Here is a 63,138-nt window from a genome sequence, read left to right as displayed (position 1 = left end):
CTGACGCACTACATTTACAGGTCTGTTTTAACGCGTTTGTCTCTGCGCATGGTTTGCATGTGGAGTTTAACTTGTTGCTACAGTACACGTTTAAATTTGTTGTTCTTTTAACATTTGGTGCCGCTCTTTTTATTTTGTTCGTGTCCTATACTTCATGGGCAGTGTACACAATAGCATAGGTGAATCCAGAATTCTGCAGTTCCATTAGTTCACTGGGGAAATAAACCTCAATATGTTCTTTCCTTGGGCAAAATGTTGGTTTCATTGCAAGCAAGAGGCATTTATTAGGGAAAAAGATACGTCACACTCACTTTTTATTTAACAATGACTATTAGTAACGTATATTACATTCTTTAATACCACATGATCGGGATTACTACGGCCTTTTTGTAAAAGGACTGGGAATCAAAACTAGCCCGAACGCATTTACAAAATATATAGGTATTTAAGACAACGTGGGAAAAATTGGATTTTATTTAATAAGTAACGCATTAATGCTTAATTAATATGAAGACATTAAAATGTTATAAATTCGTACCAGATGTGCAACTTAGATAAAATATTTCAAGATAAAAAAGTATGCCTTTCATTATGCCACCCAGATAACTTGCATATTTATTTAAAATCTAGAAAATATGCAGGATGGTATCTGAACAAAACGCGATGTATTACCATGTTAGTTTCCCAGACCACTATTAAACAATGCACCTTTCCTATTAACGTATATCCCATTGTTATTTGCTGCAATGTTGGCTTTGGTGCTTGTATTCTTCCTGAATTTCAATGCATCGAGCTCTAAAATAAAATATTTAGAAGTGTCCTACCCGGCTCGGCCACTAGGTGTGGCACTTAATCTTTAAGTGCTACTAAGTATTTATTAGCCCAAGGACTGCACGGGCACAGGTTATTTGTGCGTTATGAAATTGCCTAGGCGCGGTTATTGCAAGCAGTTACTCATTTGTCAAGTTTCTCCACTTGAATGTAGCGGTAGAAACTTGAAAAGAAACCAGTTGCCACTTAGAGACGACAGAAAACAAATGCGAAAGATAAAGGGTTTAATTTCTTCACCACTAAAGGCACACTGGAAACCGCAAGCTGCGCAAAACTACACCTTCGTGGTCGCTAAGGCAGAAGCGCAGTTTCTGGACGCTGCGGCTGATTGGTTTCTCTAATTCTCTATACATCTCTGAATAGCCGGATCGCTAAATCTTTTTACTTAAAAAAAAACAAAATGAGCACACTACAGTTGAAAAGGTCATATAAATGTGGATTCCGTTTTGTCCGAGCTTCATTTGGACAGGACCCAAGTAACCTATACGAACAACTGCCAATTTTAAGAAAGAAAAACTTTTTTTTAATTACACTTTCCGAGATGGGCTATAGAAACCCACAGAATTGGGGAAGGGATTCAACATTCTGGTTTGCCAGAGGCGCTCGAAGGTTCTAAACCACGATGTATGCGATTAAAATGTGTTCTAAACCCTTACTCTGATTTTAACTCTGCTCTAATTCTTAACCCACTAACAATACACTGACAGACGGACGAATTTCCAGAGACACATAGTTAAGGTTCTCAAAAGCTCAAAGTAATCAGTTTGTGAGAGATGGAACTCAAAACACAGAACTCAACAAATTGAAGGACTCTTACCCTACTTAAAAACTGCTTTTTAATAAAATGAGAGGCAAAGGGAAAAAAAGCAAACAAGCCTTTCATCAGTGCATGGCAGTTTTTAAACTCTAGGCAGAGTAAGAAACTTTTTAATACACTGTGATTGTCTAAAAACAGTATTAAACACAATAACTACATACCCTCTCCCAAAGAGCACATTAACATCTCATCTTGCAGATTAACTGCAATTTTAGAATCCTTTTAGGAACATTGCGGCCAATTTAAATTAAGTCCTATATATCAAATAGCAGGACACGCTATGCTCAAGGACTGAGCTGTGTATCTGTGATAAAGATTACCAATTTGAAGCATAAGATGGATAGAAACGTTGCATAACAAAGACAGCCAATCCACAAAATATTGACCAGTAATTTAGATTCTCTGGACCCAAAGCTGATAGGCAATTATACGAAAGCAGCTCCATTACTCATTTCACAACACCCAAGAACTGAGGATATATATTGAGTATTTCCATACAGCGAGATTTGGCTTAACAGTTGACTGAGACCCAGCCCCTGGCCATAGGACAACCTGGCTATGACTCCCATGCAAAGTGAAGAGTTAACCAAGGTTAAAAGGGTTAGGAACAAAAGTGGAGAAGGAATGGAGGGAGGATGCATGAGACAAAATGCAAAATAGAGGCATTTGGATATAATATATATAGCTTTTGAGAAAAGTCAGGAATAATGGTGACTTAGAATATCAATTGATTGACATCATCTCTCACAAACGTTCCCCGATTATGAGCTTTCGTGGTAACTCAGAATATCGTGTACAAAAGGCTCTTCTCCTCTAGTGGGTTGTTCGAAATAAAATTCTGTCAAGGGATAAAAAGACAAGTTTTCACTACAGCAAAGAAATTCATGGTTTTTAAGTACAGCAGCAGACATTGCGATGAAAAGCTGTTTAGCCACAGGTCGGTGGCTGGTTTGGATGTTTTCTTACAGCTTGGAAGCATTGTTAAGTAGATGTGATGAAGGATTGGTCTAAGCTTGGAGTCCAAAAAGGGATACAAAGGCATTTTTAATCACTAAGAAGCAGCAAAACAATTAGCTGACTTTATTTTGCCACGTAGACTAATATGAGATCAGCTTTTAGCTGTCTGATTTAGTCTAAGTGCAATAGAAACTGGATAGAGCACTCCTCAGAGTGTAATAAAGACTAACATGTGACAAAGCTGAATGTATCTAGTCTGTTTCATCTCCCACAAAACAAAATCGAAATTGTTTTCTCTGCTGTGTATTTGCAGAGAAGATAGTGCAGGAGCGAGACCTGAGAGGTGTTCCCTCAGTTTCATAATCAACAAGCGACTAACCTTAAGTGGAGATGGTCTAAAGTAAGTGTTAAACCGGTTAAGGAAACGAGTGTCCAGGCTTTTATTGTGCAAGTAGTCCTCTATAGAGCTTGAAACAGGACAAGATTCAAACTTGAGTTGGAACATGTATTTTGTACAGTCAACTTTGTTCTCAAAAAGTGCAACTGCAAATATAACCAGTGAACCGAAATGTGTTAACTGAAACAAGTGAAAAAGATAGAAGCTTTAATAATTGTACTGGTATTTACGAATTGACTGAGGTGAGTCTAAGAAGGACAAATGGATAGTATATGTTCAGCCCATTTTATATTGCCATTACTAAAGACATTGGACTGAGGACAAGCATCTTACAAAATAAAATATACACAGTGCTTAGTCAAAAAAGTTCCATATATAAATCAGTATTATAATTGAGCACAAAGAAAGAAGGGAATAGCATTAATACTACACATGTAGTCTATTAAGGAAAAAGCTATTGTGTGACTCAGTCAATGAAAATGAAGAGGTTTATACAAGATATTATGGTAATGTTAGCAATAGGTTATATTTCCCTACACTACAGGAATCTCAGTGCTACCAACAGGACCTTTAGTAGAGAAAGGAAATCGTCTGGGATAGTTTACAATATCTCAGCTCTCCTTTCTAACTAAACCAACATGTAATGGACGTGAAAAATTAAATGCTATCATACTTGAAAGATACATCACTCTGGATAAATCAAAGGACAATGGTATGTTACTTTTTTCAGAACAGTGTGCAGATTTAACTGCTATGAATAAACTTAAAATGTTATGATGCAAAATGTTTTCATATTTTTGAATGATCAAACGTTTAAAGCAAGGGTTTATTTTAAAATCTTATTTCTACGGCTGTCAGTTCAAGCAAAATTTTGTACATGGTTGCAAAGGTGAAAATCTGTAGACTAAACAATACTGTGTAAACTACCACAGAGTAATCTGCTTTGTCACAAAAACAAGACATCCTAAAAATAGTTTTTCATTGTCATATTTCATGACTCACTGCAGGCTTAACAGTAAAAAACTCTACCTTAAAAAAGTAAAGAGGGAAGGAATTGCTGAAGTCATGGCAGCTGATTCCCAAAAACAATTAAACAAAGAATCAATACAGAATGAGAATAAAGTTCCGTACTTGTTTTATTGAATCACTTAAGATTCCTACTCAATGCAAAGCTCTTTTAGAAAACAGTTTAAAGATGCAACAGGATAGGAATGCTGTACGTGATAGAATACGAAACTGCTCTTCTGGCTTTGTCTTGAATTTTTTGTTTAATAAAATCCCGAATCCTGAGTAGCCCAGTTTGGAGCCTATAAGACAAAAATGAAACAAAAGGTGTTCTCAGTTAATCACATATTAAACAAGAGCTCCGCAAGATAATTCTGAATAACTGGAAAACAGAGGAAGATCCATCCAGCAAATCCAGACTACGGAATAAAAGCATCATGTATAATTGATTTGTAGCCTAAGGACCAAAGATCTAATACTGCTCTGTAATTTGTTTGCAACCTCTTTTGTCTAATTACAAAATTCCTTGATGGGAGCTATGCTTTTATTAGGATGAATTATGGGAGTTTCTTTTACAACAAAAATTCAAAGAACAATTGAGAGGTAATTGAACACATCAAAAGATACCTACTAGAAATTACACAGTAAAAAGGGAACATTTAATGCACATCATAATTACTGGCTGTTGCACTAGTTCTAAAGAACAGTAAATGGCAGTGCCACATTTTATGTTGAGGGTCTGTGTGCATCACTTTTTTTTAAAGTGCCATTCCACTTGCCCACATCAACTCATTTAAACCAGGGGGAGGTTCAGGGAATCTGACCATTTTGAGGTTATAATAGCCAGAGTGATCCTGCATCGTTCTCAAGTGCCCGTGCAAATGAAAAATGCCACAATACAACACTAAGTACAGAAGACATATAAAGCCTTAATGATATGGGGAAAGTCTCAGATTACTCCAAAATGCATCAAAACAGAAGCAGGTTTAACTGTGCTTTTTTTAGGACCTTAAAAGTATGTTGGCCTTTATACTGCTGACTCACAGTCGTGTAAAAGTGACTCACACTTTTACAGCTTAATTGACATCAGTCTTGCCAGTAGTCCTCTAAAAAAAAATCAGAGCCCTCAAGGTATCTTTAGAAGCCCAAGCCTTGCAAGTCCCTCTAAGCCCACATTAAGTAATTGTACTGTTCTTAAGCAGAAATGAAGAATATTCTACAATCTTCACTGAATAAATCACAGGGCAATGGTTTTAAAATGGAATGCATTAAACAAATAAAACTAATAAAAGGTACAATAAAATAAGTTCTTTCTTGAAGACATCTGAATCCTTTTTTTTCTTTTTCAAGTGCTACACTTGCATGATATTATTTTTTTTTTCTTATTTCATCATCAGACAGCTTGTTTTCCCTCTCAGTTTTGTCCTGTTGTGATTTCTTCTTTAGCATTAGGTACCTTCAGACAAACGAGTCAAAATAAAAAATGCTACTACAACAGAAACATCAATTTGTCTACAGTTCTCCCACGCTTCTGGTACTAATATAAACTTTCTAAATGAGCATCCATGTCTAGCAAATGTTCATCTACAAGGAAGAGCTACCACATACAGCTGTAATCATGTTTGTTGTGTTTGCTAGCTAGTCTTAAATTGCACATCACAAACACCATTAAATTAACAAATGAATTTAGGGACTTATCAGTCCATCAAACTATTTTGGTTCTCTGAAGTGCCATAAGCAATTCTGGTTGTAATGGGGAATAAACCCCCCATTATGGTTGTCAAATATGCAGTTACCGAGCCCATATATCTGTCCTGTGTGGGAGCTGCAGCCCAGATATCAGCAAGGATTCAATCTGCATCTTATCTAGGCCTGCATAGCCAACACCAGAAACAAGTGCTCTTCTGCAATATCGTCACAGATTTAGTTTGATATCACATGGGGGTGGGGGGTGGGAATGACATTGCCATATCTGTACACACACTTCCGCCAAACTCCTCTCGCAGATATCAACCTCATTCACTTAACCTTCGTTTGGCTGAAACTCTGCCTCAGGTTTTTTTTAAAAAAAAAGGATTTGGGGAAAAGGGCCTTGTAACTATGTCTTCAAAGAAAAGAAATAAGGTTGTGTGGTTGAAGGTAAGAGGAGAAAGTTTGTATAATTTTATATCGAATGGAAAGCCAACACACTTGATTTGTACTATAGCTAGCTGTTGCCAAAGAGCCCCAGCAATAATTGTAGAAGTCATTTTTTGCTGTTTTTATATCTAGCAAATGAAGTGCTCCACATTTGTTTTTATAATGCAGCGTCCCTTTAAAAATTCAGCTTCTAAAGCTGAAAAAGTCCACAAAAACACATGGAGCTCGAGTTATACACAGACGGGGATCCCAAGCTGGAATCAAGCACAGGGCCCTGAAGGTGTGAGAGACAGCGGTGCTGAACCCCCCTCACCTCATTCCTGTTGTTATGGTTAAGCTTCTTCTCAATGTTCATAGCCAGCATCTGACTGCGAAACGAAAGGCTCTTCGTCTTCTCAATCACTTGCTGGTAGGGTGATACGGCATTGTTGCCCATTACAACATGGCCCTAGAACAAATGAAATGGATACCAGTTACAGTCCACCAAGAAGATACACTTTATATACAAGTGGAACACAATACTATGTTGTTCTTCAATCTACCACATAATCAATATTTAAAATGCATGTATTGATTAAAATATACAAAACTGACATAGTGATTGTGGTTGATGCTCATCATCTATACGGAGTCTGTTCCAAAACATATCCACTATTTAAGAAGCAGATCAGTATTTTGCGTATATTCATTAAATGTATGTGTAATGGTCTATGCTACAGGAATGAAGCAGACCTATAATTCCACTGAGTAATGTAAAACTGTCTAGCTTTTGAAAAGTCTGTAACGCTCTGGTTGCTGGCTTTTTACCAAACTCTCTGGTGAATTTTAAATTCCTTCATCCAGGTACATTGTGCATATTCCCTTTTTATATATAAAAGATTACTACATATCATGCTTATTTGACAATAAATGAAAGCAAAAAGAAATGAAACTTTACCAGTTTGGAATCTATTTTTGCATCCAGCCTTGCATTGCGAATTAAGTTGACTATCCATCTCTCTGCTTCTTCAGGTGTCATATTCAGTTTATCTGCCAGCATGCTAAAAGAGAAAAAAAATGTTAAGGTGCAGAACTTGTCAGGCAGGGAGAAAACCAGAAAGTGTATAGCATTAGCACTGCACTTCTTCCACTTCGGGAGAACCAAAGTGAACACTGGGACCCTGCTCCCAGTTCAGTCCAGCTAAAAACCAGCACTAAACCAAAGTAAGGGTGCAAAAGCAATTACCTTTTACCAGGACAAAGCCAAGCCCAGCATTCACGGCTTGAATGGTACACTATTCAATACTCAGAAAGCTGGTATTTTATATGTGATGTGATTAGATGGGAAGATCAACAGAACACGTGTTTAAAACCTGCAACATGCTAGTACTTACCAGATAGTATGGGTGCATATAAGCAATATGGCAATAAAGGCAGCATGGAGAATACCTCTCCTTTGCAGGCATGGCTCAGAATTAAATGAACTGGGCCAAGAGCTCAATTAATTCAGCTTATGCAGGATTCACTTAAAATCACTTGAACATACATGTATAATATTGTGCAGTTAAAAAATATGATTTTACAGCATAGTATTGTTAGTGTAACATGACAACTAGCTAGAAATGCCATACCCCCCTTCTCAAGTCTGAATCTATTTCCATATCAACTTATTATATCCAAGCTGGGTCCCCAGTGTAGTATATATGATCAAATCCCAGGGTTTGCCCATTGCCAAAGGCATACATTTAAGCTTCTGATCTACACAGTTCAGGATCTGGCAAGGAGGGCTTGAAGTCACACAAAAAATCCAGGTAGTTACATCACTATAACAGGTTCATTTCACTGTAAGACACACAACTAGAGTAATAACAATGCTCAGTATAAAACTGCAACTTGATACAAAATCCAAAGCACAGATAATCAAGCGGTGATAATGACAGCTTGATTTTGTCACATAGAACCCCAAGGTCCAACACACACATAAAATCAAGTTTGTAAAAAATTCTCCGATGTTTTTAAGCACCGCACATGCACAAAACCCTGCCATGTATGAAGAATTTGTGCTGATCCTCAATCGTTTCTCTCAATAACTAAAAAGAAAGCAGATTAAAAATACCACAAACAAAAAAGAACACTTTGTCATGGATATTAATTATAAAACAATGAGGACTGCCTTAGAAACAGGCAAGCTTAAGTAGGTGTGTTCAATTAGCACAGCAGTCAAGTCTCCTTAGCTGGAAAACAGTGGCAGAGCTGAGTGTTTTAGACTAACCCAATTAGCAGTGAATCACTTCTCAGCAGGTCCTTTTCCTTTGATGTCCTCTGTCAGACTACTTATTGCCCTCAATTCTCTCATTCTCTGAATGTCGTGACAACGAAAGCCGACACACCAGTCAGGTCCTGCTACTGTCCAGAAATTGAAGCCAGCTTTTCTCCTCTTTGAACGTACAGATAGAGATGTGTCATTTTAGTTAAAAAAACACAGGCATTCTTTGATCCAAGCATCACCACTGCAGCTGGGCTTCCTGTGGATTTCCAATAAACCCTCCACATTTCCTGCTGGACTTCAGTTCATTTCAGAGACCTATAAATCTAAGTCTATTATCAGTTCACAGACTGACACTTTACTATAAGAGCAAATGATTACTTACCAGTAAACAGCTTTGCCTTTTTCTTACAAAAAAGCACCTCACAAGACATTTTTGAATACTGGTGTATGAAACAGTTCAGGCTCATTACTGAAGCAGGTCCTACTCAAATAATCGCTCCTTTCTTTTCAAAACACAGTCCTATGAGTAACTTTGTAAAAAAAAAACACAAGGTCGCTTTCCTCTCACGCTACATGGAATCACAAACAGACGAAGTAATTAACCTAATTTGATGATTTTACTTCAATTTGAAACTTTCTGGAACTGGAACAGAAAGACAACAATACAAAAGGCTATTAAAACCAAAGTCATTTTCATTACCATTATTGTGAGGCAACACATCCCATTTCTCTCTCTCAAAGATCCCGTTTTCATCAAGAACAAGAAATCCACACAAAAGATTTGAGATAAAAGCAAAAACTTCTATTAAGAGACCATGGCTCACTACCATAACCACATGGCACAAACAGGTACAAGACAAAAAAAAAACACTCTCAGGCAAGGAGACTATTCAGTTTCCTCCTAAGAATCCAGATTTTAAGAAGAGTTTTATATTCTAACATTCAACATATCTACTGTTTAAACTGAAGACAATTATGCGATGCAAGTATATTTAAATAAAATCATTGCACTGTAATGACATTTCATTCCTGCATTCAAAAAAGTGTTATGACTATAAAGGCTTATATTATGCTACGAATAAGACTGCCAGGTGAGAAAAATAAGCAAAATGACCTTGATAATATGAGAAGGGACTATGTATGCATAGATTGTTGATACCTGGCTAAAACAGAGAAGCACCATGAGAGGGACAAGCAATAAGTCATTGCGGAATTCCACGGATTCATTTTTATTTCTTAGTGAGCTCAAACTCGGATCCACCTGAAATCACTTCAGTCCCTTTCCAGGAGCTCCAGAGCCATAAGTTTCACACTTTGGTAAATTCAGAAAGACAATTTGGGCCATTATGTAAGAGAAATCCAGATCCTGTTTTCAATTTCAGGCAAAACAAATACATCGTTAAACATTACCATATGAATACTTTAAACAGTCCCAACAAAACTGGAACAACCCTGTCTTGGCTTGGGGAAGGACTTTTTTTTAAATACCAGATGAATTTGCGTGGTGGTCTTCTGAAGACTTTTGTCATGCAGAAAGGTCCTTTTGACACTAAAGCAGGTCACACTAGGCCACCAAACAGAAAAGATGGAACACTCTAAAAGTGTGACAAATTAATAAACACATTGTTTAATATTAGTTTCCTGTGGTGCAAAATTATGTAATATTGTCAGTTGTTTCAGATAGCCATCAATTAAACTGCAAATTAGAAATGTCATTACCTATTAAAAACAAATCTCCTGAAATCAGCAACAGGTAAAGAGAGCTGAAATCTGAACGTTTCTTATTTTAAGGCAGACCACGCAGACAGGTAGCTGAGAGATGACTGGTTATCTCATTGGATGTTAAAACACGCTTAATCTAACAGGGTCATTCTGTATAAGAGCCTGTAACAGTTACTGAAATCCTCTGGGGCCTGAGAGGCATTCCATTCTCATTGAGTAACCTGCCTGTTCTTTTGGCTGCTCAGGGTTCAGAGGAGAGCGGAGGACGAAGATCAAATCCCTGCTCCAACCAGCACCCGCCACAACGCCACTGCCATATGGGTTTTCACAGTGATAAAAGACAAGACAAGACAAATAATGAACTCCAAAAGTATGTAACTTAATGTATAACTTATGTAACTTAAACCTATACATACTTACCTATTTCATGACTAAATCCAAATTTACATCTATGTAATATAAATTCAGATTAAATAGCATACATTTTGGGGTGTGTATTTTACATTTTCACTTAAACATTTTTTTTTTGTTTATACAATAGGCCAAAAAGTTCTAAAAACTAATAAATGTTCATAACTAAGTGCTAAAGCCTATTAAATAATCATCTCTTTGTGGTGCCTTAATTGTCACAATAAGTCATTTAATTACATAGGTAATAGATCAACAACAATGTATTGCATATAGCCACTAACAATCATGTCAGTTTTACTCTATAGTCTCACACACTATGAAACAATACATTGATAAGAAACAAATATAAAGAAAATACTGTGTCAGTGTCAATGCAATAGCTTTGCTTAGAAAAGATGAAAAATACTGAAATCAGAAGTGAAAAAATAAGAAAAAAGGCATTTGGCAAAGAGTATGTAAATGTCATATACAATTCATTGAAAAACTCCAGTGTCTTGTTATCTATATTTTTTTACTTTTAAATATATTGTCAGCTGATTCAATGATTGGTCTTTCACGGAATAATGCATTTTTGTTGCTATGTAAAAACCTGCCCATACAAAGAAACATTTCTTTCTGCATTCATGGAATTGCTAAACCAATAGCATTTATCCTTTCGTGTTAAGCTAGGGTGATAATTTTCCAGTTTCCAGAATTCATGCAAAAGCATTTCTTGGCTCTTCTTTTTGCGTAGTGTTAGTAGTTGTGCAGTTCAGGTTTACTCTCATCACCATATCTTGGAAAACAAATCTAATGGGAAGGTGTTCACATCCAAACTGAACATTTGTTTTTGGGATGAATATCCTGATAGCCATAAGAATCCGGTGAGCAGATCAAATGGCATTTACCGTTTTAGTTCCAGGTTCAAGTATGCGGCCAAAAGTTCAGCATCTTCACTAAAGGTTTTAACACAAAGTGATATTATGGTGCCAATGCTTGGTATGCATTTATTAATTCATCAAATTTGTTTTTGTTATGGTTTTTAGCTTTACGCCACTCATGCCTTTGTATTAGATCAACCAGACTTTTGCCTTGTATAGCACTCAGAGATGAGTTTACAAACCTGGTATATCCACCAGCAACGCTTTGAGTTCTTAACATCACTATTACATGAAGCGTCCATTTTCACAAACCTTGGGTGTAAGCTAATGTGTTTTTCGAATGGTATTTTACAAAGTAATACCAATTGTCCCACTGTTATACATGGCTAAGGAGTAAGCTGTATGGACAGAGTAGAGCCCGTTTGATTGCGTCTCTCAGATGCTCCTTAAGCAGCTATTCCTGCTTGTACAAGATTAAGACTTTTTTCCACAGTTGCAATGAGCCTGTCTACTTTCAGGAAAATGTTTACCTATTATCCATATGCATGACTTTGTGTGCAGGACATGACCAATGTACAGAATTTGGCGACAAGAGTCTAAGAGTGCCACTGTATTCCTTGATCGGGTAACTGGCATTATCTCAAACAAATACAGTGACATTTTTAAACTCCATGTCAAATGTATTTAAACATTTCAAGATGCCTGACCTACCAACGAGTGATTTGCAGAATGCAGTTAACTATCTGCAAGAATACCAATCGGTTCACCGGCTCTTGATTGCCCATGTAAAATGTGAAAAACAGTGACCTTTTCCATCTGTATATTTGTCAGTAACTATATATACACTGTCTCACATTCTAAACAATAAGGCAGGGGTGTCAAACTAGTGCTATGGCCAAATATGATCTAAATGTACTTCAACAGAGCCACACATACCGTAAATTATAACAATACTAAGCACAATCACTACACAGCATTGTTGTGTATCACTGTAGCGTTTTGTGGTTTTAGTGTTTATTTTATAATGATATACACCCCTTTCTCCTCATCTGTGGTTTTGCTTGCTGTGTGAGAAGCCTTCTCGAAGCTTCTGAAAACATTCACAGAGGCCTAAAGCTTCGTGGTCTGTCTCCGGGACTCGCTTAATTATTGGCGGGCACACGTTTTCCACTGCGTTGCATAACCAATTGCATCTCTACCACTTCATTACGTCTTCCTAAGGACAACAGCAGGCAGTAAATGTAAAAGTACACACTTTTATAATATTCCTTTATGCAATCATAACCTATGTATTACTGGATGTTCTGTCATGTTCTTATTTAACATATCTGGATTGGTTTGCTATGTGCATTAAGTATGCTCATGGCATGTACATAGCACAGGAGGTTTTTTCCCCAGTATACATGTTTTTCATTATCCACAGACAATTCCCTTTGAATTGCAATCAGCAATGTGTCTTCACTCTACACATTCAATACCCTACGAGAATGCTAGCATTACCACACTATTTAAAATCTCCATTACAATTATTGTACACTTCATAAATCTCTTTTCTATTGATACTGCCAGGATATTTGGTTCTCCTGGCGAAAATAAACAAGCAACCATATACACCCAAACCTCAGTGCATGGACGCTAAATTCAATTTTTTTTGCCACGAACTAGGTATTTTAATGCCATTTTCACTACCTTGAAGGTGCTTCTCTTTGATCTCGCTTATTAATTTTTATCGCTGAACATCCATATTTTTAATTTAATGTCAGTAAAACGTGTGATTCGGGTGTTACAAAGGAAAAAAAATAAGGAAAAGCGTTTTTTATGGTCTGTAAAACTTGAAGTGATAGAATGGAATTAATCTGGAAAGCAGTCAGAAGACGTGCATGGCTATGAACTTAGTACAGTAGTTAAAATATGTAAAAATTCTAAACCAAGTTGAATGGGATAATTATCTGAAACACCTGATATGTTTTCTTATTTTTAAAGGTCAGTACTCTGTTCATGGGGTCATGAGTAATAAGTGAATTTCTAGACCTTGGGAAGAACTCATAGGCTTGTACATGTAAAGTAATGGCAAATTAATTTTCTGTATACTAACTTTCACATAGCAGTTTGCAAACAATTACTTTTGTTAACTCAGATTAGTGCAAATATGAACTAGTAAACTGTAGCAGTGAACTGTGAGTTAAGAGCATTCTGGGAATGGTGAGGAGGCATCATGTGTAAACTTGGCTTCAGGAATTGGTAAACCTAACACTCAGTGCCTGCGATGGCAACTGTAAGCTACAAAATCTGGCGAGCTGCTTTCTAGAGCTGGGGAACAAAATGAGCAAAGCGCGAGGTTAAAAGGAACCCGTATGATGACAAACACTGAAAACGTGGACCACCAATTCCTTGAGATCAAGAACCTTAAAAATACGGATCCATTTATAGGAAGTGGGTACAGAAGTCTCACAGGGTCAGGTTTTCCACCATCTTTGTGCTAAGGCACACCCCGTGAAAGCAGATCTGCGTCAACTTCAGAAAGAGGCGCTGCAGCTGGATATAGGTAGAGAAGCACAGGGGGCACCGTGTTACTGTAACAGTTCGGCGAACATCACCACCACGTGCGCCTGCTTCCTGTGTGGGCTATACAAACTCAGACAAGACACTGAAGCCCGGTTGAGGCTCTGACCGCATCTGCCACATTGGCCAAACAAAAGGAGCTTGGCGGCCCAGAGCCGGCCCGTGGACCCAGAGCCGGGCCCTAAGATCACATGGTCAACAAAAGCTCCAGGCCCTAGAAATAACTATAGAACTGCCCTCATTAAAACAAACTTCATATTCATCCTGATCGCTGCCTGGATGCCAAGAGTTCTGAAGCGTAAGGCCAATGACACAAAAACTTAAACATCTGTCAGGAATAGAAAAATAACCACCAGAGATTTTTTTTTTCTACATGCACTATATGAAAATCCCTACATTAGTTTATTGCATTTTCTTCCTTTTTTGAAGTTTGGGCCGAGAAGAGCATAAAAAAATTAAAATCACAATTCAGCTTCCTCGTTCTGTGTTACCACTAACCTTTGTGGTCTTTAACGAGTAAATGGATCCAATTGCAGGGAGACTGCCAAAAAGCTAGGACTCCTAATCAATTCCAGACTATCTGCAATTTGAGATTTATACACAACCCTCTCATATTCCAGGCTTCAACCTTGAATACAGACATTCTACAGCTTTGCAAATTTTCCTGATAGAAATTTGATAATCATATTCTCAGGCTATACATTATCTTCAGCACAAAGGTACATTTTATAAGTCTTTGGAAAATAAATGTATGGTATATGTGTTGCACATCACACATCTGTTGCTCTTAAATGTAGGACTTGGGGGAGAACATTAAAGGGCTTAAATGTAATGAGCACTTTTTTCATTTTACGGAAACAAGTGCAAAGAGTTTGTAAATTGCACACATTTATTTTAAAGTCGATGGGTTGTTCAGAAACTGCTATGACATTTTAGATTAAAACCTAAGCAAACTTTCTGTTCTATGCATAATTAACATTATAAACTACACTGCAACTTTAAACATGGATTTAATCTCTGGAGGTCTAAATCACCTGTGATTGGACTTTAAAAGTGTTGCAGTTTTCTGCTATTTACAGGATGTAATAAATCTTTGAGGTGAAGCAACCTGTTAGCAGCTGCAGCTGTCAAGTGCTTGTGCTTTAGGCTAAAGGTTTAAAGAATTGCTGCAGATGCTTGACTACTAGTTATGAAACCTCATTAAAAGCAGAAGTGCATCACTGTTACTCTGCTATTTATTCTGCCATGCCACGATAATGGGAACCAGGAGGAAACTGCCTCCCATCAACTACTGGAAAATCTCATATGGCGCTTGCTGAATCTGGAGGGTAATGGCTCTATTAGGAGCAGAGGACAATAATTTATTTTCTAAACTTAAGACACACATTTAAAGTAAATTACAAACAAAAAAAAAAGGATTGCGGATTTAAATGAATACAAGGTGGTTTCATCTACTGCAAAGTTGTATTTAGCATTGAGCAGAGTTCGCTGTACTGAAATTAGGACCAATCAAAGAAAAGAAGGATCCGCTAGGAAACAGGACACTTCTTGAAATTACCTGGGCCCAGTATCTAATATAGGGTCAGTAAAGCATTGGGACACTTTTGGATGCAGCACGAGCCAGCTACCATTCAGGTCCTAATGGTACCACTACACTACATACACATATCGCGGAAAGAAAACTAGCATTCCTCCATTGGAGCAAGTTCAGGAAGGGAAGTTGGTGTGATGGCCCTGGCCCTTTCAAAACCCCGCAGAATGGTTCAATAGAGATTAAGTCAAGTCTCTAGGCTGGCCACAAGAAATTTTCAAAATTATGGTCCATGGAACCACTGCCTATTAGCCATTACCCACTGAAGGCCACCCAGCCCTTAACCTAGCAGCATCCTGATTACAACTGACTGTCCCACAGAGCTTTATGAAACCTAGGCTGAATTGTGCTTTGGAATACAAGCAAGCCCCCCAAAAATGTATGTACTCTACTATTATTGAGAATTACATATGTCTGTTGCTTTACAAGTAAATAACAAGACTTTTTGGAGCCGCATCATGCGTGTGTAAGTGTATTTAACTTTGCTTGTAAAAGTTGCTTTGCTGAAAAATATATTCATAACAGTAATATTTCACCAACTAACCTTCCTGTTGTTTTCTTTAAATTCAATGCCATGGAGCAAGTGTTCTTTTGAATTTTTCAAAAGCAGTTCTAATCTGGACAAAGCCACAGCCAATTCCTATATTTTTTAAATTATAGACAATTGCTATAATTTTTTAATTACAGACAATTGCTCAACTTTTTTTTTTCTTTTTTATGCTCATACGCTCAGCACAATCAGCTTCAGCTCTTCGGGTTTGGTGACTATCCAAGTTTAAATTTGTGCAGCCTGGTTTCAAACAAAACAAACCATTAACAAACAAATAAACAAACTAGTCATCATTGTAGAGAAACAAACGAGCTAAGCCTCAAATAAAATAAAGTCAATCCGACTGCCATACCTCTATTCCCGGTTTGGCTTAGAAGACAATTGGAAGACACATGCCAATATGCACTGGTTTGCAAAATTTCCTAATATACTACCACTTTAATAAGTCAAACTAGACAGTAAGCAAAAGACACTAACGGAATGCAAGAGACTCTGGACTGCTCCGCAAGAGAAAAATCGCAGTGGAATTAACGAGAAACTGGCCAGAGGCTTTTCAGAGACTAAACAGGACTGAAGGCTTCATTCAGTTACATTTTAACTGAATGCATTTGTGCAAAATAATGTAATATTATTATTAACTAATTATTAAAATTATTAACAAGAAAGCCACAGAAATCTCACTAAGTGAACTAATTCAGTCATTTTATGAATACTTTGAAATAAGAGATTTTAACAGAGTTTTGCCATTTTCACAGCATCTATTTTCGTTATATTTATTGTGTATATGAAGGGAATTAAAATGACAAATTTCAACAGTGGAGCAGTAGTGAATATTATGCCAATGAGTAAAAATCAGAGGACAAACATCACCAAACCTCCTATGACAAAACAGTATCTGGGTAGGATGTTTCTGAAGTGCTCACTGCTAGGTAATACTTGCTTTACATTAAGCTATAAATGCTTGTTTGCGAGGCCATTACTTAACCAGAGTTTAAGCTTAATTATAACTGTGCTATAACCTTAAAAAAACCTTTTACATGGGCTAGGCTGTGTAATCTACATAAAAGCAGATTTCCAAGATGAAAATACCACTTCAGCCCCCCAGTTACTGCTGCATTTTTTGCTATTCATTTAACAGTCTTCATCTTACAGAATACAGAACGTAACTTTTTTTGTGAATCTGCAAAGACATTCTGTTCCCCAAAAATATTCTATAAAACAATGAGGCTCACCAATTCTTGTGCTCTCCCTTTGATGCCCTTGTAATGGAGAGGTGTAATCCTCATGAGATTCCTTTTCCAGGTTACATATTTAATTATACAGATCAAGAAAGCAAATACCATAACTTTGGATAATATTTCTTTGGATACTTTGCGTATGCAGAATTCCGGCATTCCTGTCTGTTCTGAGAACGTGTCCCATAGACAGATGATCTCTATATAAACTGCACATAAGCATGTACACTATAGGTCACAACAGTGCAAGCAATGATGTATTTACTGAGAGACTGGGGGTGAGAGCAATAGCATCTATTCTTACTCCCGCTCATCACTGCAGTAAGAACATTTTGCCACCCTTCAACACAGATTGTATACAAGATTGCAGGGGAAGTGCAAAAGCTCCTTGGCCAAGCTTTGACGGGGGTCTTGTGGTGAAGCACAGGGGGCCAATCCTAAGACCTGCCTCCCCCAGAAAGTGAAAAATATGACAGGCAGACCTCAGTACCCCACCCCACCCCCAAGAAAGCACAAAATCGATAAGAGGGACTCCCGTCGCTGAGCAGGAACAGAGCAACTTGCACCATGGCCCATGTTAATGTAACATCGGCTGCATTTTACGAGGTTAGATGTTTACACTTCACAAAGAACACTTGATCTTACAGTATATTCAGTGAAAAATTATCTGCAATTGCTTAAGGTTCATAAATCATCTAATGCCAACACACAGGAGGATCATCTTTTCCCTGCTGAAAAAAAAAACTACGTAAAGAAAAAATTCATAAATACCTTTTGTTTGTATATGACAGGTATATTCCCACAGAGAAATAATGATATTTGACAACTGCTGCACATCTTGCTTATCAGATGTAATGAACTTCACTTTAAAAGCTGGCTCCATCCAGGAGCTATACAGACAGGTTGTTGCTATCCTCCTCTAATCTTATAATATCTGAATATCAATGAGAATGTGTGTATGCTTTGTGAATATGTGCTTATGGCATGTAGTCAGACACGGGAATACACAAAGTAAAAAAACAACTTAATGGTAATTATGTTAGAGACTACGTGACATCTCGGAAAATTGCAATCACGCAAAATGTTACTATCACTGTAATCTGACACAACGTTAATGCTGTTAAACCTTAAAAAGTGTTATAAAAACATGCATCTGCATCTAGTGCAAAATAAAGCATTTTCCAAGCATGTTTCTGACAATAATAAAGAAGGGGTTATAGTTCTGTACATGTTGCACAATTTTGGATTTCAATATATTAAAAGGGCATGTTGTATGCCAAATCTTTACATTTGCCTACCGTATGACCTGAAAAAAAGACAACATTCTTTGTACCCACCTGATGCTAATACACTGATGAATACGACAGAAAGTCTCAAAAATAAACAGACGAGCATTTTCAATGAAGTCTTCCAAACAAGCCACTAAGAAGAAGTCATTCACCAGAACCTGCAACACAAACAAGCCAGCAGTGCGTTAAAGGATATTCTATAAACCCATTTGAACTAGAAAAAATGTAGCAAAAGTAATCTTTGTTTTGGCTGAAATGAAAAATGAACAGGTGAAAATGCTGATATCCAGATTTAAATACAGGTGACTAATAGCTGTACAAACCATCCATTGTCAATAAAAAAGCTGAAGAACAGAAACATGCTGGAGCGGAACAGCCCTGAATCATGTTATTTTTAGCAAGATAAAACAGAATAAAAAACTAATGAATGTCAGGAAACCATATATTTCAAAGACTCGATATATATGCAGTACTATAAAGCAACAAGTGCTAATTTTTATATTGATTACGCAAGATGTAAATTAAGCCTAATAACTATGGTTCCATATCCATTCAGCTTCATATTTGATTGTTTTTGTCAGATAAAGTAAAAAATATTTTACTAAACTATGGGGAAAACAACTGAAAAAGCGGTCCATTTTCTTCCTAAGATGTGATTAATATTGTACACCACAATGCTGGAATTCATTTAAAAAGAGTAATCCCAGCAAGACATTTCGGACTCATTAAGCTACAAAGCAGTTTATTTTGGCAAAAACCTGAAAGTCCTTTGAATATAAAAAGTTATCTGTAAATCCTGAGCTGCTCAATCCATATGAATTCAACCACAATCTGTGAATTCCAGAGTCTCCACATCAAACAAGTATGGGAATGAACTACACTACTAGATTCACCACAGTTTCTTATCAACATTAATCTTTTCACAGATTTCAACTGAACTGACTAATTGACAATAGCTGATCCAAATGTCTCATTTGACCGTTTTCACAGGGCAAGTACTAAACATGAAAAAATGTACATCTCCTCACTTATTCAATCATGCACCCCCATAACACAAATTTACAAACTTCTAGATAACCTAGACAAAGTTTAATTGTCTTTAACACAAATTCTTTACTCTACAAACACAAGTACAAAAACAAACATACGTATCATTTTAATGACTTCTGTCTATTTTCATCACAGGTCTACAATTTCAGTGCTTTCGCTCATTTGCTTCAGTTTTCTCTACAGTTATCTCTACCATTACAGTTGAAAGAATCCAAATTGCATGTCGCTATCCAGCATTTTGTCTTTCAAGTTTGACCATGTTTATCTTAAGCTGATAAAATGCGAAGAGTTAAGCATGGTAATTACTGTCATCTGGGATTTTTAAAGCCATACATGAACTAGTTTTGAAAAGGCACAAAGTGGCCTTTTATACTATCTAAGGCAATGAGCCCCATTTACTGCTGAAATGCTAGCCCAACATCTGACAGCTATTCTGCTTGAAAAAACACATGCAAGAACTGCAGTCCAGTCAAATTAGATCAGGCACAGAACCAGACAGCAATATTCCGAAAAGTGCTGCCTCCTCATTTCACATATCAAATAAATTACATGGCACTCTTTTGACGAGAGAAAAAGAACTAGGAACAATGCGTCATCCTCCATGTTAAATATGTTAAACATACAAATAGGTCACGTTAGTATGATAAAATCATCTCCTCTTCTGCAGCCTGAGATAAACTGAGGCAGGCAACAGACAATTCATTTGAAATATAGCTAGGATCTCTCATTTCTATGCTTTTTAAATAAAAAGAATCTCAATAGTGAATTTTTACCTAGCAAATGCTGAATTTTTCTTTGCCCTAATTTCCAAAACTGTACTGATGGCATTCCCGGCGTTTTGTTTATGGGAAATCATTGTGAAAGCACAGCGGGATACCAGTTCATACAAGAGAAGCCAAAATATTTGTTGACAAGAAACTACATTTGAATGGTCATTTAAATAGTTTAAAACAAGTGAAACCCATATTGTAGTTATTAAAACTGTTCCTTATGACCACTTTAATGCAGTTGTGGGTGTTTTAAAAAAAACTGATGGACAGACTCCCTGAACGAATACGAAATTATCAAGGTTAACTATGTGAAGCCCTGGCCAACTACTGCAGTTCGGATTGTCGTTGAACACCTGTTGAACAGCAATGGTGACACCAATCTGTGTACATAGCCTCTCCCTGTGGTGGAAAGGTAAGCCTTGGAGAGGTTACACCTAATTAACCACTAGCAAAAACAATAGACATGAAAGTTTACTAGAGCTAAAGATGTCATTTTATTACTAGTGTTCAGTAAAGCCTGGTGCTTTGCATCACAATTTCTGTTTAGGTTCCGCAAACACCCACATTACGAAACTAATTTGAAGTATAAACAGCACTGATAAGAATTCTTCAATGTGAATATCTGGTATGGGTCACGTTTTTGCGCAAAAAACATCAATCAAATAATTTCAACACTTCGTCTGGCCTATTTCCTTCAGTTTAATTTCATTTTAAAAGTTCATTAGGTACTGCAGAAAAAGCTCAATGTATATTGTAGCAATGGATTAGACTGGATTTCTTATTTATTTAATGCATTCCATGTGCCATATTAAAGCCATCAATAAAATTATATATAATATATATATATAATTTGTATTTGAATATTTTCCAAGACTTTCCCCTACAGTGGTTGGACTTCATATGCACATATGACATACATACAAGTCAAACAGAAAAGCAGTGCTCCAACAGAAACCCTGTGCAAGTCAATATCAGTTACGGGGGGATTTTAACTTATCACTACTGGTAGCTTTCTGATGATAAACGAGAAGACAATGTCCCAACAAGCTAATACTAAGGCAAGGGTGCACTAAGTTCTGAGTAACTGCACTTATCCATAGCAACTACTGAGTAAATCAGTCATAAGCAATCTAGAAATTAGTTAAGGTTATTTCTATGTTCACTACTGACAGACATGAAAAATGAAAGAAATGTGAAGTTCATTATAAGCCAATGCCTTTGAAAACCTATACTTTGAAAGAACATTTTAATCATGTCAACTTTTCCTCACTTCTAATGGGTACTGTTAAGAAATGGAGATAAGAAGGCTGCAAGTAGTCTAAAGTTAGAATTTCAAGTCTGCACTTAATGGAGGTCAAAATCGTTAAAACATTCAGAAAAACTACTTCCTGGTTTACCCGTGAGTAATGATAAAAATCAGGGCGCAGAAAATGTAAAACAGTTATTGTTGGATATAAATTACATGTCAACCAGTAATACACCTGTTCTAACTCTAGAGTGAGCTCTATAGTGCAGTTCAAGCACCCTTAGTATAGAAAGCGGATATGCTGCCATATCATTAAGTGTATCATATCAACTTATCTTTTTCCTTTACTGCAGTTAAAAGGGTGTGAAATGTGGGATGATACAGATAAAGATTTCTATTCAAAATTTTGGCAGGAAAATTTTATTTGGATGAAATTATCAAGCCATATTTATTGAATAACAAAACCTTAAGGAGCTTGCATTTGTTAAAAAACATCTTCTAAACCCAAGAGGGGAAAAAAAAAGACCATTCACAAAGCATGTATGATATAATAATGCATGCACAACTCATATCTATCAGAAGACAAAACAACCAATTCATTTCTCTCCAGTTTACAAGACTATGGGAAAGTAAAGAGTGTGTGTTTATAGACAAACTTCTGTTTCAGATCTTTACTTGGAGTATTAGTGGCAAGAAGGTATTACTCAGTACCTATTTAAAGGAAGATAGTTCTTCTTTCAATGAGCTTCTGAAAGCGTTAGCATTTTCTACGTCTTTGCTAATGAAGCATTTATTCTTAAGTGCTTACCAGATGGGACAATCAGAGCCCAGCAGAGCCAGTAACCATGACTCAGGAACCAAGAGGACACTTAGGAACAGTTATGAATCATAACTGACATGGCGCTACAAACAGTTTGTAACACCAGATAAGCACAAGCAAAACATGGAGAGTGCAAAAGGGCAGCATGACCAATAATTGAGAAGATGAGTAATGATGTTTACTACAACTATAAAAAGTCTGATGTATTATTTAGTCAATGGCTGGTCAAAGCGGCACATTTTGATGTAGACCTTCAGTACAGAAGATGAAGGAGTTCCAGAAAGGGAGACAGAAATCTGTGTTTGGTGCAAAAACAAGCAAGTCTCTGTTTTCAACCTCCAGTATGATTGTGGGCAGAAAAATGCTTAAATTCTTAAACACCATGACCAGTACTTCTGTTTTATTATGGCATAGTGAATGCTGAATAAGTGATTAATAATCCGGAAAGTCTGTCATAAGATATAATCACATTTCCCATCAGCATCACAAATATGGTACATATAAATCAGTACTGGTTGAAATAAGAAGGTGGAGCAACCTATTCCATTACACAAATTAAGAAGTCAGTCAAAATGTAAAGTGTAACTATGTAACTGAAGTCGAGCTAAACTTCAACTGAATCAGCTCCAGAGTATAAATTGCACTGTTATACCTGATCACAGACAGGAGCCGTTGTGCAAAATAAAACAACAAAATGAAGCCTTGTATCGCATTATCATCAATAAATGTTTTTTTGTAAAGGGAGAATGAGTACTATCCCTCTTTTGAAGGTAGTCTCTTTACTACACTTCTGTTAAAAATTTTATTTTTGTACTCAATTGAGCACTACAAACCTTTCTACAAAAAAGTGAAGTTTACTATGTCATATTCCATATAAACAAAAAAGAAAACATTTCTCAGAAATGGATAACCGTCCCAAGCTTGCACTTACCGACTCGCACTCCCTCAGTTTCTTCTGGGCACTGTCGAAGTCAAAGTTCACATAGAGACACTCCACAAACTCCGTAATTGGGTCCTTGTAAGTGTAAGACTCCTTAACAACAAGAATAAAGACTGTTAATCCAAGACCACTGGAGCCCCCAAACTCTTGCAGAAACTAAATTCTCTTTTAAACATGTGTGACATGTTTAAAGATGGTGATAACCCCCTAAAAATAAAATTCTTTAACTTTTTAGACACCTATTTAAAAACAACAACAACAACCATAAAAAAGTCAGTTTTAAGATGAGAAAGGCGACATAGCACAGTAATGTTGCATAGTATTTAGGAGGTAGTCCTTAGTTTATAAAGTTAAAAACTGGTAACTGCTATTCAGAGATATAAAACATCTTAAGTTGTTTCAGGATGTGGAATGCTTTAGTTTGCAAAACAAAGAATTTCACTGCATTCAAAATAGAACACACTCAGATTCGTAGTGGAAAAAAAAACCTTCTTGACAATGTACCTCAAACTCCTGGGACATTGTTTACAGTTGCTATACTTGAATTAGATATTTTTTTATTAAAACAAAGACTCAAAGCTCAGATAAAAGTAAAATTCAAACTTGATGGGATCATACTTTGTAAAACCTAATTTCTCTTCCAAACACAGTATTTAAAACCTTTAAAATAATAACCTTTAATGACCTCAGAATTTTCTCACACTCATATGCACATACACTTACCCTGTTTGAAACATATACTGTGTAAAAGTAGTCTTTCAAAACATTCAAAGGTATCCTACTAAATCTGAATTTAGGAATGGAACATCAGTTTGACCACACATCAGCTGGATTTTCTATTTCAATTTAAAATAACGTGGTACAAGCTACTTCCTCTCACATTGTTGTAATGCAAATCCGAGGCATTATTAAGTTTGCACGTACGTACACTACGATCATTGACCCTAGGCCATTGAGTTAACAGCCCAGATGTGAATACGTTTCTAGTATCTCCAACTGAACTCCATTAATGACAGAAATAACATGTAGCCCCAGGCAAGAACACATTGTTAAAAAGTGCGGCCCAAATTTACATAATTTACATGCTTCGAAAACCATTCAAGACAGACGTCCCGAGAAGACCCCAAGTGGGGGATGAAGAATTCATGAAAACATATTTAAATCATTAAACGAATTGGCTACATAGACAATGCCTATTTACATTTCAAAGCAGTTGACCTTATCACAGTTAAGGAACTACTGTACTGTAGCATTTATTGGCCATCTAAATAAAAGGTTACAAGAGGTTTTCAGGCTGCTGTGGTTGGGCGCAATATCCTGGTAAGCATTTGGAATAATATACAGTGGTATAAAAATATACAACAAGGTACACAGAAGGGGAAAATATTATGATCTCCCTTGCACATTCACAACATGCCTCAAAAGAATACACACAGCGGCAAGTACAGTCCCTGACTTATGCAAATCAAATTTGCGTAAAACGTTTCCATAGAGTAATAACAAAAAGTCTCAAGTAGCACAAGAAATACTTGACATGCAGAGGAATGAGGCAGACAGCTTGTGCGTTGAGGTCAGCATCTTCAGGCTTGTTATGCACTGCCTCATATCTTCTCACCTGTTGTCTGGAATAGTTTCTACAGAGCGTTTGCAGTGTTCCCTTTGAATCATAGCTGATAAACATTCTAGCGCAATGTGTGAAAAAGTGAGGAGAGAGTAATTTGGTATTACAGTGCTGTAACATTTTTAAGAGCAAACTTACCATAGTGTTCTGACTTCATAAATTTCGACTTACATAAGGGTTTGTGGAACATGAACGTTAGGAAGCATCTGTATTTGGTTTGAGGAGTATTAGACTAACTTATTTTACATTCAATAGTCTGTACAATACCAAGACCTCAATCCTACCGTTAACTCATAAAGCCGGTGCAGTACGCACTCACTATCACACACCATTAACCCAAATAACACCTCAGCTAAAAGAAATGGGATTGGATTGCACTTATTTCCAACAAGTGTGGAAAGCATGCCACATCCTGTTCAAGCTGTTCTTACTGCTCACAGCTGAGTCCCAAAACATTTAGTGGAGTTCCAAATATTTCGGCCCATGAACCTAACCACCCGTCTACATACTACCTGCTAACATACTTATAATGAAACTTCCACATTTGTCTAAATAAATCATATGCCATATCAGAGTGCGAGAAGCACTAGATAGTTTTGTCTCTAAAATAATTCATCTAAGGTATTTGCCTTTATACTGTAGCCAGCAGAACTGCACATTTTGTACCAAAACAAATCCTCTCCCCACCCTCACAACCTGGATGATAAGTTATGTTAATGGTATTATTATAGGATACAATTTCAAAATAATATTTCCATCAAAGAAGAGCTCTAGGAATGTTACAGATGGAATGCATTGAGAGAAAAGCACCTGCAGAGCACATCAGCTGGCCGGAATGGACTGGGTTCACAAGAGCTCCCAAGGTAAAGAAATCCAGTACTACCTTACAAATTGTTACCATCTTTTTAAAAAAAACCCGCTAACCCACATTTTCTAAAAGAGGGCTGTTTGTCGGCTGACAGCAACCTAGGCTGTCTTTTTTGTCATTTCATGTTTCAGCCTTTGCCAAGTCTTTGGGTTAATTTCAGCAACACCTGGGCCGCTGCACATATGCAGATGAGTCAAGGGATTTTTCACTGAGCTGCTACCCAGAGGGTAACAAGGCAAGATTGAACAGTAACACTAAAATGACATTTCCATCACTAACTCTCAAACTTGAGTAAACATTTTAAATATGCTTCTAGTATTTTTGGGGGAGACTGAATTTTAATTCTAGGAATGATTAAGGATTATGCTGAAATATTACTGTGAACAAACATAAGAAGGATAACAATGATTACATTTGGCCCATCAAGCTAATTTGGTAGTAGCCAAATCTAACCAATGGTCTCATCCAGTCATTATGTGAAGGAAGCCAGGGAATGGTCTTTGAAAACAGAGCTGAATAGCTTGTCACATATTCCCAAAATCCCAGTTTTCAGCATCAAGTAGCGTGCCATGGTATTGATGTGTTTGATTGTTTGACAAAAGAATCAATCGAGCATAGAAAAGACGAGACTAACGGCTCACCACTGACGTTACGTTAAGCTAACATCCATATGCAAACAAAAATAAATGACATCTAATTTCAGTAAAAAAAAACGGCTCCAAGGTTACAAAACCTTAACTGCTTTTTTGATTTGTAGGTAAAAAAACAGCATGGTTTTCACTCACCTGCTGGATAACCTTAACCAGATCTTTGAGGACTTGCCTCCGTTTTCTTACGTCCTTGTTTGTGATCACAGCTGTTGTCAAGTAGCGGAGGATGTGTGGACACATGGTCTGAATGGCATTTAGATACCTGTGAAACAAAAACATGCTTTAGGCACAATCTGGAGTACTATTTTAACTCCAGCAGCACTGTAGCTGAAAAGTTTACATTTTTTTACATTCACAATTCTGCTTTAAGCAATTGTTAACCACATAAGCTAAAAAAAAATATTAAAATATCAAGGCTCTAAAGTAACCATAAGCCATTCCAAATGTGACAAGTACTATCACGATTTAAATTCACTCCTGATCATGACCACACAGATAATAGTGCACAAGAATAAACTGAGAAGCTGTCAGATGATACATGTGCACTTAATTTAGAGAATGCAAAACAATGGCTACTTTTACATTGATTAGAATAATAATTTAATCCCAGATCTACTCCATTACTCCTGCCAAAATAGAAAAGTGATATTGCCCAAGATCTACAAAAAGGTGTTCAGGTGTCAGCAGAAACTTTAAAAAATGAAATGGAGAAGGAGTTTAATAGTTGGGTCATGGTACAGAAACCCTTTGGAAAAACAATCAACAAGAAACAAAAAGCATCAGACACAAAGTGCTACCACGAGTCAGCTTTTTTCCCCCAAGCAAAGTCATTTGGTCTGACTCAAAGTCTGGTATGACACGAGTCAAACTATTTCTGTGTGGCTCAGATGGGATAATAATGGAGCTGAGGAAGCCATCAGAAGAATTTCAAGAGGAGTGTCCTCAGCCCACCATGAAACACAGAGGGAGTGAAAAACATGTTCGTGGATGAAGGGAGGTCTCAGATGTTGTATAACTTAGATGGACAGTGAAAAGCAAAAACAAAGGAAAGTTTGAAGATAAATATTTTACAAGCATTGTCAGTATTTTTCAGTTCTAAGATTGTCAATGTAAATGCAAAACTCAAATGTAAACTTGCAACATGCTAATTTGATATAAAAGTTCAAGAAATTGAGTTATGTCTCAATTAATACTATCCTATACAGAGGATGCCTGCACCCTGCCATTGCTATTGTATGGCCATAACTACTGTACATTCTTCTAAATAGAAAATCAGCAACTCAATTTGAGTTGATATGGTAAGTAAATGAACTTGGGATAACTTACTTGGCACAAACCTTTCAGCAATTTATGCCTTTTAATGTTTTAAAAGCAAGTCACCTTTTCACGGCCTCAACAGCCCAGGGAACTGGAACTGCTAACAGTTGATTTCCCCGAGATTTGGCCTGCTCAAGGTCCACCTGGACACTACACAGTTCACACCAACTTTCATTACATCCCAAAGGTACCCCATAAAAACACTGGTATTTGATATCAAGATTATAGGCCAGCAGCCATATCACCCTGCAACTCACAACTGGCAACCCACTGAAGCTCAGCAGGTGTGAGCCTGGTCTGTAGCAGGACGGGAGACCTCCTGGGAAAAACTAAGGTTGCTGCTGGTGTTAGTGGGGCCAGCAGGGGGCGCTCACCCTGTGGTCTGTGTGAGTCCTAATGCCCCAGCATAGTGACGGGGACACTATATTGTAAAAACGCGCCGTCCTTTAGATGAGACGTAAAACTGAGGACCTAACTCTCTGTGGTCATTAAAAATCCCAGAGCGTTTCTTGAAAAGACTAGGGGTGTTACCCCGGTGTCCCGGCCAAATTTCCCATTGGCCCTTACCAATCATGGCCTCCTAATAATCCCCATCTATAAACTGGCTTCATCACTCTGCTCTCCAACCCCACTGATAGCTGATGTGTGGTGAGCGTCATCCAGGTGGGGCTGCACGCTGGAGGTGGTGGAAGAGGGGATCCCCATTACCTGTAAAGTGCTTTGAGTGGAGTGTCCAGAAAAGGGCTTTAAAAGTGTAAGCAATTATTATTATTATTCCTGGCTCAGAAGGCCCACTACACTCAGTACAACACAAAAGAAATTGATATAAAAAAATAAGGGACAGAAAGACACCAAGAGAAAGCATTTATTTTAACATCTTAAAACAGGAACTTGTTTTAATATCCCATCCAAAGTGTTTAAAATTCCACTTATCCGTATATGTCTGAATATGATGCTTACTCCTCCAACACAGCTTTCTGCCCTCTTGAATAATATGCACCTTCATCTCAAAAGAGGGCTCTGACATTGTGTGATCTTGGATGAGTCACAGTAGTATACACATGATTCAGACAAATCAAAATGTCACAGGTATACAATTTATAGAAAAAAATGTAATAAAGCTGCTCTGGAGACTGCTACACTAAAATCTCAAGAATGCAGCTGTATAATGTGGAGCTGTATAATGTACAACAGTAGAGGATTTTTTTGCCCAAAACACTTATGTTAGCAAAGTGCACAGTTCCTATTTCATGACACATCTGAAAAAATGAGACGCAAAACAAGTAGAACTTGGCTTTCACTCTCCAAGAGTGTGTATAATATTACAGAAGTATTATCTTTCCTCTTTGCACCTACATCATAGGTCATCTAGTGACAATATTCTTTCTCTAATTGCCCTTGAACCTGGCTAGATCGGACTGCCCGATACCCAATCTTGGGTATTGCTTTTCTTTCAAACCATTTACTTTTTTATTTTGTTTTTCAGTGCACAAACAAAATCCCTGGCAGAGTGTAAAATTCAGGTGAAGCTGATGTCACAATACATGATGTAATCAATTTTTTTCATACCAGAGTATCATCTACAATATTTTTTCATAGTTAAGGACAATAATCTGATACATCGTGGAATTTACATAAAGGTTTTCCAATATTGTGTAACCATAATTCCTCAGTGTTTTCATGAGTCATACAATAAGTACACCCATGTTACCAAGGACTAAAGCTTGCTGCTGAAATGGAAGCATAAAGACCAACTACATGTCTTAAAATTGCTGTATATGTTTTTAAAATGTATCCACATAATATCCTTGTACAAGAAGCTTAAAATTCCTGTATTCATGTAGTTTCCACCCTCTCCCAGCATAGCATCTAGAAAACCACAGCATGGTGTTGGTGGGCTGGGTAGGTAGGTGGCTTAAATACTTCCTATGAACTAAATAAAAGATCCATAATGCAAAAAGGAACAGCATGTCACACCATTTACAAGCCTGATTAAGGAAATTCAGAAACCTACAAGCAAAAGCTGGACACCAGTCTATTTTTACTATTGACATGGTTCAAACCTGAAGAGGGGCAAGTAAAGAGCTGCTTCAACTGGCTACAAAGGAAGAAGGAAAGATGAAAAAGGCCTAACATCTGAAAGGCTGTTTTTTCTTTCTACTTTTCAGCACGGAACTAATCTTTATCTTCACCTGTTCAAACCTCAGGAGAAGGATATGTAAAGGCAATAGAGGTCATCTACAAATATTTGGTATGTCTTTGAGACACAAAAGTCGGAATAAGGACATCAAATTATCCAGTACCACAGAGAAACGGGACCAAATATTTCTAACAGGATCCTTATATCAATAGATTACGCATATTGTCATCACCCAAGCTCTTGTAGTACCAGTACACAAGTTGGGAAATGTTGAGACACAACTGTGAGAACTCCCTACCAAAGAGTACCGGTCAGAAGCAAAAGAGTTAACAGAACTTGATGGCAGAGTCCAAACAGCAAATTAAAACAGCCTGTGACGGGGCTAAGAAGTCTAGTAATTTCAGTGGTATTCTTCAGAAGCCAGCAATGCAGTAGGCGGACAGGGCCTCATGTGGCCTAGGCAAGGTCTCTGCCAACACGTCAACATTCAGAGATTCAGATCCATTGGTCACTTAACCTGGATGGCAACCAAAGCAAGCATGTTCAAGTGAAGGTCTTTTTGGAAAAAGTATGTGGTTTTACTGTGAAACTGCAAATCACAGTGAACTGCCACTGTCCAGACAGCTGTATTGAGCTGCTCAAGAGTAATTACTAAGCAGGTTTCACTGTTTTTTTTTTCCTTTTTCTCATATGCTACAATAAAAAAGCATGTTCCTTCTTTTTAAACAGGAAACCAAATACTTGAGCCTTCTGTGTTGTGGTAGCCAGCGTGATGGTTTAGATTAAGTATAATCATCTGTTCAATAACATTAAACTGTTCTCTTAAAAAAAGGTATAGTTTAAAATCCCTATAGCTCACCATGTCTTAAGAAATGATCCCATAATAAATGGACACATTCGACATCCAAAGGTATACTTTACAATTATCAAACAAATGAGTCCTATAAGCAGGAATACTTACAATGTAAGCAAACACAAATCAGTAATTACTTCAGAGGCAAAGTTTGTTTAATGCACTTCAGACATCTGGACAATATACCTGGAAACCCCACCACTCACGATGATCACCAACTAATATATTTTTAAAAGACTTTCTCAGTCTACATCATTACTTGGAGGTCAACAGCAGCTGCCAATGGAACCACTGGAAGTGCTGCAACACCAACCACAATTTAAACCCATAACTGCTCTGCCAAACTCCTGTGAACCAAAGTTCAGGCCGCTCTCAACTGCATTTATTAAAGCAGCAAAAAAAGACCTCTCCAATTACTTTTCAAACTTCAACTCTTATTGGGAGTGCTGCATGGAAAGATGCTGTCTGGCATGTATCCGTAGTGGGCTTACAGTAATAATAATTTCAATGGCTTAGCGTTACTTACTGTGGCTGGTAAAGGAAGAGATCGATGATGTTATCTCTGCCTTTAGGATGGTTGAAGAAGACAAAGAGTGACCAATGAATCAGCCAAGTCCTCTGCTGGAGAGACTGGAGTGGAGAGCTGACAGACTGGTAGGAGTAAAAGAAAATACATTAAGGCAATACAATTGCTTTAACCGTACAATACAATTGCTTTTAAGTAAGGAGTACTTAGCTGGAGCATATTTGGTCCAATTAAATTTCATTTTTGGCATACAGCAAAAACCAGTTCATGGGAAAAAAAATATCCCATGTGTAATTAAAACAGAAGCCAAGCAAGATAACTTGAAAATTTACATTGTTATCAATGGTCTCCTTCAGCCTTGTGAGGTCTTCCATTGCAGCTTCCCAGTTCTGCATTAGGATCTCAGAGGCCAGCTTGCCCCATAAGGAGCTCAGAGCATTCCTGTCTGTAGAGGGGACCTGAAAAAAACAACAAGCACATTTCAACATTCAAAAAGAAGGGGCTACGTTTTCTTACACTGTACTGATCTGGTGCACTGGTTTTTCAGTGTATTGGTGCTAGAAATGAACAAAGCAAAACAGATGCCATATATTTAAGAAGTGATTTTAAACAAGTGGATAAGAACTGTAACTGATTAAAGCTTTCCATCTAACATTTAGGAACAAGAACTATTAAACACTCAACAGGCCCCAAACAATCACAAACCCCTGTGGCAACTTGCACTAGGTTACTTGTTTAAAAAAAAAACAACTTCTAAACTCAAGAATGACCTTGGGTTTAAATGTCCATTTCTGAATTTTGAGGACTTGTACTTCACAAATTTTCACATTACCAGTATAGTTTTAGATTTTAACTGTACATGAATAACCCAAAACAAGTTTAAAAAGCTGTAGCAGTATGAAATTAGGCCAGTTGTTCAGCCATTAGTTTTCAAATTAATAAGTGCTCTGAACAAAGCATTCCTATTTAGAATGTAAAGTAAAACACTAAATTGACAAAGAAAATATGGAGTAAGGAAATATTTGTAACATCAACCATATATGGAGTGGGTATTGACAAAATTCAGTTGAAATTTTTTTTTTAATCTGGTTAGCATCTATTTTGGCTTATAGAGGTTAATTTTGGCTCTAAAAGTTGACACAAAAAGGAACATTAAACCTGCCTTAAAAGATTACTACGTACAATTGAACAACATGGACATTTTTTAAAATAAAGCCTTTAGGTCTTATTTTTATGATGAAGCCTGCTACTCATTCGCATTCAAGCTCTGGCAGGATCAAATTTTCCTGAACCTGGCAAATCAGTTATAAACATAACATGGTTTTAAACGTAATTTTGACATTCTGTTGATTTTTCCTTTATGAATACCAGGTACTACAATACCATATGATTGTGTAGACTCCACCAAGACTTCACTCAAGAAGACCTCCAAGGAAACCCCAGAATTCATTTGGATTCATCTGGCCTTCTCATGACCTCAGACAACTTCTTCCAACACTCATTTTTTTTTCCTTTTGGTAGTTTAATGAAGTGCATAGCTACTAGTTGCAAACACATGTGCACAGCTTTGATCACTCATGGTCTCAAAAACCTTACAGTAGAATAATTAAGGTGTCCACATCTAGCCATCTAAACTAATGATGTCCCCAAAACAGTTAATTGAACAGATATATTTCCACTTCTGAAGAGATTAAGTCATTAATATTAAACTCATGTTCTCCAATTTGGTATCTTGCACACACTTTGCTTAAAAGAAATTTACCTTCATAAATGAATCCATGCAGCTTACTTTTCACACAAAACAGAAAACAGAAATGTACACCTGAATAAGCTCCAGGGCAACACTCTGTATTTAAAAAACTAAATAAGCAACAGGTCAAACCCAGGTTTCAACTGGTCTGTTTTGATTTCTAAATGATTATGATCCTCTTGTCATAGGTACAAAAATCCATAAGACAGGACAGCTTCAATTATGAAATACACCAGACACAATGAGCTGCAGCAACTGGCAAGTCAAGATGGCATCATGATGTCCACTGTGGGGAAAAACAAGCTTCCAAAGACGCCTTAAGGCAGGCAGTTTTGGAGAGAGAAAAAAGCATTACCACATGTTAAATTTGTGTTTCACGGCCTTCCTCAATACACGCAACAAAAACACGTCCTGAGCCGTTCCCTGTTTTCTGGAGTCTTTGCTGGAGTTGAAATGGTAAAATGCACTGGAAAGAGCAGTTCAGTCAAATTCCTATATTCTGTTCATTCCAACACTTCTCAAAAGAGATTTCATTCTTCTGCTTACAAAATTTAAAATGGACCCTTGCAAAAATCATTTTCGTTGAGTTTGGTAGCACTGGACATAAAAAATTATTTTTAAACATAACTTTCAAAAACACAAGTGCCACTGGAATTGTACATAGTTTTGATTCTAAGATTGGGTTAGAAATACAGCTACCTTTATCTGTTGTGCAAAAGAAAACGTATTAAAGCTGTACTTTTTTGCAAAGTTCTTGCATTTTGCCAAGCCTCAATAGTTTTCCAAATATATTACATTTCCAAAATGACGGCAATTTCACTTCTCTTCAATACGCATTACAGTTCTAAGTCAAATTCATTAATGATCGTCAAACTCTTCATTGGAGAGTTTATAAATATGTGCAGCAGAAACAAAATATATAGAAGCATGTGCAAGAGGATTTGTTTTAGAACCCGCTTCATAAATTTAATGGCTTGAGTTTGTTCTGGGTTTAAAAAAACTGATAATCAAACACATTCAAAAATTCTCTGCTCTTTAAGAAGGAGGCAAGAGACCACAGCTCAGAAACTAAACTTATTCCAAGAGATCTGCCTAAAACCGTAAAGTGTTCTTTGTCGAAACAAGTTAAGACGATGTGAAATGAATTGAAAACTGCAGAATTCATAAAAGATGGATATTAGGGGAAAAACGGCTGTACTGCCAATATAAAGGTCACCATTTCGTTTATAAAAGTGTTTGTTTTTCATTGGAAGCTTGTGCGCACTCTTTTTGGCTAGACTCCATGTCATTATGGTTGGCTCTGCACACTGACTTGCTTTCAGTGGTGGCTATGCTAGAATAATTTCAATACCTGGATTTTCCAGCAGTTACCTTGAGTTTCCATTTGTTAGCAAAATGGCACATTCGCTGACTGACCAGCAACAATAAATTTACTGTGCTGGAAATCCAACAGGACACTCAATCTTTATTCTCAACATCCAACCCCAGCATTAACCAATGATATGAATAACTCCCTCTTTTCATGCCCTTGTAACAGTACCTTAGGTCTGAATTTACAAGCTTTCACTTTATCCCCTTTACGTTTCCCACGTAAATGACTTACAGTATTCCTGTTCTCTCAGAATGTGGTGGTTTGTAGAGATGGAAGACCCAGATAAGGAAAGAGCAGGTATTCAATATGGGATTTACACTGATTAAATTTATTTTACATGAAAAGTACTCTGCATTGTCAAAGCGGGGGAAAAGCATTAGATTGCAAACGGCTATGCACACTTTGCACTTGCTTATGTTAGCAGTCCATCTGAGCTCTGGCAATGCCAGAAACACAGAAAACTGAAACAAAATCAAAGTAGTTGAGATGCTGGTCACTTAAGAAATCTGAATAAAGTGTAAGTCTGCATTAATATACACGTGGAATTTAAAGTCTTCTAAGAAAAATGAATTGACTACACAACCCGAAATATTTATATGTTAGCTCGCAGTTTCAGGAATACACTGCAATGCCATTTTGTACAAGAGGCATTGAAAATGCTTCAGGTTAGCAGTCACATACAGCAGTGATTTCCAGTCCTGGACCCAGGGAACCACCATTTCTTCCTGTTTCTGCTTGAGCCAAGGTCTTAATCACAGGCTAATTGATTTTACTTTTCCATTTCAGGTATATTTATAAATTTGCTTTCAGTTCTCCAAACACTGTAGTTGGTATCAACCCAGTTCGCATTTCAGAAAGCTTCCACGATCTCCATTCATTCACACATTTAGCCTAAAATTTAACTACCTGAACTAGTCAAGGAATCAATCCCATCAGTGTCAGTTCATCATAAAATGATCACCTGCTCAGTCTGAAAGTTGAAAAAGAAAAGGTAAGCAAGTTCAGGAAAGACTGTTTAAAGTTCAGGGAACAATACACCTGAAGTCAGGTGTTTCTGAAACACAGGACTATGTGGAGTTATCGAGCAAACCAAGAATCTAAACAAGCAAGCAAGCAGAGTACTTAAAAGCATCAATTATCATTAAAGGCTAACGCAGAACACTGTCAGTGCTCAGGACCAGGGCTGGGCCCCACTGCTGTTCAGGACCTCTGTGGTTCTGTAAATTTAATGGGCACCAGAACCAGAACTATTGCAAAAGTCTAAATTTGACCAGATGAATAAAAAAGACGTGAATCACATGAGGCGGTGGCACAATAGCTGACAATAGCTCATTATGTACAGGCGAGACAGTACATTTCCAGATTATTCGGCCTCTTCCACTTTAATACCACGAAACAGAGGGGCTATGAACAACAAAGACTTGTATGACAAACAGCAAATATTGTAATAATAATGATAAGCACGCAAGACCAGAACAAACTCTGGCTCGCTTTCTAGAACAGACGCTGACAATCTTGGTAATATAAGTTATGGCTTTTTCTGTTCGCAACATCGCACATCATGCAGATGTGTTAGCAGAAGTCAGTTCACCAAGCAGTGGCATCTCATTTGACAATCTTTTTTTTTTGATTCAGCAGCCTTCCGACAACCCCACCAATCAACAGTCATTTACAGTGAAGACAAGTAGCTTAGAATTGTACTGTAAAATATTTATCTTTAAATAATGTAGTATTTTCTGGTGTTCCCTGTTGTAATGTACGACCAGTAAGTGCCTTAGCAGAGGCATATCACAAGGGGTTTGCACCTCTGACACTTGGTGTGTAGCTCGTCTTTCACATATTTTTGATGGCAGTGGGAAAACAGCCACAAAACACCAGAACCGAGCAATGAATCCTTTGTTTATAGAGGATATAAGTACACATGTGTAATGCAGATACTGCCAGTACTCTCAATGAACTGCAATTATCTTCCCACAGACCTACTTTCATATTATCTGATTTCCAAAGTATTCAACTAGTAAAGAATCTTTAATACACGACTAAAATGTATTCTTTTCATAAGTTCAAGAGCATTCACTCAATCAGCATTCACTCGAACAGAGGACATAAACAGCTGCTTTACACTGAGCCATTTTTGCTCTCCATTTATAAAGTAATTAAAAAGAAACAGAATATGTACTTAACTGTAGTATAAAAAGGGGTAGACCATTTTAAAGAACAGTACATGTCGTACACTTTCCCAGATAAACGTAAAACAGTCCCAATCAAAAACATTAGGAACTAAAATAGCTCCAACAGGACTTTTACCTTACTGTCTATTATTTTTGTGTGATGTCTGTTAAATTGATCTTTTATTTGTAATAAATCTTAATCTATTATGAATGTGAGAAGAGAAAAGGGAGCCTCCTGACTTTCATCAATGAGACCCTCAGTTTAGCAAACTGGACTGGAGAAAATATAAATCAGGGAACTTTATCATGAACATTTTTTTGCATGAAACGGGCACAGAAATAAGACAACCATAAATTATGACACTAATTTACAAAGGAAAAATTACTTGGGCATCGCAAGGACATCAGATTAACTTACAAAGGTTAGTTTTGATCCAACAGCTGTGCAGGTCTGACAGGTACCTATTTTTTTAAATGTATGTCTATAAACTAAAAAAGGGGGTCAATCTAGTAAAAGTAAAGATCCTCAGTGGAACAATATGCACTCACCTACTACAACAGGTGGCCATGGAGAACTTTTCCTTTGACATGTACAGTACTTTAGAATCCCTTCCAGTGACTGTGGATCACTGTTAGCTGAGAATGTCCAACCGCCATTACAAAAAGTGCTCCCAGCACTGCCAAACACAGTTGTCACGGTATACCGGTTTCATGGTTAACCGCAATGTGGACTCGAGCAATTTGGAAACCGTCAACATTTTTTTTATACCACATTACCAAGCTGACGGTTTACCGTGGTATGAATAAGTAAGTGACACGTTTCCAGCCCCATTCATCTTAGCCTGCTACAAACCCAACATTTATGAGGTTCAAACTCATGCACTGTACATGCCAGCTTATTTGAAAGCAGAGCAGTGAAACGGTCTATATGATCCGAGCTGGAGCTCCAGTGCCCCCTCAGTGAAGACCGCCATCATGTGACAGGAGTCTTTAATGTTGTTGCAGCAGACAGCTTGCCAATTGTTCTCCTTGAAAAGCAGTATCCTATATTTAAATTGATATATGGATACAGGCTTATATCGCTGACTTAACACTCCAATAGGAGAACGTATCGTGCTACTTGTCTAACGATGGGTTTTTAGCAAGCCTCCCTGAACATTTTTGGGATGAGCTGGGACAGCATGTGGCGTTAAGAGAAAGGTGAGAAGGTGCCTGCATGCACCCCCACTACGTGACAGGAGTGGGGAATAATCCCAAACAGCAGCAACTCGCAGGAAACATGCATCACAGGTGTACAGTTTGCATTGGTTCCAACACTAGCCACACATGCTACTATACCACAGACGAGGGGTGTTGAACTCATTTCCTATGGCAAGCCAGGTTTGATTTAAATATACTTCAAATGATTACAATATACCATAAATTATGCAACTATTAGGCAAACTATTACACAGTATTTATAATGTCTTGCATACAGCCTTTTCTCAAATGGAGATGTTCATTTGTAGTTCCGCACACAGATTAATCTTTGAGAGCCATCACTGTATGCTAAAACTCACGTACTAAAAAAATCTTAGGATGGTCATATTTCATTTCCAGTTTAATGTAAGGCTAACAAGATCATCAAATTAGCATGTGTGCAATTCCAGATGATAAATTTCCAAGTTTATAAAATATGATAGTGGTTTTAAGCTTAATTTAGTGTTGCTAGTTACATGGATGACCTTTGTAGTGGGGCTTTCAATCAATTAGGGTAAAATTGGCAATAAATTAGGAAAATTAATACATCTTTTATCACAAGCTCAGATGAATGAAAAGGCACCTGGGAGAATGACTAATGGCTGCAGAAGCTTGCAAAAAAAGACACAGGAAGTGTATTTATTGCAGACATGTCACTGCACCTATGAACTGCCTGGGTTAAATCTTCTGTCACAAACCTTTTAAATTCTCCTATAAATAACTCCCAAATATTGAACAATGCAACACCCCAATATCATGGAGAGTTTTGTGGCTCATAGAGTGTCATGCAGGACAGAAAAATCAAGACCTCAAGCATCAATCATTTTAAGCCACAGTAACAAAATTACCATCTGAATCCAATACAAGAAACAAAACCATGGCCACCAGTATATCTCAAGGACTGCAGTGAGCAAAGAAGAAAAAACAAACAATTTTGTTTTCCATTTTAAGGTTTGCTGAATCTCGCCATCACCAGTTTAAAGAAAAATCTGGACGGTTCAACGTTATCTTGGCAAAGGTAACAAGCAAAGCTATTAAATAACTAAAATTACTGCAGTAAATATCATGAAAGCATTCGGTATCAATGAGACTTTAAACTGGCATTTACCATTTTTCTCATCTTTTAGTGATGCCCTCATTATCCTAGAATATTGTAGGGAAATGTAGTTTCTGGCATATGGGACTTGTTAAGATTGCACACCATATTCCAGTTAAACTGTTCTCATACAATATTTTCCAAAAATCAATCCGATAAAATAATTAGAAAACCAACCTGAAGTAACCAAGCAGTCTTTAATTGCTATTATTCAACATCACTGTAACTTATTCAACATCATACTGCTATAACAATGATTACTGGTGTTCCAAACTTTGATACGTCAATAAACGCTTCAGCTCCAAACGTTGCAGAATTACTTTCCTTTTGGTTTATTTAAGTTCACTCTCTTCATTAAAGCAAATGGGTAGGAACTTGCAGGTAGTTTGTATGTCTCCACTGTGTTTGTGTACATTTCTGGCGGGTGGCCCGGTTTCCCTTCCCAGTCATACAGACATACTGGTAGGCTAATAAGCTTGTAAAAAACTGGCCCTAGCGCGTGTGTGCGTGTCTCAGTTTATGCCTATGTGTGCCCTGCGATGGACTGGCAACCCCTGCTTGTCGAGACAGCTTCCCTGCATTGGATGAGGCAGTTAGAAAACAATGAATGGATAGATGGATCTCATCTATTTTTGGTTGCAAATGTCTTATGAGTGGACTGATGCATCCCAAAAATTAAAAATTAATTAGGTTTGGCTATTTCAAACAGCCTTTCATAAACATTATGTAAAAAGTTGCATTATATGGCAGTATGGTGAGAACCACAACATTTATGTTTTATGTTTACATGACGCACTAAGCAGTATGAGATAGTGACCTTAAATCATCAACATTAGTTTATCTATTTATACCATTTTATGCTCTGATTCGTAAATAAACATATCTGTGTAAGCACAGGTTTTTTTTTTAACTTGGATTAGTGTATAAACTGCTATCTGACCACATAACATTTGATGTCACAAAGTACTTCCATTGGAAAAGTTTATCTTTACTTTCTTTAAATGAACAACTCAGAGGTAACGCAACCACAAATGTATCACTCTTTTACTAAAAATTCAGAAGCATGAAGTGGTTCACTAACAGATTGTTCTCTGATTCACTGACATTTGGTTTTCATACTGGCGCAAAGTAATTACCTCTTTGACAACTCATACTAGGAGGGACAAAGACAGAAACCTACACTTAAAACATTACCACTCTTTGCCAAAAGCTGCCTATCGTATATAATCAGAATGAATAACATGTAACGTACGTGCTTAAATCACTGATCAAGAACTATAATTTCTTCACTTAGCCTTGGAAAGTGAAACAGACTAGGCAAGTTACAAACCAAACCGTGGCTGAACGCAAATTCTGCCAACAAGAAAGTAATCGGTGGCATTTCTGTACAATTGTTCTAGGTACCAAAAGAACAAAAAGCATCCTGTCGTTTTTTGTTTTTTAAATGCTGTGTTATACAAATGCTAAGTACATGAATAATATTTTTAATTTATGGTACTTGGCATTGTCCTGTACTAAAAAAGCCACATCATAAAAAAAAAACAACCATTTATGCTCATGCTGTGAATTTTTTTCTGAACTAAGGTTTCCAAGAGAAGCCTCAGCTGAAAGATTTTTTTGTCCATTAGACAAAGACTCATTAAATTTAAACGCAGCTGATGGCGCCAATTTGTAAATAGTAGTCTTAACTGGTAAAACTAATTGGCTCCGTCCTTTGTGTTGAGATCTTGAAATTTGTTTTCAAACATTTCTCATTCATAAAGACAATACTGTAGTTTATTTTAATAGCTCTTACTCTTTAAGCCAAAATCATATTGTATTTTGCGCTTTAATGTGCCAACTTTCATGTAACGCAATCTTAAAAACTGTTTAAATAGAAATGACAATGACTCTTCACTGAGCAGCACTTGGTTGCCGTGTTGATTTCCTTGACAAGTCAGATTTCTGACTTCCTTAAACATTGTGAAGAGTGATGAGGTACTTCAAAATACCTGACCCACTAAGGACCAATTCATTATTAGGGCTGCTGTACATTGGAGAAGCTAAAAACATATATTGACAAGTTCTTAAGCACCACAACAGTGTATTATTTTCCAGCAATATCATTAGAAGCCTGCTCTCATGTGGCATTTAAAAAAAAAAGTTACGTTTTAAAATTCCTTACCAGAACACGGAAGAAATAGAGGTATTCTGCAGCTCCAGAGTAATTTCCACATTCATACTGGAACTTGGCATATCTGTACAGGGTATCCAGATACTCCTGACGGAACTATAAAGGAAAATTCAGGCAGGATGATGACAATGAGCCTCCAAAGTAAAACAACGCTGGAAGCCTCTACAGAAATCATCTTGATGCAATGAAAAGAAAGCACAAGCACGACCACACTATAAAGCACCCAAAAGGGTGATCCTGAACGCTGCACTTCTGATGGTCATGGACTACTGAAAACATCCAGTTTTTCTTAAAGAATGCAGCAAGCTGGCAGTAAAAAATACATTCGGGGAGAATACCGCCATTGGCATTTATGTTGTTTAAGGGCACTTTTATTAATCTATGCAGGTCAAAACAATTTGCCTAGAATTACCTATCCATTTGCTCCAATTTAGGCGCATGGTCCTACCTTACTGTATACCAGTGCTAAACCTAAATCAACATTCAAAGTAAGCATGCTTTGGGATGAAGAAGGCCATACAATCCTGCCTTGTGGACTGCGGGGAAAAAGACAATTAAAGTATTTTAATGAGACTGAGGGTTCTACAGAAAATGGTGGAACAAAGCAGAAAAGCTCTTTGAGCAGAAAAAGTGTAACATTAAGAGGTGGCAAATGCTAAGCACCGTATTTAAGATATGAAAATGAGTTTGGTTTGTCGGCTGGCCAAATCAGGCTCCATTAGCTCTAGCTTTTATGCAATTATGCAATCGTGACATCAATGCAGTTCTTGAAGGCGAGGTTAACTTTGTTGAAAGGCTTGCTAAAACACCCACCTACACAAAAGCCCGCAAATTCGCCAAGAGCTAAAATAAGGATTTCAAGAAAATTAAAACTAGTTTACAAATATTTGTAAAGCTGCAGCTGAACATGGCGTTATGAGACAGGATTTTGGGTTTATTTAAACCGAAGGGTCTGGTGGCAGGACCTAAAAGCTTTGACAGGCTCAGTACTCTGGCGCTTGTTCTTGAGCTGTATAACCAAGAGGAACCAGGTCAGTGGCTGGCAGACAGCAAGAAGCACTGAGGAAGGGCGTTAAATGAATATGAAACTCTTGCATTTTTGAGGCAAGACCAAATACTGTCTAGCTGTTTTGTAACAGCCACACAATGTAAATATCTACAACAGTCTAAAGCTTTTGAAAACCAAGTATACTAGGCTGTGGGAAGTCTTGATTTTATTTTCCCCCCCAACATCCAGTTCAAATACAAGTCACGTACAGGAAAAAACTAAAAATACATGTGAAGAAACCAGGAAAGCCTACTTACATTGTGCTTCTCTGCCAGATAGTCAAACAGCATTCGTCCATCCCTGAAAAAAAAGAAAACACCCCACCTTAATTTAATTTTTTTTTATTTTTTAATACCGCTACCTTAAAAGAATCTTAATACAGCCTGTATTATGTTTCCCACTGTACTTTATCAACAGTGCTGGACTGAATAAAGAATATCAGAGGAATCTTCCCTGAAGACTGACGTGCAACTTTGATTTAATGATAGAGAGAAAGCCTGTTGCCTTGTAATTGATGGTTAAGAACAAATTATATAAACCAATTGGTCAGCATGCTATAAAGCAATTATAGATGTTTGGTGCACATTAGCGTACCATGCTTTAAGCGTACCAGAAGAAATGCCTTCCTGACATGAAATGGGAAATGAGGACCAACTGTTGACCATGTGACAGCAGTGCCAACCCACCAGTAACAGTCGATGAATAAACTTGGGCTTGCAACCAAGCTCACCACATGGCAATTCCTTTCAAATGTGGCCGACTCCTAATGAAAAGGGAACCGAATGAGTCGGCTCACAAAACTCAGTTGGAGGAGGTAAGTTTACTCTATTTGTGGGATGTTCAAAGAATGTTTATAAAACCCCCCTTTACTACATACTATTTACAGTTTTACTGCAATCTAACAGCTGCTGCCATTTTAATCTCTGGCCATATTAATCTCTGTTCATTTAGGAAGGCTTCTCATTACTTTTGTGTTCCGTGTATGTGGATGGTGTTTCTGCTTTAGTATTTCTCACCATCGCGAGTTGTAGCCCTCATGATGTACAGCAGGAAACTCCAAGAACACTGTTTGCGCACAAAGAAGCACGTGCATAGCTGCTGTGCTTTCTACAGGATACATCTGGAAATGTCCTATTGTCAGGCACGTAAATCCACGTGGCTATGACAGTATGCACAAACTATTTCAAAAAACGATGAAATCAATGTGATAAAAACATGCCAAGAGTGTGGAACAATGCATCTGAAACAAAATGAACTTCCCACTGAAATTGGTGCCCTAATGAACTTTAATATTTGATATTAAACATTTGATTCTAATTTAATAAGATCGTAAGTTACGCATTCTTGGAGAAAAAGATCTAGGTTAACCAATATCCCCATCATCATATGTTTTAAACTGTTATGTTGTTTCCTTCTCTTATGCTGCTTAACAATCGAGTCACCAAGCTGTCAATATCTGGAGTAAACCATATATCAAAGAGGTTACTAACTAGAACCAGAATGCCTTGCATGCAGTTTTATTAAATGTACTCTAGTATTTAACCACATTTTTATCTTTAGCCAAAATTAAATGGGAACAAAAGAAATAAAACAATTTTGAGGGAATACCACATCCTTCAAAACTTACTGAACCCAATGTTTAATGAGAATTAAATATTCTGACCTTAAAGGATTTACTGGTAGGCCTATTTAATGATTGATACATCAATTCAGACCTTAAAACATACCTTAAAACCTTTGGTCAATTAAAAAAAACCTTAAACCTGGAAAACTAAATTCTGTAAATTTAAAATTGTGCATTTTAAAAGCATTCCAAAATTCTCTGGCAGCAAAGAGATTAAACTGTGTCTGCGACGTTTTTACTGCAACACTCCTTTGAAATAATCATTTTAAATTAATTTTGAACTCTTAAGTTATGTAACAAGTCCGCATATATACACACTTTACAGCATTATTTCAGCTATACTGATATATTTGGTTTGTGTTCCTTTCCATATTGAAAAACCCCTTCCATAACAAAAATAACTTTATGGAACCAAAAAATGTTCCATATGCTGCTCATGAACCTAATTATAGTGAATGGCAAAATAAAGAAAACAAAACCCTGTTTACACAGCACTGCCATTTTCTTCTTTTTGGTGCCCAAGGACTTAACCTATTAAGGAATTTAAATTTTAATAATAATTTTGTCTTTGCATTCGTTATTTTACCCCTATACCACTCTTATTAATTTAAGCTTAAATTAAATAGCGGACAAACCAAACTGCTCTTAAGAAGAAAAATGTGTCCAATCTTGATCATGGAAACCCCAGTCTAGTAGAATTTACAGGTAACCTTACGCCCGTCGATTAGCAACAACTGCAAGTCACTTGATCTTAACATATATATTAAAAATGACAACTTTCATTTCTGATGGATGAAGTCTCAATTACTATTACTTAGAAGACCTTAATCTCCAAATGACTGAATTTGACAAATCACCTGTTTAATTGCTCTCAACATGTTTTGATGTTTTTTTTGAGAATGAAGATGTAACCCAAAGCAGTACTGTAAAATCTGCTTTCTAGCAGGGTTAGAATTCCTTGATCTGAAGAGTACTGTCCCAACAACTGAACCAAATCTTGTGTTTGTCCAACTAGGTCTTAAAAATAATTGCCGAGTGCTAGAATCATATACAAGATTACATACAAAAATGAAGTGAATACAATTTGCTAACTACAACATGGGTCATTAAAAAAAAAAGAAGACGTTAACCAACACCAAAAAAATGTGAATTTATCCTGGATCTAGTTTATGATGAAAAAATATCTTGGGCAAATCTTATAGCTTCAGGCCAAGAATCCAAACAAATGCTGAAGGTTAAATTTGACCAAAATATTTTAATCATGGTGCTGTCTGGAAGGACTAAATAGCTTCAGTAAACAACAGTAACCACAACTTTTTTTTTTTAGTCACAATTTGCAGATAGTAACAGTGACCCATTCAATGAAACTGAAAAGAAAGGCTAACGTGCAAAACAATTTATTTTCAAAGTAACATTCCTATTTAATTGACCAAATACTTAGATTTCACCCCATTCATCAGCATTCACAAAATTCTATAAAGTAAAAAACACTCGCTACGATTACTACCAATGCCAGAAAATATCGGTTGCATATTAACAGTTGAGTGAAATGTTAAGAATCCGGGGTTTGTTTGGGTGTGAAGTCTTACTACGAAATCTACCCAAATGAGGACAGCGATTGTAAAAACAGGCTTTGGCTATAAATGTTTAAGAACAAATTCCCCGGAACATACATGATTTTATATATATATTAAGGTCTCTATAGTCTTAAATAGCCCAATTCGCATATAATCAACTCCTCCACTGTACTGTCACATAATGTAAACAGTACATGGAATACATACTTAAAAGATAAGTAACACTACCTATATAAATAAAGTACTAATGCACTGTCTTTAAGTTAATTTAAATAACCAATCAGCTAAAAAACAACGGTAACCACAGACTTATAGTGATCGGTGATGATATCATGAATTCTTGCATTTAGCGGATTCCTGCACTTTTTCTCTGTGATCAGCACGTCCCACTGTAATGAAACGGGCAATAAAACTGGAAGAGAGCCTGTAAAGTCCTCGCCAGCCTGTCATTCCCCAGGAGTGTCCGTTACAACAGAAAAACAAGACCGCGCTGAGATGAGGACCCTGAGTAGCAAGTGCTTGGGGGGGGGGGGGCAGCAGGCTTGCTGGATTCGTCTCGCCATCCTCGCCTGTTGCACCGCTAACTTGAAAGTTCGCAGTTAAACAAACCTTCGGCTGGGTTTCATCCCACCCTGCTCTTCTCTCATCCCAGACTCCGCTGGCCAGACCGAACCGCGAACAGGCAAATTCAAGAATGCTGAATTCACAGCATTATACATTTCGTTTTATTTTATCGAGGATGAACTTTTTATTACGAAGAAACGTAAAATATTCACAAACCGCAGCGACTGGGTTTAATCGTCACGTTCTCACATCAGCCACCCATCATTCATATTATCCTGCTTCCAAATGACTGTTGCAAACTAGCTATACCAACATTCTACCATTAAATACATTGTAGTGATTATCATTATGCTTTAATTTTACAACTTCAAGAGACCATGTGTCATTATCAGTAAAAGAATTCCCTAAGGGGTTTAAAATGCCCAGTGTCCACTTGAAAGCACATTAACTCGATTTTAATCACCGCGATCATTACTTCCTATGTTTTATCGTTGTTGCTAATCAGAATGGTAATGTTAACAAAGCAAGTCAAACTGCTCAATTACTTTAAAGCTGAAGTTAAGGATGTAAGACAAATTATCAGGTAACTAATGCAAGGTGACTGAACCTATTGCATTGTGTCTAGAAAGCATGTCTTGTGGGCCATGGCTGGAGTATCTTGTACTTAATTATACCATTAAGAGGCAAGCTGGGATAGATTTGCTAATATATAACTTCAGGTTAGTCAACTTACACGCAAGGAGCCCTTACCTCGTGGACTGCATCTGCCTGGTGGTTTCTGGATCTTCAAACATTTTCACAATGGGCTCTGTTTCAGACTGCAGTTGCTTCAGTTGCGCCACAACTGTAGTTCTCTTCTCCCTCAAGGCTAGAAATCAAGAGGTGGAAAAAGAAAAGAAGGAAAGGGGAAATTTGGCACAATGTTCTTTGGATTTATACTCTTTCCTTTTCAAAAAAGTCAAAACCATCCCATTTAGAAGATGGACATAATCAGGTAGGAGCTGGTTTGCAATAGTAAATACGCACTCTGGGCATCCTGTGTGAATATTAGTGCCTCTTCTAACAGTTTAAGACTTCTCATAAAATTACTAACATAAGCTGATGATTTAACGATTTGCAATAATTTTGTAAGTTTTGGGGAATCCTTACTTAATGACTGTCTGTGCAAATTATATCAAAGTACTTCCACGATTGTAATTACTACAGTAAAACAAACTAACTTTGCATGATAAACAGACATTTCTATAATGAACACCTACTTTCAGAACCAACAGTTCTTTTTGTTTGTACTCCCAATTACAGTTGAAAGAATTAGGCATGAGATTGCTTTAAATTCTGTTGTCAACAGCCATGCATCATCTTTCCTTTGTTTTTCTCAAGGTCAGAGAACAGGACTGAAAAAAAACACTAAAATGGTGACATGCTTTATACCCCTCTCGGGCAAGTTCTCTGCCTCCTTTGCAAACACTGGAAAGTATTCTGGAGCAGGATTCTGATTTGTAATTGAGTACTGCTCAGCACAAATGTTCAAACATCTCTGATAATGTTCCATACAAATTTCCAGGAATACCCAAGGCAAAAGCTGGAAGTTAATGTAATTACTGTGTGGCTGAAGGACACACCAATTCACAGAAAACACTTTAGGCTTGGACGCAAGCCCTGAATTGCTTGCAATGCTAAGTGCAAATGGATGACAAGGTGCTCACAGTGGGGAATCTCCTTGTCGGGGTACAGATTTTTGTACACATCCATGGCGAAGTCCACCATGTTGGTGTCGCTGAGAAGGTCCAGCTTTCCTTGCAAAAGTTCCTTCTCATTGTAGATCTGTAAAAGAAAAACAATAATCCAAATGAAAAAAAAAATTACAGGACACACCACTAAGGATCCCCAGACGAACCGCAAACGAAATGCAATGATTCGCTTCAGCTAGTTCTTTGATTTTGGGGGTAGATGTTTTTTCTGCTCTCAATCCTTGAAAATTCTTTGATTTAAAGCTGTACTAAGTGTTTTTCTGTATATTTCCATGAAAATATGTCTTAACATTTATCTCACGAGTCCAGATTGAAACTAACAAAAGTTAAAAAATATAAAGCCCTCAACTTACATGAGTTTGGCTCCAGAAACTGTTGCCTAAGTCAAATTTATCACATTTCATTCTTGTGAAATAAGAATGCAAGTTTAAAAATGCAAAAAAGGCAACTGGCTCGGTGAGAGGCGGGCCAGGTCCAAGAAGACAGGGGTCACCACTCATACCCAGGACCAGCACATTCACCTGTACATTTTCTAGATTGTAGTGACTACTAGATAAGAAGTTCCAAGACGAAATAACCCATGCACAAGCAGAACAGCTGCAGTTTAGTATCTGCATGGAAATTATCTGCTTTGGAGGCCATTCTGGGGTAACATGCTGACATTTGAGTAACAAAATCACCATCTTCTGTGGATCACAGATTATCTAAGGTGGCAGCAGAGTGTGTTAAAGCAGTGTACTCAAAAATGAAGATTCCAACCTTGATCAACCTGCTGGAAGATAAAGTATAGAGATGTAGTATTACTGTTCTAACTGCTTTGAACCACTTGGTGGAATAGTGGATGTGTGCAAAAAAGATAACATTGCTTTATTGGTCATATACAATTTCTTGCATTAGGAATTTGTCTTTTCAAGGGGGAGAGAAGCTTGGATTCAGAACGCAAGGTCAGCCATTTATACAGCGCCCCTGCTTCTGCCTCCTCAGAAACCTTTCTAGCACACATGGTAGGCACCCAAATGTCCCTTTTCAGGCTTGGCTGGCATGCCATGACCTCCCAACTCTGACCAGTTTCTGTATTCAACGGGGATTGGCTAGACACATCCTGGAAAAGTACTGCAGCAAATGAGAAAATAAAGAGGAGGTTCACTCTTCTCTAAGGGTTTGGTAGACTAAGCATTCCAGACGTATGTAAAAAAAAGACACCAACATGCTGTTTTTCATAATAAAGGAGAACTTCTGGATCAATATATTCTGTGGTCTGATCACTTAATCCAGAAGTACCAGGAACTAATGTTTTTATTTGCTGATTGCTTAAATCAGCAGTTCTTGAACCTGGTCCTGAAGAACCTCTGTCTCTGCTAGCTTTTGTTCCAGCCCTTAATCACCAGTGCTAATTACAGCCAGTAATTGATCTGCTTGGTGGTTTAGGCTTTTCTGCAGTCAGGCCTTGGTTTAAAAAATACCCTAGTACAGTGGTTCTCAGTCCAAGTTCCGGGTAACTCCCCTCTCTTCTGGTTTTTATTCCAGCAAAGTGCTTAACCACGAGCATTTTATTTCATTTTTTATTGGAGGGTTTTTTTTTATTTTCTTTCAGCTGTTGAAAAGTTGAATGTGATTTCTTATTGGGATGACTGTTTGAATTAGCTATCTAAATTGTAAATTTAACTTAAACTGCCCTCATTTTGGTGTGGTAGCTAAAATACAGTCTGATTTTTCACCATCAGACCTTAGAAGGCGGAAAATCACCTTAAGAGTTTATTTGACACTGCATCAGAGCGACACTGATAGTGTCATTCCTACCTGTGTCTGTTCAACATGAATTTATCACCTATTAAGAGCTGTTCAGTCATACATAAAGGCAGCAAATTCTCCATAAGCAAGCTGAAGAGAAACTGCATAAAGTTCTGAAGTTACTGGAAATAATGCACTTAACTAGAGTATTTCAGCAACCAAAAATCCTGCAAAGCCCAGAAGAGGGATTAAGAGGCATTGTTTTTGAATGATTCAAAACACATTTAGGTCTCAACAAAATATCTGCACCAGTATTTAGAGATGGAATGTAACTGAAATGCAGTTCTGCTTACTGTCGGTTCTCCCTCTCCAGTCACATAATGAATGGATGAAGTGTTTAATGCAATACAGTACATGGGTATAAAGAAAATGATGCATCCTTCATTTTACCACCAGGTAAGTCAAATGTTAGAACAAACTGTCCTGTGAAACAACTTGGGGAGTATGTACTTACACAGAAGGACATTTACTGGGGCAAACGGAGTTAAGTACATGGCATTAGGGTACAACAGCAGTAACCTAGCCGGGATTCGAACCCACAACTCACTCTCTCTAGTGGGGAGTCCAGAGCCCAAAACACAACTCTACAATGGTTAGATTATTGGCCAAGTAAGTTTTCACTTACAAGGAATTTGAGTCCTGAGTTGCTCATACACTATACACATACAAACATACCATATATACATAGACACATAAAACATGATATGCATTTAAGCAATTTAAGATTACTATGTGTGGTATCAGAACATTTCAGCTCCACGGCCAAACATTGTGTTTTCCTTCTTCTGTTTTCAGGATGGAATAAACCTATTACTTGTTGCTAAGATTACTATGATAACAGGAGAGGAATGAGCCAAAGCAATCCTCAGATCTATGGTCAGTTCTCGTGACGTCAAAAAAGTGTGGCATTACCCCCAAAAGATAAAACTGTCACGCAAATGTCTTATTTTCAAAACCAAAATAATTTTGACTAAACGACATAGAAGTCTGAAGCTTGTGCTTCGGAGCTCGCACAGTAAATAAGACAACCGCTTTAGAGCATCAGTCTGGAGATAAAGATCTTCCTATTATCAGAATAAGCAGAATTCTGACTGGTCTTACAGGGACTATTCTCAGTTTCCAGCATTGAATTGTATATACATTTTATTGTCCAAGAACAACATCTTTTCATCAGCACGGTTTAGGGATCACCTTTAACACTACAAGGTAACGAGATCCGGAAAATAAAAGGGCACGCACGAGTACAATGATATACAATGCACCACACATCACAGCATTAGAAACGCACAAGGGTCGATTTTAATGAATCAAGGAAGAGAGGTGCACTAGTTATTTACGTTAGTTTCACGGGGTAAAATTACTTTGCATTTAGCCGGTGTGATCAGCGACTAAGGGTGCGGCAATAATTCAAAGTGAACGTGCTTTATCAATACGTAAGGCGAAATTCACTGCAACATGACGTCGCTTTCCGAAATGGAAAACTACTGTTGTCTTTACCGAAAACACACAGGCACTTCCCTGAGATTTGTAGCCAGTTCATAGCCTTATTATACGTAGAACAAGAGCAACACAGAAGCCGGCGCCACAAGAAATGCTTCTTTAATTCAGCGAAATTAAATGTGTATTAGCTAGGCTTACGTGAAATATTATACGACACTCTGTTGCATTGTTTGTTATAAAAAAATTACTTTGTTAAAACAGCGGTATAAAATGTAAAGTGTAAAACCTTTTTGACAAGTCCGGTAAGCAGGCTGCAGAACAATTAACAAAACCTAACTGTGATTTTAAAAAATCCAATGGGATATTCCAAAAGCTTGGTCTTTTAATCATTTATATAGCGTGTTCCATAATATTTCTTGACTACCTGCTTCTATTTTTTTTTACAATTAAGTCGAAAGATCTTAAAAGTATTTAGAGGCCTAGTCCCATAGCCGGCTCCATTGAATAGATAGGCAACACTACACGTGGCTTTTAATGTGCTTTACCGCAACATTTCTCAAACCGAAAAGAACAAGCGGCAACAAAAAACGATAGAACTGTACAAAAACGTAAATACCTCTTTAACAGACAAGAATTCCAGCAAAGGGAACACCAAATGGCGATCCAAAAAATGCGCGATCTTGGTGGTCAGATCGTACTCCGCCATCTTTGCAGCAGAAAGGAAGGGGATTCAAGAAAGAAAAGCTTTATTAGCACCGTCGCAGAGACAAAGGTACAAGTTAGGTTGCGCAACAGTTATCTCTAACACAGCATATGTGCAATAACTAAAATTAGTCAAATAATCAGGGTTTTCACAATTTGTGGTTTATAAAACATGTCGCCCCAGCTTTCTACCGTATATTTAAAAAAGCATTTACATCTAACTTAATGTATAAGTTAGTAGCTAATTAGCTCAAGACTCTCACCCAAGCTGTTACTTGAAAGAAACTGAAGTACAGTATTGGCATTAGCAACATGGCTGGGTAAATAGTTCTATACTCCCACATCTTCTATACTATCCAGATTAATTTTCAAACTAAAATTTTGGATTCTGGTACAATTGTTCTTGCACGTATCTTGATATCACTGCAAGACAATATTAGATCTAAAGAAGATTCATCTAATCAATTATTTTCAGCTTATTCTAAGGTCTTCCATAACTTGAAAGCAATAAACCTTTGAGAACCTGCATAACAAAACAAGAAAAAAAATGAAACCACACAATCCAGTTCTGTTTTTAACTTCATAAATCAACAAGCAGTCAAAATAGCAATGACAGACTAGTTTTAGCCTGCTGTTTTACTGGGGATTTCAGGGTAAACATGTTTTAATTGTTGCTCTTGCTGTTATATGGTTTTTCATTTCAACTGGAAACTGCCGTTATATCAGGGTATTCAGCAATATATATTGATGGAAAAAAGAAATGCAACATTTTCTGAAATGATAATACTATAGTTATAGCTGATGTACTTTCAAAAAATTTGGCAATTTGTTTTAAGCTCTCTGACCAGCAATACAGCTTGTGCAGTGAGGCATTGCAGCTTGCCAATCACACGAAAGCTCGTTAGGAGCACTTTTACCAATGAAGTTCAGGTGGAACAATGCCTGAAAGGCCTTAATCCAAAGCTTAGGTCACTGCAAGAAAATGGCCACACTTAGTCGGTTTTCTGTGCATTCCATTAGGCCTCGAATGTCACCAGAATCAAGGGAGAGGGCCATTGGCATGCTGCAGGCAGGCCTGTCATGTGCCAGCGTTGCCAGACACTATGGAGTAAGCTGCTCCACTGTGTCCCAACTGCAGAGAAGGTTTCAGCAGACCGGCAGGACAGATGACTGTCCAAGATCCAGTTGCCCTCGAATGACAACACCAGAGCAGGACCGACACATCAGACTGGTCCATCTGAGAGATCGTTTCAGATCTGCCACCCATACTGCTGCTGAAACTGCAGGCAGACACAATGCCGGCATCAGTGACAGGACAGTGAGGCTCCATGCTGCTGGCCTTAGAGCAAGGTGACCTGTCAGAGGCCCTCTGCTTACACCTCCTAGACGTCATACCCGACTGGCTTGGGCCAGACAGAGGCTGCGATGGACTCGTCAGCAGTGGCATCAGGTCCTCTTCACGGACGAGTCACTCTTCAGCCTGTTCCACGCAGAGGGGAGGGCCAGAGTGTGGAGGAGGAGGTGTTGCGTTTCTTTTTTCCATCAGTATATATACAGTACTTTAATGATAGGACTAATGTAAGACAAATGTGAGTAAAATCAAAAATTCAATAATGGTATCATTATTGAAGCTCAGTGCTTCAAAACAGGTCTGTGTTTGTAATAAACGTTTATGCATATATACAGTATATCCATCCATGGAAATTGCTGAGTCATCTTGTATTTTCAGATTTTATATATTTGTGTGGTTTATATCTAATTGATCTGTAATTATTTAGTTATTGGACTTCTTTTATGAGGCTTCCATAAAAGGCAATTGCCCGGCATGTCTAATTATATATACAATTTACACAATATCATACACCAGGCATCACTATCAATATCAATATGTTATCAATACCCAGTATTGGCCAGAGGAAGCCTCAGGCTTCTGCTATGTACAGGACATATTCATTCCATTTGTTTTTAAAGTGGAGGGCATTCCTGGCCCCTATAAAATTGACTGATCACAAGTTGCATCTTCCACATTTCCATCCTGTAGTTTACCAGCTGACAGTTATGTAACTTGACTGTTTCAGTGTTTTTTTGTTGTCCTGAATTTTCTCCAGATGAAGAACAAGACAATATTCTTTCAAACAGAATGGAAAATAATATGAGTAATGTATTTCAAAAGGTATTTCTTGTTAATTGCCCAGCATCGTGAAAAACAAATGCAGTGCAGTTGTACTTGAAGTCTGTTTTGCCTTTGATTTTTCTACATTATTTTAAAAGAGATTACAGAGGGCGACATTAAAAAAACAAAGGTTTTGAGCTAGTAAAAGTATATTCTGAGGACATTCTGTTTCTTTTATAAGTTGTGTAACTTGTGAGGGTACGTGTATTTCCTGATAACATAACTCAGGTTACTTTTCAATCGAGTTGATCAAATTTTATTTTCACCTTTTCGCAGTGAGCATCATCTCAAAGCACTTTGCAGAGAGTCAGATTACCGCAGGGGATAATAAACGTACAAGAGAATAGGCATGTGGAAAGTACAATCAAGAATTCCATTTCCAAGAAATAAATTATGTGAAACTAACAAATGATAGACACTGTATCCAGTTCCAAGAACTTCACATTTTTAAACATTTACGCGAAGCTTCTTGTCAATTTACAAGAAGCAAAACATCCACAGTGCAAAAAAGTTGTATAGATTATATCCAATACAAAACCTGTTGCGATCTGAAAGGCACCTGTATATTCTTCTTTGTGTAAAAAACTAACAGTATTATAGTGACATTTTGTGCAGTTATTGGTTGCTTTCTCCTTTCTGTTTTCTTTTCTATTCTTAGCAAAGGTTTCTGAGCAGCTACACACCAGGTTAGGCTATTTTCAACTAGTGTGTATGTGACTATTGTTGAAAAAATGTCAACAGCTGTACTTACAATTGGGCTACCTGGTATGTCTCTACTGGACCCTCACGTGTCACACAGACATCCTATCACACAGTATCACAGTATCCCTTTCATGAGTCCCCTTCGTGTCTTACACACAGCATTAGATGAAACCTGAAGATGGGCTGTGATCTGTCAAGCTTTGATTTTTATCCTCCTTCAAGATGAGATTTCCTTCCCAGCTGCCATAATGCCTGTTTGGACCTCTAAAATGGAATCATTAGGCAGCATGGTGGTGCAGTGATTAGCATTGCTGCCTTGTAGCTCTGGGGACCGGGGTTTAATTACTGGGTGCTATCTGTACAGTCTCCCTGTGCTCATGTGGGTTTCCTCTCAAAGGCATACCGTTTTTTTTGCAAATATAAATGTTATTACAACTATGATATATATAGAAAGTTATTTGAATGCAGTACAATGGTTGCAAGACTTCTTGATAATAGATTGGCCATTAGAGATGCGAAAACACTCCTTCTTGGCCTCGGAAGTCCTTCACCCTTTCCGTTCACGATTTACATTTCCAGCATTTGTTGGCTGGGGGACACAGTCACCCCCTGTTGTGTCCATTTGGCTCCAGCCCGACTCTTAAACTGTGAATGTCCGATCGTTCACACATACCATTTCAGGCAGGATGGTGTGTTGGTGAAGTCCTTAGCCTTTGTGAAAAGCCCCCAGTCCTTTCCATTTTCCTTCTCTGTGGAGAAGCCCTTACCTGCAAATGTCCCTCCTCCTCAAGGACTTTCCCCTCAATTTCTCTGACGCCCTCTCCATGTTGTGTAGTACAGCAGAATTCCTTTCACTCCCAAAGGCAAACTCGTGGGCTCATTGGCTCCTGGGAAGATCGGCCCTGGTGTGAATGTGAGTGTGTGCAGGATTGCGTCTCCCTGTCTGCCCTGTGATGGACTGGTGTCCCATGCAGGGTGTGTCCAGCCTTGTGCCTAGTGCATACCGGGATAGACTCTGGCTCCCCCACAACCTTGTAGTGGATAAAGCTGGTCTAAAATGGCTGGATTTAATCATAGTCTATATTAATGTGGTGGGCCTTGTGAAACACTGAGGCACTTTCAGGATGGTCACCTGACAACGTTAGTATAACACAATATTATGACATTCAATTTTTGCACAAAAGCTAAATTAAAAATGAACTAAAATACAATATGTACTAACAGTAGGTGTAAGAACTTATATTTATATGTATGACTTAGTAGTTAAAGGAGGTAGCTGTGTCAGCATGTGTAGACTGCAAAGGAACAAGTGAAGGTTTATTCCAGGCTGAAAAGAAACACAGCGTTTCAGCTGTGGAGCCTTCTTCCGGTGTTTCGTTTCTTCTCTTTTCGGCATGAAATAAACCTTTACTTGCTCCTTTTTATTACTTGTATAGTTAAATGTAATTTTACCTAAGTTTATAAAATACTAGAAAATGTAGTCTCTTGTAAAACTTTTATATGCCAGTTTAAGACCGTCCTTTTGCCCATGTGAACACAGACCAGTGTTTTATCCAACAGCTGCTTTGGAAAGCTGCCATGTGCCGGCCATACTGACCCTCAGAGAGCCGAAGTCAGCTACCAAACGGTCCGTTTCTAACAGGTTCCACCAGCCCCGGTTTTCTTGAGAACCCCACGGCACCCGCCTCTCCGCTTGCTCTCCTGAAACTGCAACAGTCTCAGCCTTGTCATAATGAAACCGCGCATCTGACTTCAGGTAGACGTGAGTCATAAACAGTCGCCAGTCACCGAGGAGTTTTCTGTTTCACTGAGTTACAACACAGCGCGCTTTGGCCGCTCGTCGGTGTGCCGTCACACTTGGTGACAGGAAAACCCATACAACCCTGGAGACAGGAGCTAAAGTCCACATTGTTTCTTTAGTGTTGTATTGCAGAGTCATAAAAATGTTAAATCAGGGGCCAGAACAGCTGCTTCTTTCTCTCTTTAATTTGATTGGATTTTGATTCTTTAACTTTCTGCATTGAACCTCAGTGATGCTTTTATTTCCTTTGGCATTACCACGGTAATGTACTGGGGATGACTGAACTTGGTAATTTTGCTACCAGTTATAAAAACATTTTCCCTAAAAACCTAAAAGTTCAATTTAAGGCAACCATAATTTTACATCCACTTTACTTTGGTAGGAATACATAATATTCAGCATCCTTCATGCATCCTTCACTTCACATACTGCCTGAACCATAATGAGAGTAAAGCACGTTTGCTAACCAATGATAGCGGTAAAATAAGCTATATTACCGCAATTCTTAACTACACACATCCACCAGTTTCATGTTTACCTTTTTTTCTTAAAGGGTTTCAGACAGTATTGTGTAAGTTCTGTGTGCAAATAACAAGGATATAGCAGTGATGAATGATTAAACAAAAACCTAAGCTAATACTGACAGCTTTTTCCTGACATTCATTTACCCACACATTTCATATCTTAGTATATTTGTACTTCTGCCTCTTAAACAAGAACACTAATATGCCAAACTATGAAAATCCTCCATCAGCTGAGTTGATTGAGTTGAGTTCATTGAGTTGGTCATGTCATTCCAATATCAGAATCCAGGATCAGACCAAAGCTTTTCATCTCCCCACTTAGCCAAGAAATCAGAGGAGGCTAGAGGAATCATTTCAACCACATGACAGAAGTAAACATAAAGAAATACAACATCACTATCAGTTCTTCAAAGAGCGATAGCTTTGATTGGACTAGATGGAAAGGATGCCAGCACTTTCAGGCCAGTGATATCAGAATGAGGAAGCAAAATGAGAGAGCTGAAGTACACATCAGACCACAGTACACAACCTGATATCTCCCAGGACAACTTGTTCAACTTGTCAGACAGATGCCCTATTGGCCTTACTAGTCAGCTTTGGATAAACTGACAATAATCTTTCTCAACCACAAGGGATAGCCAATGTAATCTTCTTAATTTTCAAGTTTTGTCTCTATTTATGATTATCTACAGTATATGGAATTATTCATCTGTATAACTAAAAATGTCAATATGATTCTGTGAATAGTTTTTCTATTTACAGTATTTCTCAGTCTTTCAAAAATGTAAGAAGAGAGCATATTAGTTCTGCCCAGGTTTCAATACATAGCATTTCACTGCTAGCATTCTGCTGGAAGGCTTTGGATAACAGGTTTAGTTGTGTTTCCAATAATTGTGTTCAGAGATTAAATACATGAGAACATCACAGTTTGACCTATTAGTGTACATTCTGTTTTCTTATATTTAGTTTTATACACAGAGGCAGGTTAATATAGAAACCAATGCACCAAATTACAGTGGAGATGGTTAAATGTACTGATATGACATGCTTACCTTAGCTACTTTGAAGCAACTTTTACCCATTTGTATAATTTGCCCATTTGTAATGGCACACCATTAACTTTTAACCCATAGCTATGAGTCCTTACTAGAGACCATTTCCAAAATACAGAGGACTGTTTTCAGAAGTCACATAGCCTGTATCCATGCCTCAATGCCTGGACGGTCATCTGCCTGCAGATGTCCCACTTCTGAAACATTCACAATAAAAAAAAGATTCAGCTGTTGTTATTGAGGGTTTCTTTGTGTTCAATCAGCTGGTGTTTCAGTCTCTTGGAAGCAAACAATGAGCATGTCATCCATACCTACTCTGCATGGGAATATCAATTATTGATCATCTTTTTATTATACACACAGACTAAGAACATCATGTTACATTAAACTAAATTTACTAGTGATCTTTAGGGATTTATTTCCTTTTTAAGTATTCATATGATGGTTATATCATATTTCTCCAGAGGACTTAAATTTTCCCTTATTTTATAGTAATTTCGTTTTTCATATTCCTCACAAGTTTCATAGAACATTAACATGAACATTCTACAATATATAATAAAAATCACAATAGTTTTTCCTGTTTTATTTTTGTGTTACTTTTAAAATGGAAGCAAACATTCAACAGATAGCAGGTTTCCCTTTTAACTTTGCTTTTTTTTTATAAAATAAGACAAAACACAACAGCCTCAAATTGGCAGAACATGTTGGAAAGAGTCATATGAAAGCTTAACAAAATGCAGCCAATAAATATATTACAGCCATAGGTTGAACACCGCAACTCAATCCTAATTGACAAAGAATCTTGTATTTGAAATCCTGATTTGGAGGCCAAATTGCTTTGGGTTTCTCCTATTTCAACCAGCCAATCATTTTTAATGATGGAACTCCTGGGATCAGATTGTAGGAAAATCCACATACAGGAATACATTTTCCTACAACACAGAAAGCTTTATTTTCTTAAAAAGCAAAAAAAGAAGAAGTTTTTTAAACTTTTAATTGAATTTCACTTTGAAATTCTGGAGGTAACAAAGATGTCTTTCAATGAAGCTGTCATTACGATGCGCAATGTATTTTTACATTTCTGGGGAAAAAAACATACGGTGCTTTAGCCTGTCTTGTTTACTCTTGAAGAATGTTAAAATGTTGTCTGCCATTATCTAGGGTTTCTAAATAAATAAAATATTTAACTTTCTCTATATAGTCTATAGTATGTTGAATATAAAATTATATATTTAATAAAAATGTCAGACTGTATTTATGAAACCATATCAGAAGTCCCAATAATATTTTAAGATTTTAATGAATGTTTTTTAAAACCCTATATTCCACCTTTCCATGGAATTTCTATAACATTGACAGCATATTTTCCGTATAAATGAAACCCACAAATCCTGAATGAGTCACACTTTGCTAGCTGTCTTATATATCACAACTGTTTGTAAATGTATAAAATCAGGGTGGACAGTAAATTCAGTTTTAAAGCCGTGTGTTTTCCCTTAGCTGTTCATATTAGGAACATCTCGCTGTTTTTGATGAATATAAGTAAGAAAGAATAACAACCTAGAACCTGTTAAGAAATGTAAATGTATATTCTAAACGTAAATACATTTACATTTTATATTATATTTCAGTGTAATGTAGTGTTGAGGCTTTCCTCAAGTATATAATAAAAGGGTAATTCTTAGATAGCAGGTGGTAGGAATTCAAGGAAAGGTTTAGATTATGAATTGGTTAATGGATAGACAGCAGGGAGCTCAGACAGTGAGAGAAAGTTCAAACTGGGGTGATGTAATTAGAAGAGTAACATGGGGGATGTACTATACTACTGCTACTTCTCTTCCAGATCTATATTTTATTTCCCAGTGCTCTAGATTCTGGTATAGTGAACTGATCAAGTTTACAAATGCTGTGCTGTGGAAGCAGCGTATTATATTAAAATAGATTTAGAAAACATTTTCCGTGGTTAAACGCGTCTCCAGGGTGTTTGGATGCAGGTAGGGTAGTAAAATCTAAACTATAAAATTAAAAAATGCTGAGTTTGAAAAGGTTACTTCTGAAAAGGGGTTTTTATCAATGATTTTGACACATTATTTACATCTTCTAGATAGTGCGGGTTGACAATTAAAAGGCAAGATAAAATGTTAGACTATATAGTTAAACGCATAGATTGCAAGGAATGTTGTGTTAAAATCGTCAAAGCATTAGTAAAACCTCATCTGGAATTTTGGTCACAATGTTACAAATAAGATATTGCGGCTCTGAAATCAGTCCAGAGAAGAGCAACCAGAGACATTCCTGGGCTGAGGGGAATGTCCTCTGCTGACAAGCTAAAAGAGCTCAACGTTTTTTTTCCCTCAAACTGAGAAGACGCTGATACAAGTATTCAAAATCCTCAAAAAGCCATTGACAAAGTCAGCCCAGTGAACTTCTTCAGTATCCACAATGAAACATGAACTAGAGGTTGCAAGTGAAAACGACATGGAAGTACATTTTAATCTAGGAACAGGAGACACTTCTTCACATAGAGGGTTGTGGGAGTATGGAACAGGCTACCCAACCACCTTATTGAAGGCCAAACCCTGGCTTCTATCAAGAACTGGATGGAGGATATCCTGAAATCAGTTAGCTTCTAATGACCGGTAAAACGTGTCTACAGTATTTAGATTATAAATGGCTACTGGATAGAAAGCAGAGATTACAGATAAGGGTTTGACAGGGTAGGTGGTCTCTCTCCATTTCATACCTTTCTTAACATTTTGGGTTCTTAAATATTGGGTAGAAATTGGGAGACATTTGTTTTGTACCCATTGCAAAAAAAAAGAGCTGTGCACATGTGGAATGCATGAAACACATTTAATTGCATCTTAATTAAAAACATCCTAAAATGCAATTTACAAATACCATATGATATGAAAAATATAGAAAATACATGCCAAAAATGGCTCTCAAGTGGCTCAAATGGTAAAGGTGCAGGATTGAGCGCTATAATCCAGACATAACGAGTCTGAATCTGGGTCATGTCATCAGCCAGCTGTGACCAGGATTCCTCAAGCAGTCAGAGAGGTACAAATGTGCTCTCTCCACACCCTTAGTGAAACAGAGACCTCTTCAACTCCCCAGGCATCTGTAGGCTTGCAGGGACATCACAGGGCAGGTGCTTCCCGGTCCTATAAGTGCTGAACCTTCAGTATGTTGTTGCAGAGGTCGCAGTGTGTCAATTGCAGTGAGAATGGCTTGATGAGGTTGTGTGTTTTGGAGAGGGAGAGGCTGAAGAGAAGGCTGTCTGTACTTGTTGCCAGCAGTCACATCACCCTGCAACTCACAACTGGCAGCCCACTGAAGCCCAGTGGGTGTGAGCCTGGCCAGTACTAGGATGGGAGACCTCCTGGGAAAAGCTAAGGTTTCTGCTGGAAGAGGTGTAAGTGGGGCGCTCACTCTGTGGTCTGTGTGGGTCCTAATGCCCCACTATAATGACGGGGACACTATATTGTAAAAAGGCACCATCCTTTGGTTGAGACATAAAACTGAGATCCTGACACTCAGTGGGCATTAAAAATCCCAGGGCGTTTCTTGAAAAGTTAGGGGTGTCACCCCGGCGTTCCTGGCCAAATATCTCATTGGCCCTTACCAATCATGACCTCCTAATAATCCCCATCTCTGAACTGGCTTCATCACTCTGTTCTCCTCCCCACTGAGAGCTGGTGTGTGGTGAGTGTACTGGTGCACTCTGGCTGTTGTCGCATCATCCAGGTGGATGCTGCACACTGGTGGTGGTGGAGGGGATCCTCACTACCTGTAAAGTGCTTTGAGTGGAGTGTCCAGAAAAGGGCTTTAAAAGTGTAAGCAATTATTATTATTATTCCTGGCTCAGAAGGCCCACTACACTCAGTACAACACAAAAGAAATTGATATACAAAAATAAGGACAGAAGGACACCAAGAGAAAGCATTTATTTTAACATCTTAAAACAGGAACTTGTTTTAATATCCCATCCTATTGTGTTTACAATTCCACTTATCCGTATATGTCTGAATATGATGCTTACTCCTCCAACACAGCTTTCTGCCCTCTTGAATAATATGCACCTTCATCTCAAAAGAGGGCTCTGACTTTGTGTGATCTTGGATGAGTCACAGTAGTATACACATGATTCAGACAAATCAAAATGTCACAGGTATACAATTTATAGAAAAAAATGTAATAAAGCTGCTCTGGAGACTGCTACACTAAACTCTCAAGAATGCAGCTGTATAATGTGGAGCTGTATAATGTACAACAGTAGAGGATTTTTTGCCCGAAACACTTATGTTAGCAAAGTGCACAGTTCCTATTTCATGACACATCTGAAAAAATGAGACGCAAAACAAGTAGAACTTGGCTTTCACTCTCCAAGAGTGTGGACATCGGTGGTGGAGGGGAGTCCCCATTACCTGTAAAGCGCTTTTAGGGAAGAGTCCAGAAAAGCACCATAGAAGTGTAAGCAAATGTTTTAATTAATTAAGTGTAATTAATTGTTTCTTCCCCCTTTCTGAGTATAGACCAGGGGCGGGGCCACTGTTGTGATTCGAGTGGTAAAGACGCAATTAAAGAATCCAATTTATGTGGGTATATAATAAAAAATAATTGACATTTCTAAATTAATATACAAAAAATTGGAGGCCAGGCATGTAAAAGTCAATCCATGGAGCTGCTACTTCAGGATTCGTTTAGAGCCTGGCAATGGTTAAAAAGTTCATACATTTTTTAAATGATGTACCACCGTTTCTACAATTTCTCCTTATTTGTGAAGAGTCTATCATTTGTTTTTCCTGGATGTGTCTACTCACCGAGACATCCAAGAGATATTTTCCATTCACAAGCAGTCACTTGGCCATTCATTAAGACTTCATTAAGTATTTTCTTCAAACCATGGGGCTAAAATAGCTTTATCATTGACTGTCCCTCAGGATGCGTCTGTTTAGATTCCAGAATAACAGGCTGAGAAACCCTGGTAGGAGCTTTAAAAGATGTACTGTTTATAATTATAGTGACAAAATAAAAAAAAGCGTGTCGAGACACAAACAATTCATTGATTGCGGCAAGGTTGAGTATTTTGGAAACGGTTGCTACCATTAAAAGAAACTGCACCAGAAAAGTTTGACTGTTTTTGGTGTGCTTAATGATCCTTGCA

The 63,138-nt window shown here is 37.5% G+C and overlaps 1 protein-coding gene across 1 annotated transcript; it reads right to left on the bottom strand.

The window, feature by feature from the left end:
* Positions 1-4,110: 4,110 nt before the first annotated feature.
* Positions 4,111-51,783, bottom strand: LOC148822588 (eukaryotic translation initiation factor 3 subunit E-B). Its single transcript, XM_088929212.1, has 13 exons — positions 51,628-51,783; positions 47,736-47,853; positions 46,780-46,897; positions 42,522-42,564; positions 41,208-41,312; positions 31,748-31,873; positions 31,416-31,540; positions 26,715-26,841; positions 23,432-23,533; positions 18,663-18,772; positions 7,084-7,186; positions 6,460-6,594; positions 4,111-4,309 (listed from the first exon to the last, which is right to left on the bottom strand). Exons 1-13 carry the CDS (start codon positions 51,715-51,717, stop codon positions 4,271-4,273), a joined length of 1,341 nt encoding a protein of 446 aa, XP_088785338.1. The 5' UTR covers positions 51,718-51,783; the 3' UTR covers positions 4,111-4,270.
* Between the last annotated feature and the right edge of the window lie 11,355 nt (positions 51,784-63,138).

The sequence above is a fragment of the Atractosteus spatula genome, chromosome 12, assembly GCF_055471065.1.
Source record: "Atractosteus spatula isolate fAtrSpa1 chromosome 12, fAtrSpa1.hap1, whole genome shotgun sequence".
NCBI lineage: Eukaryota > Metazoa > Chordata > Actinopteri > Semionotiformes > Lepisosteidae > Atractosteus > Atractosteus spatula.
This window is presented reverse-complemented; position numbering and strand designations above follow the sequence as displayed.

Excerpts from the sequence above, each read along its gene's own strand:
- LOC148822588 (XM_088929212.1), bottom strand. The coding sequence starts at position 51,717 with ATGGCGGAGTACGATCTGACCACCAAGATCGCGCATTTTTTGGATCGC. Across the intron at positions 6,595-7,083 it reads CAAAAATAGATTCCAAACTG|GGCCATGTTGTAATGGGCAA; the intron begins GTAAAGTTTCAT and ends CATTTGTTCTAG. Across the intron at positions 4,310-6,459 it reads ACCATAACAACAGGAATGAG|GCTCCAAACTGGGCTACTCA; the intron begins GTGAGGGGGGTT and ends TTTGTCTTATAG.